The sequence below is a fragment of the Podarcis bocagei genome, assembly GCF_964188305.1.
Source record: "Podarcis bocagei genome assembly, chromosome: 9".
NCBI lineage: Eukaryota > Metazoa > Chordata > Lepidosauria > Squamata > Lacertidae > Podarcis > Podarcis bocagei.
In genome coordinates this window covers 10888302-10960390 of record NC_138134.1, presented here as the reverse complement: position 1 = coordinate 10960390, position 72089 = coordinate 10888302, and the positions used below count along the sequence as shown (strand labels likewise).

Genomic DNA, 72089 nt, shown 5'->3' with positions numbered 1-72089 from the left:
GTCATTTGGGTACTTTGACTTCACTGCTGAAGGCACAGGGGTGTTGACAGACCGATGTCAACAACAATTGGTCTCTCATTCAACCCACTGAATTGTCAGTCGACCCTTGCCCACAGTTCTGCCCTCAAATGATCAAATAGATGATGTGCATCATTGCTTCTGAGCAATGGAATGGTTGCTTTGATGGGCATGTAAAGGTAAAGGGACCCTGACCATTAGGTCCAGTCATGGACGACTCTGGGGTTGCGGTGCTCATCTCGCTTTATTGGCCGAGGGAGCCGGCGTACAGCTTCCGGGTCATGTGGCCAGCATGACTAAGTTCTGGCGAACCAGAGCAGCGCATGGAAATGCCGTTTACCTTCCCGCAGGAGCAGTACCTATTTATCTACTTGCACTTGGACGTGCTTTCGAACTGCTAGGCTGGCAGGAGCAGGGACCGAGCAACGGGAGCTCACCCCGTCGTGTGAATTCAAACTGCTGACCTTCTGATCAGCCACCCGTGTTATATTGGCGCATATAACAATCCGGTAAATATACCATTGAGATCTTCCTTGCATCACAACATTGGGAGAAGCACATTCCCTTTCAGTCCCAGCTTTACTTTGTACTAAATCCACTGCAAATTAAGCTAGTTTGTCTAGAGACTATTGCAGTTGCTCAGAGCTTGCGCAAGAGACAAGAGACAATGTAATGATCTGTGACTGCATACCATTCACGTAGGCTGCAACCATCACTCAACTGCATGATCCTCAGCATCAAGATTCATTAAAGTCGGTGGGAGCCGCCAAGCTAAAACTGTGCGTGTCACTTCGAAAATGTAGAGGTTAGTATTTGTGAATGAGAGGCTGAGACGAGGGAGAAAAGAATGAAAGCGAAATCAGAACAGCTGCAGATAAAGGCAAAGTTGAGCTTTTGTGGTTGTAGATTACTCTTTGGGACAATCACAACCCAAAAGAAAATAAACTGAAGCATTTCTAGAGGAAATGATATGACAATATATCATTTCACACACAACAAAATGCTCCCCCCTTCCCTTCCTTGCCACACTTATCTAAATTGCTTTCCGTTTTCCATCGGCTTAAGAAACGTTACATATCAGCGCAACAACTTGAGTGCGCACCAGCAAATTATAGCATCCTTTCCCTTTCTCAAATGGCTCTGACAGTAATAAAGTGGTTCCTTGGAGTTTTGAAAGTGTTAAAAAGAAAGTTAAACCGTAATTACAGGCGGCGAGATGCTAAAGGGAGAACAACGCTGAATTGTAGCAGTGACATCTGGACTAGGAGAAGTGTGCACAATGAGTATCTGTCACTGACAACTCACTGGGCTACATTTAATTCAGAATCATCACTCATGTTGTCGTATTCCAGAAGCACCAGAAGAAGCAACTACAGCTTTGGAGGCAGGAAGAAGCCCTTTGCACAAAGGGCGAGTTAACATGGTGGACTCCAGAAGATGACCTTATGGATGTTAACACAGTGGACAGAATCAGTGTCAATGCAATTACAGTGGTGCCTCGGTTTATGAACTTAATCCATTCCGGAAGTCCGTTCTTAAATCAAAACCGTTCTTAAACCGAGGTGTGCTTTCCCTAATGAGGCCTCCTGCCGCTGGTGCCCTTCCACCATTCAGATTCCATTCTTTGTTTTAGTCGTTTAGTCGTGTCCGACTCTTCGTGACCCCATGGACCAGAGCACACCAAGCCCTCCTGTCTTTCACTCATGCTGGTAGCTTCGAGAACACTATCCAACCATCTCGTCCTCTGTCGCCCCCTTCTCCTTGTGCCCTCCATCTTTCCCAACATCAGGGTCTTTTCCAGGGAGTCTTCTCTTCTTATGAGGTGGCCAAAGTATTGGAGTCTCAGCTTCAGGATCTGTCCTTCCAGTGAACACTCAGGGCTGATTTCCTTAGACTGAGGTAAAGTTCTCAAACCAAGACACTACTTCCGGTTTTGTGGAGTTTGCAAACCCAATCGTTCTTAAACCGGACTGTTCTTAAACCGAGGTACCACTGTATTTCAAAGGGTGTGAAAGTCTGCCACCAAGTCCATTCAAATACTTTCTCCCTTAGTTCTAATAGCACGAAATATTATTTGAGTTTCCCAATTTGGTGTTAGGCTACAAAGTTTTTAACCCGCAGTACTATTTCTTGGTTAGTGGAATCTATAACCTGAAGCGTATGTAACCTGAAGCATATGTAACCCAAGGTACCACAGTATGTGACTTTTAGAAGACATCTGAAGGCAGCCCTGTTTAGGGAAGTTTTTAATGTTTGATGTTTTATTGTGTTTTAAGTATTCTATTGGGAGCCACCCAGAGTGGGGGGGGGTATAAATGATGATGATGATGATGATAATAATGATGATGATAATAATAATAATTAATCAGTGCCGGAATTAGGTTTGATGAGGCCCTCAGCTACTGAAGGTAATGGGGCTCTTTATATGTCCAGCTGTCCTTTGTCAACAACAAATTGTCAGTGTTTTTTGTGTTGAACATATGCTATATATGGTAATTTATGGACCTAATAGGTATCTAAAGCCATTTGCACCTAACAAAATATGTATTTTATCAAAGTAATTGTCAAACTGAAATACAATTAAGAAATAGTATATTAATAATGAATTTTTGGGGGGACTCCCAAGAGAATGGGGCCCTAAGGTATAACTTGTTTAGCTTATATGTAAATCCGGCACTCATCAAGATTGGATTACTGTATTGCAGTCTATATGGCACTGTGCCAGGGCAAGCTCAATACATTTTGCCGCCTGAAGTGAAGGACAGGATGCTGCCTTCTCCTAAGGCACATCCAGAAGCCAATTGGACTGGCAGTTGACTCTTACTCCCACACTGGTGAAAGAAAAGCATTTCATGTTAGGATATTTCCGTTCCACCTTAAAAGGGAGCAGGCTTTGTGAGTCACAGAGTCTGCGCATGTTCTATTCACAGGATGTTTATGCTTGCTATTCCTTTCGTTTTTGCCAGTTGGCCAGAGATGCTGACACAGAACGGTCATGTTTTCTTTTGTTCTGTTCTACGCTAAATAAAGTCTGTAAATTATGCTCTTTCTGCGGTGCAAGCTTTCTGCTGTGTTTCTGCTGATAAACAGTGTGCACAAGCCAAGAATGCAGCCTATCCGTTTCTGAGGCTTCGTGTCGCTAACTGCTGGGTCTGCCTGTCTACGGGAGGCCGATGGATCGTCCGGCACCCGGCTTGGGGGCCATGATGGACTATATCTCCCTGGCAGTTTCCCAACATTTCATACTATACTTAAGGGCATCAGGCTATCATAGGAGGTACAGGCCACATGGCACTCACAGCTCTGTATCATCCCCACCCCTCAGCATCTGCTGCCTGAGGCAGCTGCCTCACTCTGCCTTATCACAGGGCCGGCCCTCGACTGCCCTAATTTGCAGTTGGAACCTGCAGCAAGAGTATTATTGGCACAGAAATGGAAGCAGGAAGAATTACTGACGAAAGAGGAGTGGCAGATAAAATTAACGGACTACGCAGAATTGGATAAGATGACAGGGAGAATTCGAAACCAGCGGGACCAGAAATTCTTGAAAGACCGGAGTAAATATGCGAGTTATTTGAAAAACAATTGTGATCAACTGACTACGCTTGTAGGATTACAAGAAGTTCTGTAAGGAGAGCTATATGAAATATTACAGGGGGAAAAAATCTATGAGAGTGGATTTTAAGTTAAGGATTACTAAAAGTAATAGCTAAGATAATGAAAAGGAAGATCAAGAGATGAAGGTAGAAAATCACTAGATGTGGTTGATGGAAGTCTTAGGCTTAAAGTCAAAATGTTGTATAAGATAAGAGGAGATGTTCTGTTCTGCTTGGAAAATATTTGTAAAAACTAATAAAAACTAATAAAAACTAATAAAAACTAATAAAAACTAATAAAAACTAATAATAATAATAATAATAATAATAATAATAATAATAATAATTTGCAGTTGGAACCTGCAACTTGTGCAGAATGCTGTGACTGGGCTGCTAAGTCCCCACCACATATATATAATACCACACATTCAAAAGCTAGTTTAGATGCTAATTTGCTACCAAGTCCAATTTAAGGTGCATTATTGACTTGCTAGGAAAACTGGTGGCACTGTGGGATCGGAAGATCGGTGGTTCGAATCCCCGCGACGGGGTGAGCTCCCGTTGCTTGGTCCCTGCTCCTGCCAACCTAGCAGTTTGAAAGCACGTCAAAGTGCAAGTAGATAAATAGGTACCACTCCGGCGGGAAGGTAAATGGCATTTCCGTGCACTGCTCTGGTTCGCCAGAAGCGGCTTAGCCATGCTGGCCACATGACCTGGATGCTGTACGTCGGCTCCCTCGGCCAATAAAGCGAGATGAGTGCCACAACCCCAGAGTCAGCCACGACTGGACCTAATGGTCAGGGGTCCCTTTATATAACCCGGTTATCTGAGAGAGTGAACCTAAGATCTTCAGAGGAGCTCCTCCTAGTGATGCCACAACCTGCCTTGATTCATCTGGCATCAACCCGAAATGGGGTGTTCCCTGTGGTGGCACCTACATTATAGAAGAGTCTCTCATTGGAGATTCAACAGACATCTTCTGTGATGTGTTTCCACTGGCAATTGAGGACATGCTTGCTCTCCTATGCAATTGCATATCCTTGATCACTAAGGACTTGCAAGTGTATATGTTTCCAATATGGTTCTATATTATTATTTTTTAAATTGTTGCACAGGTCTTTGATACATTTTGAGAAAAGTGGTATACAAATCTTTTAATTCATAAAAAATAAATGTTTTACGGCCCTCTAAAAATAAAAATTATTTTCTCTCTAGCAATGGAAATTCTGTTTTATCTTGTTTGTTGTTAACTTGTTGATTTCCTCGATAAACTCTCTGCTTTAAACTCCTTTTACCAGTTTGATCATTAAACTCATTACTTCAATAACGTCTTCATGCTTTAGATCTATCCTCTTCCTATTCTTCTTGAGAGACAGAGGTGGCGTTTGCCCATTCTTTGGGGATACATTTGTATTGAGAGAGAGAACGAGTTAATAGGTGACCAATAAGAAAGCCCGGAGGTGGAGCCTACCTGATTTTGAGGCTCAGCCCAGAGGTTTGGACAGTGAGTTCGGTTGGTGTTTTTTTTTGGGGGGGGGGAGATAGAGGAGTCAGTTAGAGACAGGGACAAGACTGAGAGGGAATAGAGTGACAGCGTTTTTAATATATTTTATAATTTGTTTGTGTTTGAAATAAACTTTAATCTTCATTGTTAACTCTACCTGACTGAGACTCAATACTTCACCAGGGAACCTTGGGTTTCCCCCCACAAAATTGGGGGCAGAAGTGGGATAAAGAAGTGGTGTACAGGTCAATTGTCCACGAAATGACCGGGGGCCCTGTACGAACACCACAACATCTTCTCCAGATACTTTGTCTTGCTACAATTTGATTATTCCTCCACAACAAGCATCAAAGACTCAGTCTGCTCCAACTTATCAAATAATTCTAAATTTGACTCAACTATGAACTCCACTCATAATTAATAGCTATTTCTCCAGTCATGAGATCCATTGATCCTTGATCTAAGGATAAATCCTAAATTCAATTACAATTTAAAAAGACAGTCTTAATTTTGGTTCAAAAATCAACTCAATACAAATATTAAGAGTTAATCCAAGTTCAAATAGCCCATTATTTTCATAAAGTAAAACTGGTGAAAGCCCATAAATTACTAAGTGACTCAATAATTGATGCACCAAAATAGAAGCAGTATTTAAATTAGTAAGCCTGTTAATTCACCACATGCCATCATGACCACTAATCTTCAATTAATTCTAATCATTCCTGAGAATGTGTATTGTTTTTGTGTGAATATTGCAATTACCAAAACAATTGGAACAATGTGCTACTACAACAATGAAGTAACTGGAGAATAATTCTTTACCAACAATTAATTCATTAATGAACCAGGAATTAATTTATGTGCACATTGGCAGTTATATTACAAGCATCAGCACCTATGTTGATGCTGTAGTAACCACTGTAGAGAGCAATAAATTTGGTAGATATCAGTTAAGTCATTGAAACATTTAAAGATAATTAATTGTAATTAGAGAAATATCAGCCTTTGATCTCTCTAGAAGATCTCTTAGATTTGGATATGACATACATGATGAAGCTGGTGCATTTGGTTAGAGTGAAAATAAATTTATTGAGAATTGGAATCTGTTTATTCCTTATTCGAACAAGAAAGTACAAGACTTTGCAATTTGATATTCCTTGTGGGGGAGGAAGTATAATGTAATACAACCACTAGAAAGTATAATGTAATACAACCACTAGAAAACCAAGATTATACATTAAAATAAGAATTAACTTACGGAAGTTTAAAGTATATTTAGATGGGGAAATAGTAATAATACTTGAATAGTAAGAATAGTAAAAAGGACATGCTAGTTTTGTGTGGGTTTTTATATTCTACTCATCAAAATATTTATTATGCTCATTAATTGTATTACATTTATAGAACTATTTATTATCTGCATTTATATTTTATAATAACAATGTTCATAATAAATAAATAGTATCAGCAGTTAGTTCCGTGAAATATTAGCGATTGCTTTTTCCTTCCTTAAAAATATGAACTGTAACTTACTTTGCAATACTAGCCATTTTTGAATTGCAGGTATCAACAAAGAGTTCATTTTTTAAAATGCATTGGAGCTACAGTGCTCTTGGGATGCTCTTGCTGAAGAAACGGAAGAGGCTTTTTTCAGATTCTTCCTTCCCCCTACAGCCCGCTGTACTCCCTGAAAAGCTGCTCTTAAAATTTGGGGGAGCTCCCAGAACCATGTTTCCAAAACTAATTACCTTAAGGATAGCAATAGTAGATTTACTGAAGAAATTGGTGGTTAAATTAATAAAGATTTCCTAGATTAGTGCGATTAATGCACTGATTCTAGCCATTTCTTCATTCAAACCTTCAGCATATCAATCTCTGGCCTCAGCCTCAATGTTAGCCGATGTAGCTTACCAAAGGAAATCAGCCCTGAGTGCTCACTGGAAGGACAGATCCTGAAGCTGAGGCTCCAATACTTTGGCCACTTCATGAGAAGAGAAGACTCACTGGAAAAGACCCTGATGTTGGGAAAGATGGAGGGCACAAGGAGAAGGGGACGACATAGGATGAGATGGTTGGACAGTGTTCTCAAAGCTACCAGGATGAGTTTGACCAAACTGCGGGAGGCAGTGGAAGACAGGAGTGCCTGGCGTGCTCTGGTCCACGGAATCACGAAGAGCTGGACATGACTAAAGAACAACAACAGCTTACCAAAGTAAACTAGACTGTTGACTTTGCCCAACAAGCCTGATAACTTGTGTCTAAGACCTGATGTCATTTTCCTTTACAGAAAACAACTATGGGTAAAGGAGTAATCTTTTATGTTGAAAATCACCCTCGTATCCTTTTGTAACTGGGACAAATAACAACGGCAAGAATCACCAGGAACCAGTACTGCTGGAAAATGTTCAAAACTGCCACCCCTTGGGCAACATCATTGTTCTAATCTGGTTTGAGACCCACTGTGACTGCTTTTTGTAAAATAAAGTGGTACCTCTACAGTCATACCTTGGGTTGCAAACGTGATCCGTGCGGGAGGCACATTCACAACTCGCAGCATTTGCAGCCTGAAGCACCGCGTCTGCGCATGTGCGTGACACGATTCGGCACTTCTGCACATGTGCATGACATCATTTTGTGCTTCTGCGCATGCGCGAGTGCTGAAACCTAGAAGTAACCCATTCTGGTACTTCCGGGTTTGGCACAATCCACAACCCGAAAAAGCGCAACCCGCAGCATTCGTAACCCAAGGTATGACTGTACTTACGTGCCTCTCTTGTTACATATCCTTTGGGATACGCACATGGCAAACTCAAAAGTATATTTCCCGGTTTTGCCGTGCGCGCATGCACAGTAATGTTCTATGGCACCACATGTGTGCACCTCTGGTTGTGGGAACCTCGGGATCCAACCAGAGCTCTGGAACAGATCCCGTCCGCAACCAGAGGTACCACTGTAAAATCAAACAAACTAGGAATTCTAGCCACAGAACTCCCTCGTCACATCTAACTTTATTCTCAGGATAGTCTCCCTGCGGAACGGGCTTCTGGAGTAAAGAATCACCTTTTACTCTCAATTTTCCAGAGAGGGGCACCTTAGTTGCTGTTGTGGAAGCTGGATCCTACCAGCTCTGCGACTCTTGCATCATTTACTCCTAGCTTAGGGCTGTAAACTGATTAAAGGATTTTGAGTTGGCTTAATTATCTGTCTTTTAACTGATTATTCCATTCATTCATTGATTTCATTTAAATATGTTTGTTGCGTTCCCCAAACTTCAACACAGGTGGCTTTTTGAGAAAGTGATGAAAGTATAAGATAATTGACCGTTTAATAAACAGAAGTCATCACTCACTGTTAGAAGACTGGGTGATACTTTCTGAATTTTGGCAAATGTTTGAGGCATCTCTCATCTCAGTAGATTACCTGGAGATCAGCCATTGGCCATTGACCATGCTGGCTGGGGCTGACGGGAATTGTCATCCAGAAACATCTGGAGAATTACAGGTTCCCCATCACATTTCAAGAGAGTTGAGTGGATGAACTCTTGGGATCAGTTAATATATTCAGCAAAATAATAATAATAATAATAATAATAATAATAATAATAATAATAATAATAATAATAATAATAATTTATTTATTTATACCCGGCCCACCTGGCTGGGCTTCGCCAGCCACTCTGGGCGGCTTCCAAAAATATATATTAAAATACTGTAATACATCAAACATTAAAAGCTTCCCGAAACAGGGCTGCCTTCAGATGTCTTCTAAAAGTCTGGTAGTTGCGGTTCTCTTTGACATCTGGTGGGAGGGCGTTCCAGAGGGTGGGTGCCACTACCGAGAAGGCCCTCTGCCTGGTTCCCTGTAACTTGACTTCTCGCAGTGAGGGAACCACCAGAAGGCCCTCAGTGCTGGACCTCAGTGTCCAGGTAGAACGATGGGGGTGGAGACGCTCCTTCAGATATACTGAACCGAGGCCGTTTAGGGCTTTAAATCAAGTGATAGTAACTGCTTACCCATGGGAATCTGAGGTGGGGGACAGGGGGGGTGATCACAAAGCAGGGAATATTTTATTTATTTATTGGTTGTTTTGTTTATGTGTGGGAATTCGTGCACCCCAAGTCAAGTTCCCAGGGCGATTATTACTGGATGCATACGCAGTCTGCAGCATTAAAAGCGCAATGAATTAACTTGTCCACCAATGAGAACTCTTCCAGTCATGCCTACTGATCTTATCACGTCATTATGTTTGTCATCTTTTTGTTATGAGGTGACTTGCACGTTTTCCTATAGTTTATAGCAATTGTCCCTATTATTCATGGCAGATTGAGTAGAAGCTCTTTGGACTATCAAGTGTATAATCTTTCTTTATGCATCCCTGCTGTGTAAGTTAGCCTTGGTCGGCTGGGTAGCCTTTCATTTAAAGTCTGCATGCTTATATTCTAATTATTCTTTTAAGTAGAACTACAGAGGAGTAATAAACTGAGGTAATAAAACTATTTATGGGTGGTACCACTTCAAACTCCTTATACAAAATCCAAACCCTCCACATGGAAAATGGCATTTCAGGGAGAAGAATAGGATATAATCCTTTGTCTGGACATTTTCTGTTTTATATTGAAGCAATATTTTGGCAAAGGAGAGCATTCAGTCATCTAGGCATCTACTCCTAGTCTGAAATGATAGACCCCAGCTCAATGAGAGTCAACCGTAATATTTGACATTTAATATCTAAACTTCTATCCATAGGTGAAAAATCTCTCACTTAATGATGTAAGAGGTTAAATTTCCACTTAGCAATAGGAAATAATGCAATGCTATTCACGTGGCAAGGTCCTGAACCCTCCCCCATTGTAGAATAAAGATACTTGACACCAGAATTTAGGTTAATGGGCTGAAAAAGGCCACAACTTTATTGATTACAGAATGTGAGTGGTTTTGGCTTAGGCATTGGAACCAATGACTATATTTGACTCCTGCCCACCTGCTGGTGAGGCATCAGGCATAAGCCTGCATTTTATTAATGTTTGATCAGGACTTGTATATTAAAGAGGGCTTAATTTTCAAATGTTTCATGCCAGGCAGAGAAAACCTTGGCCATTCTCCTAAGACAAGGGGCCCCTTTTGATTTATAGCAGAAAACAATTCTCAAAGTCGTAAAAGCTGAAAATACAGACTAAGAGCAGGACATTGACCCTACATGTTACAGAAGATAACAAAGGCAGAGATAAATATAATTAGGAATGGGCAAATAGTAAAATGATACCATGGGCCTCTCTTAAACCTTGAGCTGTATTTTCTAAGGCCAGAGGCAAATGGGAGAAAAAACATCTAGCTGGCAGAAAGAGAGGCTTTTTGGGAAGTCTTTTTAAAGCATCTAGCTGGGAAGTCTTTTTAAAGCTGTTTCTTCCTTAAACAGATAATGGGAAAAGCAGCTTGCTGAAGGGGGGGGGGATGTAAACTGAAGAGCCTTCTTCTGAAACTGTTTTAAACTGAGTTCTTTTTTTCTCTTTCTCTCTCTACTTTAAAAAGGCCTTATTCCTTTTAAAAGGTTACCTATGATAATGTATGAAATATATTAGCTTAAATATGTTGGCTTAAATGTAATTATGCAAAGGATTTAACAAATGCTAGAAGAGTTGTATTTATCTTGAAATTAAGTCAGCCATTGAGCCCAGCCTCTTGCCAGAAAAGAAGACGCCATCAAATGCTGTCCTGATATATGGCTGTCAAACATTTGTTTAGAAACCTTCAAATGAAGGATATCTTTCAATGTTGATGTGAAACTCAAGATCCTTGACATATGTTCAAGATAAAATTTTAAAATTATTAACCATCTGTTTTGGAGGGCAAGGAAGGCAAGAGGTGAGCTGGTAATTAAGATTCCTTGTTGAGACACATGTAAGATATATTACTACTTATTTGTCATTTATAGATGTAACAATATATAGCTGTTTGTGTTCCATATAAGGACAGGAGGATGTGGGTGTATCTTTTAGGATTGGATATAGCAATCAGCCAATAGGAAATCCAACTAGGCTGATTGGACAGAGGCAGCCCAAGGAGGAGCAAAGGGGGCTGGATTAAGGGAATATAAGGGCTGGCCATAATGGCAGGAGCCAGGCCAGAGCTTGGTAACCATATACCACTGTGCCTCTCATTTATTTGTCTGACAAATAAATAATTATTTTAATTTCTCTATTGCTGCGTTGAATATTTCATTCCAGCTAAGCGTTAACCACAAGCAGGGTGCTACATTTTATGGTGCCTGCGACTCGGATAAGTGGTCTGCTGGAACGCAGCGCCTTCGCCTCACTGGACGGGGTACAAGAGAGAGGACAACTGTGCCTACCCAGCGCGCACTGGAAAAATTTTTTCCAGGGGAACGCAGCAGTCTCGTCTGTCTGATACCCTGCCCACCGATGGCGACGGACCGGGGGGGACCAGAGAAATAAACAGGGAACCAGCTAAGGGTAAGTGCACTAAGGGGTTTTGGCCCTCCAATTAATTGGGAGGAAGAGAAGTCCTGATCAAACTTCTGCGTCTCAGTAAAGGGGAACTGAGTACGCTAGGTGGTTGGATACATCAGATGGTGATCTGGTGGGGGAAAAGGGAAGAATGGGAGGTAGTGTGTGGTGAAGTATCTAACGCATTGTATGTGTGAGAAAGTACAGAGCAATCTGTAGCTGACCTGAGTGTGGAGTGGGTAGTACTTCGGTTCCCAGTGAGGCGACTCCATCTGGGCAAGGAAACCCACGAAGCGTGTGTGTGAGTGACTGAGTGGATACTTCACAGGGCCATACAATGGGAGTTGGGGGTTCAAAAGGGGAAAATACACCTCTTGAATGTATGTTAAATAATTTTAAGAAAGCCTTCTCAGGGGCGTATGGAGTCAAAATGACGCCAGAGCGCCTGAGAACGTTATGTGAATTAGAGTGGCCGAAGCAAAATACTGAATGGCCATCTCAAGGAACCTTTGATATAAATTTAGTAAGCAAACTTTGGTCTAACATCGCCAAAGAAATTGGAGGGTGCCCAGAACAATTTTCATATATAGATTCCTGGCTGAGCACATTAAATAAAAATCCTCCATGGATAAGGGAATGCAAAGTCCAACGATGCAAATTATTGGCTGTAAAAGCCGAAGCTAGGAAAGGAATCTTGCCAAATAAACTCAAACCCATTTTTGAGGGACCAGAGGAAGAGCTGCTTCCACCTCCACCCTATGCTCCACACCGAAGGGAGCCTAATCCAAACACTCCACCAGTTGTAACCCCAAGGCAAGAAAGTGGAATGAATAATGGGGCTGGAGTCACAGAACTTGATTCCTTGATAGATTATGATAAATATCTTCAGGAGGCATTGGAGGCCTATAATAAAGCCCAAGCAGAAGTGGTTATTCCATCTGTGAGTCCCAGTAGAACTCCATCTACAGTCTCTTTTAGTGAAACAACTGATTGCCTACCCCAAACCCCTGTACATCCAAGTCCTAGAGAATTATTACAGAAGTTACAGGGAGACCTTAATCGGTCAGCAAGCAATACAGCCAGGCGTATAAAGCTGCTAAAAGAACGCCTTGGGACAAATACCATCCCCTATGATTTGAGGCCCCTAGAGCAAGGCGAAGAGAAAGATCACGTAGTAGCCCCTCTCAGAAGAGTATTTGATGCACTTGAGGAGCCTGTGCTGGTTAACGGGCAACTCGGACCACGGCCACCTCGAACTTCGACCCTGCAATACATTCCATTCACGACTACGGATCTGATGAATTGGAAAACACACACCCCATCTTTTGCAGAAAAACCTCAGGCTATGATGGACTTGGTGACTTCAATAATAAATACTCATAGTCCTACTTGGACAGATTGCCGCCAGCTCCTGAATACTCTGTTCACCACTGAGGAAAGGAGAGACATAATTGAAAAGGCACAGATATATTTGCGTGAGCAGGCCAGAGTGGGAAATATTTATAATATTGACCGTCATCTCCAAGACAACTTTCCCTTGGAAGATCCTAATTGGGATCCAAACAATGTAATTCACCTGGCCAGACTTACCACCTACCGCCAGACGCTTGTGCAAGGTATCCGCAGGGCATGCCAGAAGCCCACTAATATGTCTAAAGTCTCAGAAGTAGAACAGAAACCAAATGAGAGTCCAGGAGACTTTTTAGAGAGGCTGCAAGAAGCCTATCGTATATGGACTCCTTTTGACCCTGAAGCCCCTGAAAACAGCAGAATGATTACTGCTACATTTGTGGCCCAGTGCGCTTCTGACATTCGTAAGAAAATTCAGAAATCAGAAGGATGGGAAGGGATGCTGATGAGCCAAATTATGGCCATTGCACGCCGAGTTTATCGGAATAGGGATGAGGCTGAGAAACAAGAGAAGAAGAAGTGGCAGAAGGAAAAGATGGTGATGCTAGCCACAGCAGTGATGTGTTACCCATAACACACTGTTTCGTGTTCGGTGCACACCCACAAAAAGACTTAAGTTGTCACCTTTTGAGCTCCTGTATGGGAGACCGCCCTCCTTTGTTCAGGATATTCCAACTGACCTCAAACAAATAGGAGACCATGCGATACAGGGACAAGTGCAATCTCTCTCCCGTGTTTTTGTCTCTCTCCCGTGTTTGTTTGTTTCTCTTAACAGGTGGGTCCTCGAGCGCACGCCGTGCAGCATTGCCGTGCCGATTCATCAGCTCCAGGCTGGCATAGCATATGGGTGAAAGAGTGGAAACGTGATCCACTTGCACCTAAGTGGCGTGGACCTTACACCGTCTTGCTCTCTACTCCAACAGCGGTGAAGGTAGCTGAGGTGACCCCCTGGATTCATCACTCCCGTTTGAAGAAGTCCGAAGGCAGTTGGACGTGCAAAGGTGACCCCTCTAATCCTCTTAAACTGACTCTCTCCAAAAACCCCTGTATCTAGCCCTACCGGGAACGGGCTAGGTCACGGGCAACATTAGACGACCGGCCTGCTGCAGCCACAACCTGGAAGCTGGCTGACCTGCGCACGCCTGAAGCTTGAGGAGCATCTGAACCAGCGATTGTGAAAGGAAAGATTCTCTTATACAATTGATTGACTGCCCCACAATTGATTGACTGCCCCCCCTTGTGGAACAATTATCAGAGATATTACTCATTGGGGATCCTCGGGATATATGTTTTGGTCTTGGTGGTTCCCCATTTCTGTCACTGGGGGAATTATATTGGGACTAATATTTATTTGCTATCACTATAAGGTAATCTTTTGTGGAAGGAATGCATATGCTAGACATCAACATGATTCTATTATTAATCCTGATCCCTTGGGAAGGGGAAGGGTCCTTGAATCTGGCCAAATTGACTAAATATGGATTCCACCATGACCACAATATGTGGGTAGGTTTAGCTGAAATGGTAGCCAATGTTGCAAATAGGACCAATTGCCTTGTTTGCTCTCTTGGGCCAGATGATTCAGAGGGAGGTATGCCCTTATTACCGATACCATTAGATGCCATTGGTATGGTAAGCGAAATACCACACCAAACAGAAGTACAGAATTTCCCCGGATGGAACTCAACTAAACCATTACGAGTTATACCTGTACAAGGGGAATTCTGTGTACATAGATCATCAAATGCAGCTGATTCTACCATGATAGGCTCTTCTCATTGTCACTATACATGGGATAATATTAAGAATACCTGGGCACACGATACTACCTATCGAACTCGGGATGCCTTGCCCTGTGCACCTCCTTTTATTCATGCATGGAAAGTAGTATGGAACATAACTGTGACAGAAAAAGGCAATCTAACATACTGCACTGTGAACTCTCTACCTCTTTTGCTATTTCGCCTTCTGTACTCCACGTACCAAAGACCTCAGACACGATGGTTGTGGTGGATATGTGGAGAATGGGCATACAAGAAACTCCCTTCCAAATGGAGTGGGACTTGTTTCCTGGGATGGGTATTACCACCAATGTAAATTATGCCCATTAGTTCGCCCAAGCGAACACGAAGAAACGCTGATATTTCTCATATAGCAGGAGGAAGTACCCAAAGTTGGAGCGGTACTGATGATTGGCCACCAGAGCGCATTATAGCCTATTATGATCCTGCCTCCTGGAATCCTGGTGAGCTCATACAAGGGGCACGGGATCCTATTTATAATCTAAACAGAATAATTCGATTGCAAGCAGTAGTGGAACTTGTAACCAATGCAACGGCCAAGAGTTTGAGACTTATTGCACAACAGTTGGATGAAAGTAGAGCCGCCATTTTGCAGCTGAAAATGGGAATGGATTATGTACTTGCCAAGCAGGGAGGCCTATGTGGAGTCTTGAACTTGACAGGGAATGCCTGTTGCTTTAACATTTCAGATAATGGTGAGGCAATCCGTGTGTTGGCCACAAAGATGGAGAATATAGCACATGTCCCAGTACAAACATGGGAAGGATGGGATATGGGATGGCTCACCAATTGGTTACCTAATGTCACAGGACTCAAAGGGATACTATTGTCTTGCTTGTTTTTCTTGACAGTAGTGGTAATGGTTTTATGTATGATGCCATGTATCATTTCATGTTTTAGAAGTACAATTAGCAAGATGGTTTCAAATGAAACTCTACCTCATATCATGGCCCTATACAGAGCTTTACCTCAGGAATATGATGAAGGTCAAGCTATCAAGGACACTTGGGACGAAGGTCCTTGAGCTTGAAAGGGGGGAATGAGGCATCAGGCATAAGCCTGCATTTTATTAATGTTTGATCAGGACTTGTATATTAAAGAGGGCTTAATTTTCAAATGTTTCATGCCAGGCAGAGAAAACCTTGGCCATTCTCCTAAGACAAGGGGCCCCTTTTGATTTATAGCAGAAAACAATTCTCAAAGTCGTAAAAGCTGAAAATACAGACTAAGAGCAGGACATTGACCCTACATGTTACAGAAGATAACAAAGGCAGAGATAAATATAATTAGGAATGGGCAAATAGTAAAATGATACCATGGGCCTCTCTTAAACCTTGAGCTGTATTTTCTAAGGCCAGAGGCAAATGGGAGAAAAAACATCTAGCTGGCAGAAAGAGAGGCTTTTTGGGAAGTCTTTTTAAAGCATCTAGCTGGGAAGTCTTTTTAAAGCTGTTTCTTCCTTAAACAGATAATGGGAAAAGCAGCTTGCTGAAGGGGGGGGGGGATGTAAACTGAAGAGCCTTCTTCTGAAACTGTTTTAAACTGAGTTCTTTTTTTCTCTTTCTCTCTCTACTTTAAAAAGGCCTTATTCCTTTTAAAAGGTTACCTATGATAATGTATGAAATATATTAGCTTAAATATGTTGGCTTAAATGTAATTATGCAAAGGATTTAACAAATGCTAGAAGAGTTGTATTTATCTTGAAATTAAGTCAGCCATTGAGCCCAGCCTCTTGCCAGAAAAGAAGACGCCATCAAATGCTGTCCTGATATATGGCTGTCAAACATTTGTTTAGAAACCTTCAAATGAAGGATATCTTTCAATGTTGATGTGAAACTCAAGATCCTTGACATATGTTCAAGATAAAATTTTAAAATTATTAACCATCTGTTTTGGAGGGCAAGGAAGGCAAGAGGTGAGCTGGTAATTAAGATTCCTTGTTGAGACACATGTAAGATATATTACTACTTATTTGTCATTTATAGATGTAACAATATATAGCTGTTTGTGTTCCATATAAGGACAGGAGGATGTGGGTGTATCTTTTAGGATTGGATATAGCAATCAGCCAATAGGAAATCCAACTAGGCTGATTGGACAGAGGCAGCCCAAGGAGGAGCAAAGGGGGCTGGATTAAGGGAATATAAGGGCTGGCCATAATGGCAGGAGCCAGGCCAGAGCTTGGTAACCATATACCACTGTGCCTCTCATTTATTTGTCTGACAAATAAATAATTATTTTAATTTCTCTATTGCTGCGTTGAATATTTCATTCCAGCTAAGCGTTAACCACAAGCAGGGTGCTACACTGGGAATCTAGTAAGGGTTAACGACCGATAGGGGGAGCCCTGTTGGTGCACATCAACTAGGAATTCCCCCAGGGTCACCAATAGGGGTCGCGCTATGGCCCTGTCCCCTGTCTGGGCTTCGGACAGAGGACACGCCCCCCGAGTTCCTTTACCCTTGAAATAGGAGGGGTAGGTGATGGCCGCCACCTCCCCTCACCTCCAACCGAATACTCCAATGCCTAACTGCCAAACCTTACAAAGTTGTGACGATTTGTTATGAGGTAGGCGAAAAACCAAGTGGCTGGTGCCAATTTGCCAAGTGGAAAAAATTCCTACCAGACCCCCTGGACAACCAAGGCGACCAACCAAAGTCCATAGCAAGGTCAAAGGATAAGGACCTAACCTGAAGGAGCGTCTTCACCCCCATCGTTCAGCCTGGACACCAAGGTCCAGCTCCGAGGGCCTTCTGGTGGTTCCCTCATTGTGAGAAGTGAGGTTACAGGGAACCAGACAGAGGGCCTTCTCGGTAGTGGCGCCCACCCTGTGGAACACCCTCCCTTCAGATGTGAAGGAAATAAGCAGCTATCCTATCTTTAAAAGACATCTGAAGGCAGCCCTGTTCAGGGAAGTTTTTAATATTTAACGTTGTATTGTTTTTAACACTTGATTAAAAACGGCCAGGAACTCCTTGTGACACAGAGCCATGGGTCGGGCTCGTGATCTGACCGCAATGTCGACTCCCTGTGAGGGGAACCGGCTTTACCGCTCTTTAATGTACACGTTAGCAACCCTGGAATTAATTCACAAACACACAGAAGAGCAAACCGCATTCACAATGCCAGTAGGTTCTACAGGAACCTGTGGGGAACCGGACATCCTTCAGAATTTGCTGGCCTGCAACTCCCATAATTTCTGACCATTGGCCAGTGTGGCTGGGGATTATAGAACCTGCAGAGCAATATCCGGAGAGCCACAGTTTCTCCACCTACAGTCTGCTGTGGTCACATTGTTGATGTCTTTTGAATAACAGCCGTTCACATCAGGTGACATATGTGTCTTATGCTACACTAACATATGTACCATTTATGTTTCCTGTAAGATGCTCAAAGGATGACACATGTGAACTCTGCAAACATTTCATTGATGGCATCCCATTGATTTGTGATGTGATTTACATGGGTACTGCTGCCCTTTTTTACCCACATTAACATCATATGCTCTGTATATTTATCCATAAGTAAAGGTAAAGGTAAAGGTATCCCTGATCATAAGGTCCAGTCGTGACCGACTCTGGGGTTGCGGCGCTCATCTCACTTTATTGGCCGAGGGAGCCGGCGTACAGCTTCCGGGTCATGTGGCCAGCATGACTAAGCCGCTTCTGGCAAACCAGAACAGCGCACGGAAACACTGTTTACCTTCCTGCCGGAGGCGGTACCTATTTATCTACTTGCACTTTGACGTACTTTTTAACTGCTAGGTTGCTAGGAGCAGGAACCGAGCAACGGGAGCTCACCCCGTCGCAGGGATTCAAACTGCTGACCTTCTGATCAGCAAGTCCTAGGCTCTGTGGTTTAACCCACAGCACCACCTGCGTCCCTTATCCATAGGTACAGCTGTGTAATTTACACAATGCAGGTCTGAATTCTTGTTGCCTGTTACACGTGCCTTTTCATCTACAGGTGACTCGGTAGCACGTCATGTTCCCCATTCAACACCACACAGTCATCTGCTTAATTTGTATGATTATGATCATGCAGAGTAACTGCTGCAGACTGTGTGCACAACTGACTGACTTACACAGCACCTTCAGTTGTTACTAGATTTAATTTCAGAATTAAGGATCATACTTCCAAACCTTCTGCATGTTTAATAAACTTTCCCTCAAGTTTGTGTTCCCTGTTTTCACATTCACAGGTCAGCAGCATCACACAACATCAAAAAGTCTGCCCAGTCTCTAGGGTGCAATGAAGGATCCATGTTTGGGGCAATGGTCTGGCGACGTGCCACTGTTCGCAACTGGAAAGCTGCTTTGAGAATTACGAACACTCCAGAATTACTAACACTCTTTGTTCCCGTGTAGTTTATAACTCTAACGTTTATTGCATTTGAGTTTGGTTGTTTCTGTAACTCTTCCCCCTAACTGTGTTTCGTGTGATATAGAATTAATGGCTATATTTCCTAGCAACAGACCATTTATATTTTTATTGTTTTATTGTTTTTAAGGATCTCTGTTTTGAGAAGAAACCCACATAATAGCCTTTTCTATACAGTTGCTCTTTTATTCACCTGTTGGGAAATGGGTTCTGGGGTTAAAAAAAAATACAAGTACCAATAAACACTAGCTTAAAATATGATGCTGTTTCTAAGAAGTATGTCATTTTCTTCGACGCAGTACATTCCCATATAAATTAGACATAGGTGCATTTTTACTGAGATCTGTGGCAGGTCTCTTTTAGTATTCATAGGTGTTCCAGCATAATACAATTCATTTAGGAATATGACACATCTGTGTAATTTGTAGGTGTTGACTGTCTAACCTTCAGACAACTTGATGGGGAAAAATAATTCATCCATAACAGAGACCTTTATTTTTCCATCCATAACATTCTATTTAATGTGTTAGAACTACATGAGCAAAATTGAAAAGCTAGACTAATAGAACAACATGGGGGAAAATCCTTATTGTACAGATTTTCATTGCCAAATATAAAGACAGATGCTATCCTTGTATAATGCAAAAAAAAAAAAAATACTCTGTGGTGCGTGTTCCCTAAATCTTTGCACAGGTTTGCCTCGGGAGCTTGTGAACACTAGAAATTTTGCACTGGATCAAAATTGGGGGAGGGTGTAGATGTGACCTCAGTCTTGTTTGCATTCAACACATTTATCTTAAACTATATCTGGGGTGTGTAGGGTGTGGGAAGCACGAAGGGATGGATTGTAGAGCTAACCATTCCACTCTGGATTTCCCATTAGCAACTCAACCACCATTAAAAATGTGCACACCATGAGACCAGGGCCCTTCAGGATTTAACTTCCTTCCGTCAGGCCTGTAAGACAGAGCTATTCCACCTGGCCTTTAATTTGAATTCAGCCTGATCTTTTATTTCCCTTCTCTTCCCTCCCCCTTCCTTTTTATGAAGATCACCCGCTCTGAGACCCCACAGCTAATTCTCCCCTGGCCTCCTCGCTGGCCCAAGTAGGACCAATTCAGCCAACTAGACTTGGGGATTATCTAATGCTTATTTCCCCTAAATTGATTGTTGATTTTTGAATTTTATTGTTATTCATGTTTTTATACTGTATTTTATGCTGCTTTTATAATTGTTTTAAATTTGTTGTTAGCCACCCTGAGCCCGGTTTTTGAACCAGGAAGGGCGGGGTATAAAGAAAAAAATATTATTATTATTATTATTATTATTATTATTATTATTATTATTATTATTATTACTACTATAGTTTTTGCACTTTGTAGGAAGTGAAGTGATGCACTTAAGTAAGCCAACATCTGGATGCCACTTCCATTTGCTCGTCTTGGTCTTGCCTCCAGGTGGCAAACTGCTTACCGTATTTTTTGCTCTATAAGACTCATTTTTTCCCTCCTAAAAAGTAAGGGGAAATGTGTGTGCGTCTTATGGAGCGAATGCAGGCTGCGCAGCTATCCCAGAAGCCAGAACAGCAAGAGGGATCGCTGCTTTCACTGCGCAGCAATCCCTCTTGCTGTTCTGGCTTCTGAGATTCAGAATATTTTTTTCTTGTTTTCCTCCTCCAAAAATTAGGTGCGTCTTGTGGTCTGGTGCATCTTATAGAGCGAAAAATACGGTATTTGCTCTGACTCACTAAGAACACTGCAGAGAGGGTCCCTAGGAAATGGGGCTGGATCTGGGAGACAGCTGCTCCACCCGATTGCCAACGGGCTATGAGGATGTCAGAAGGATCTCTTATGCTGCTTTTTAAAAACTTTTACTTTACATGATATTTACATTAAATCACTGGGGGAAGTTATACAGGAATGTGGCTTGGGGTGTTATCAGGATTCTGATCACTCTTCTGCTTTCCATCTACCTCTCTTTCTGATCGTAAGGAGGCAACTGAAGTGTGTTTCATGTTCATAACAGAATGAGTGTAGCCAATCTGCTGCCCTCCATATGTTCTGGAGCACAATTCCCATCATTCCTGACCATTAAACCTTAATTCAGACACCACATTCTGGGGAATTCCAGGAGAAAGTAGCAGCCACCCCACAAAATAACGAATGCCAGTGGGGTCCACTTTTTTTTTAATAATAATTTTTATTAAGTTTTCCATTTTAACAATCCAATCAAATCACATTAAATATTCCAAATTATACAAATATATATCATAAAGTCCAAATATTTTGCCAAATTATATTTTTTTTGTTGGGGGTTCCCATGCTTTTAGTTCAGTAGGGTCCAATCATCTCATATTTCTACTGCTTTGAGTGTCCACTAGTCCCTTCTTTAAATCTTCTTTGTTATTATGGGGTCCACCATTTTTTGGGGGTGGGGCCACTATTATCCATCTAGACCAGTGTTTCCCAATTGCGGGCCATATAGCCCCCTCAGGGGTCCCAGGATATTTCAAAGGGGCCACAGGTGAAAAATGCGTAAATGGGGGGCCATAGCATGAGGCTAGGGGGCCACAGAGCGAAGTGAGAAGTGAAGGAAAAAATCATTTAATAAAATCCTGATTGGCTGGGTATCCTTTATGTATGCCAGTAATGCAGCCCGGGTTCTGTTAGCCCCAAAATGGAAAACGAGCGAAGTCCCATCTAAAGAATAATGGCAACTTGAACTGATGGAATACGCGCAGCTTGCAGAACTAACATATAGAATAAGAGAACAAGAAAAGCATACATTTAAAGAAGATTGGAAAATGTTTATTGAATATATGGGGGAGGGAAATTGTGTACACTTGAAAACGTTGGCAGCATTAAGATAAATTCAACAGTGTAAATAAGTTTTGATGGATGTAATATTGGAGTACTGAATGGTCTAGTTTATATAAAATATGCAGGGTTTATGTTATGGAAAATGAACCATGGAAAGTGAAGAATGGAAGTCATTGATATTTTAAAGGGAAAGGGAAAGGGACCCCTGACCATTAGGTCCAGTCGTGGCCGACTCTGGGGTTGGGCGCTCATCTCTCTTTATTGGCCGAGGGAGCCGGCGTACAGCTTCCGGGTCATGTGGCCAGCATGACTAAGCCGCTTCTGGCGAACCAGAGCAGCGCACGGAAACTCTGTGTACCTTCCCGCCAGAGCGGTACCTATTCATCTACTTGCACTTCATGCTTTCGAACTGCTAGGTTGGCAGGAGCAGGGACCGAGCAACGGGAGCTCACCCCATCGCAGGGATTCGAACTGCCGACCTTCTGATCGGCAAGTCCTAGGCTCTGTGGTTTAACCCACAGCACCACCCGTGTCCCTATTGATATTTTAAGACTGTTTAAATGAATATTCAAAAATGTGAAACAGAAAATTCAATAAAAATTATACAAAGAAAGAAAGAAAGAAAGAAAGAAAGAAAGAAAGAAAGAAAGAAAGAAATCTTATAGGAGGTGGTTGTGTGGAGTGACATTTCACCTGGTGAACCCTCGTCTCCCACCTGCCTGCAGTGATGGAGACCAAGGAAAAACAGGTTTGCCTGCTGAGTCAAAACTAAGCCAGAGAGCCCCTACATATCAGAGATTGGTTGGGGACGAGAGCAGGCATCAGGGAGTAGTGCCTGAAGTCAGGTTTCTTCCACTCCAACATTTCTTCTTCTGCAAATTAAGCACCGGTGTCTCCCTAAGCTTCTTATACTTCTTGTTTGTCCACAGCAAGTCCCTCTGCATCGCGGCAAAACAGCCCACCATATCACAAACTGCCTTACACCTTTCTTGGAACTGTTACATTGCGGTAGTGAGCGCTACTTCCTCCATCTCTCTTTCTCTCTCCCCCTCTTTGGGTAATAATGAATTTTATGCCCATGTTGTTTCTGTTCTTTTGTCTATTTTTAATTCAAATATGTAAAAGCTTTTTAAATACAGACTCCCAGGTGTCAGTTGCTGCCTCAAGTCCCTTTTCTATCCTCTATTGTTCTCTTAATTGTTACTTCAAAACAATTAGCTGGGCATTCATATGCAAATGAATGCAAATGAACAGGGGGATTGGGTGGGGGAGAATACCACCACTTGTTAATTTCCACTTCAAGGTCTGCTGGTAGAAACAAGAAAATTGCTTAACAATGTCTTTTTCCCTGGGCTCTAAAGGGTGCACACTTGACGAAAGGAGCCTTCTTGCTGGCTGGGCAATTGCTGGGAGCCTGCCATTCAACTTAACCAGAATCGTTCTCTTCTTTTGTCATGGAGGCTTGTGCTAAACTTTTCCATGTTTATTGACCTTGCCCTTGCTCCAGCAAATGTCTGCACAACTTGGGTGCACCGCCGGCAGAGGCTAATAAAATAATAATCGCAATATTCATCAGGAAAATGCTCATTATACAGGAACCCTCGCCTTCCCACAGCCAAATCAAAACTTCCATAATTTATGAAAAGATCATCTCTTCTCCTTGCATTTTTGTGCCACAGAAGAAAAAGACATAATGACTGATGAGTTGCATGTCTGTGAATGAAATTCTAGGGAGATTTTCTCCGTTGCCGAGATAAATCGGATCTCTTTCAGAGGGGTTGCCGCCTATTGTGCTAAGATGAATACTATTTTAGGCTGTGCATAGTCTAACATCGTATGAAAAGCTGTAGATTAACGTGGCATTCAAAAGGTATTTCAGAAGTAAACAATATAGCTTTAAAAATGTATAATCAAGGGTACAATCATGGTCCGCGCAAAGGGAGAGAAAAACCTGGCCATCAGAGTCCAGGGCTCTGACCCCATCATGCTTTACCTGTGATTCAAAGTGAATGCTCTAAATTTGTATTTTAAAAATGCTACACTGTTCTTGCAAGCCTCCATCAGGCTTGAATCAGATGACCTGGCTTGCTTCATAGCCAGCTTTGAACATTCTGAGGAAAACTTCTCATATTCTGACCAAGGACCTTGACTCACCAGGGCTGGACACGTTCTTCAGAGCTCACCTCAGCCATCAAGCTCTGCCATATCTAGGGTTTCAGTAAATTAAATTGTTATTAATGTGAGTCAGCTGTGGGTCTGAGTCAGGGATAGGGACCACAAAAAGAAGGCAGAGGTCAGTGGGAAAGGCTGCTCAGAAGGGATTGTTTCTTCCTCCTCAGCTTTGGAGTGGTGAGACGCATGGAAGGAGATGAGGAACACTGACAGATCTTCATCCTTTCACTTGGCAGGACACCGTGGTCACAAAGAACCAACATCAGAGTGGGTTGCGCATCCATCACTCCTAATAGCAAGCTCAGGTGACGAGTGCCTCAAGACTTATAGCTAGAGTGGCACTACTGAGAAAGAAGATGGAAGTTTCATGATGGTTGAGAGAATACAGTGGTACCTCGGGTTACAGACGCTTCAGGTTACAGACTCCGCTAACCCAGAAATAGTACCTCGGATTAAGAACTTTGCTTCAGGATGAGAACAGAAATCGCACAGTGACAGCGCAGGGGCAGCGGGAGGCCCCATTAACTAAAGTGGTACCTCAGGTTAAGAACAGTTTCAGGTTAAGAACGGATCTCCAGAATGAATCAAGTTCTTATCCCAAGGTTCCACTATAATGGGGTTTGTAAAAATAAATGCCTATTTCTAGAAGCAAAATTCAGGATGCAAAAGCTTTTAAAGGCGACTCTAGACTAAGAGAAGAAAAGGGAAAACAGTGCTTGGGAGTTGGGGAGAAGACTGAAATCCTGAGCAATGAGTATTAGTTTTAAAGGGAAGAAACACTGTAACATTTTTGGTAAGGTCTACTTGTTATGTCCTGCTTGTTAACAGCTATAAAAAGGTAAAGGTCCATTAGGTCCAGTCGTGGCCGACTCAGGGGTTGCAGCGCTCATCTCGCTTTATTGGTTGAGGGGGCCACAGCGCCACCTGCACCCCATTAACAGCTATGGTTGCACACAAGGAAAATGAAATTAAATTAAATATGTTGCTTTAATGTTTTTGTAGCGGAGATGGAAATTGCATTATATATATATATATATATATATATATATATATATATATATATATATATATATGCAGGTTTTGGTGTCTTCGGGTGTCTTCCCGTGTAAGAGTTGGGGTGTCTAGGCGACGTTTCGACGAGGTCTCACTCGTCATCTTCAGGCTGGTGCTTTCGGCTTCTTGTTACTGGAACAGAGCAGGATCTCAGTGTTTGAGTTCCTATAAATACTGTTGAGGGGGTGTGGTGTATAGCCTCCAACGTTCTGGGCAGAGAGGAAGTTCCCAGGTTAGTGTGTCTTTTCTTCTTTTGTTCATTAATTACTTGAGGGATATCTTGAGTGATTTCTTGAGTGATATTCTGAGTACCACTTAGGAGGGTCATTAGGTGTGGATTAGTTGCTAAAGCTTTCGTGTCTTGACCTCTTGACCTTGTGAAGAGTTTTTTTTTCTGAGAAGATGGCTGTACTGCACTTAGTTGTGCTCTGGCTTGGCTTCGTGTATAGGGGCGAGCTGTGGTTTTGTGCCCTGTGCCAGCCAGATCTGTGTAGGGATTGCAGGGGGGTGCAGCATCCGGAGGTGCCACTATGGTTTGGCTACTGGATGGTGTCTGTAATTTATCTGTGGAGAGGGTCTGGGTTTGGGTCTGGTGTGGTTGATTGGAGATGGCGTTCTGTGTGCCTCTGGTTCTGGTGTCGGTTTTTGTGGGGAGGGCTATTTTCCAGATGTCTGGCAGGCGGGACGTATCGTCACGCTTGTTCATGTTGTGAGGGTGTTTCTCTATCTCGATGGCTTCCATGATTATTCTCTTGTGGTGGTGTTCCATGTTAAAGAGCAATTTGGAATCTGAAAAATTAATTTCGTGTCCTGTTTCTTTCATGTGTTGGTAAAGAGAGGAAGTTTTTTCTTCTTTTTTGACGGCATTCTTGTGTTCTGCGATACGTGCATTTATTCGTCTGTTTGTTTGTCCAATGTACGTGGCTGGGCAGACTTTGCAGGGTATTTCATAGACCCCTTGGTTTTCTAACTGGATTTTATCTACTCTCATCTCCAGAACCAAACGCCTGGCTGACAAAGACCACTTGACAACTGAGTTACAGAATCTCTCAAATGTGTTAATCGCCAACGGATACCAACAAAACAGGGTTACGAAGCTAATCCAAAAAGAAACACCCCCCAAAAACCAAGACACAGAAGAAAACAATGGCATGGCCCTCCTTCCTTATATCAAGGGCACTACAGATAAAATTAGCAAAATCCTCCATAAACACAATATCAAAACAGCCTTTTGCACCAACCAAAAAATAGCCAATATCCTCAGAAACCCAAAAGATAAAATCCAGTTAGAAAACCAAGGGGTCTATGAAATACCCTGCAAAGTCTGCCCAGCCACGTACATTGGACAAACAAACAGACGAATAAATGCACGTATCGCAGAACACAAGAATGCCGTCAAAAAAGAAGAAAAAACTTCCTCTCTTTACCAACACATGAAAGAAACAGGACACGAAATTAATTTTGCAGATTCCAAATTGCTCTTTAACATGGAACATCACCACAAGAGAATAATCATGGAAGCCATCGAGATAGAGAAACACCCTCACAACATGAACAAGCGTGACGACACGTCCCGCCTGCCAGACATCTGGAAATTAGCCCTCCCCACAAAAACCGACACCAGAACCAGAGACACACAGAACGCCATCTCCAATCAACCACACCAGACCCAAACCCAGACCCTCTCCACAGATAAAGTACAGACACCATCCAGTAGCCAAACCATAGTGGCACCTCCGGATGCTGCACCCCCCTGCAATCCCTACACAGATCTGGCTGGCACAGGGCACAAAACCACAGCTCGCCCCTATACACGAAGCCAAGCCAGAGCACAACTAAGTGCAGTACAGCCATCTTCTCAGAAAAACTCGTCACAAGCTCAAGAGGTCAAGACACGAAAGCTTTAGCAACTAATCCACACCTAATGACCCTCCTAAGTGGTACTCAGAATATCACTCAAGAAATCACTCAAGATATCCCTCAAGTAATTAAGGAACAAAAGAAGAAAAGGCACACTAACCTGGGAACTCCCTCTCTGCCCAGAACGTTGGAGGCTATACACCACACCCCCTCAACAGTATTTATAGGAACTCAAACACTGAGATCCTGCTCTGTTCTAGTAACAAGAAGCCGAAAGCACCAGCCTGAAGATGACGAGTGAGACCTCGTCGAAACGTCGCCTAGACACCCCAACTCTTACACGGGAAGACACCCGAAGACACCAAAACCTGCATTCCTGTACCCGTGAAAATCTACGAAAGCATATATATATGTGAACTTGATGGAAGTGTACAATAGATGAGCTTTCCTGCTTTGGCTCATCTTCCTTTTTCTTTTTTCTTTCCCATAATTGCTTATGTTCTGTGTCATGTACTTTGATTTTTTTTGTAGTTTTTTGTAGTTTTTAATATATATATTAAAAAACTTTTATTTTGCTTTAAACAGGTACATGTAAACAGGTACATATAAATATAGACAACCAAAATTACAAAGGAAAATTCCTTAATAGTAATGGGGAAAAAACTACAAAAACTACAAAAAAAATCAAAGTACATGACACAGAACATAAGCAATTATGGGAAAGAAAAAAGAAAAAGGAAGATGAGCCAAAGCAGGAAAGCTCATCTATTGTACACTTCCATCAAGTTCACAACAGATCATTATTCTTATCAATTATCTCTATCTGCATTCCAAAGGAAACCCTCATCTTGGTATCAGGGAACATTTCTCTATGCGGTATCATTCTAAACATAGCCAGATCTTTCTTGCTGAGCCCTTGTCCCCTAAATAATTATTTAAACATTCCCATTCTTCTTTCACCAATTTTTAAGGTTTATCTCTTATTGCATCTGTCAGCTTTGACTACCCATTCCTCTTTCGTGGGTGTATTTTTCTCTTTCCAGTGTTTTGCCACTATAACCCTTGCTGCTGACGTTGCATACATAAATAGCCTAGTTTTGTTTTTGGGAATATTATCTGAAACCATTCCTAGTAAAAATTCTTCCAGTTTCATGCTAAAGGTAGTTTTTATCAATCTCTTCATAAATCATGTTCCAAAATCTTTGTATCTCTAGACAGGACCACCACATATGGTAGTATGTTCCTATCTGTTCCTTACATCGCCAGCACTTGTTATTATTTGATTTATTTATTTTTGCAAGTTTTACATGGGTCAGGTACCACCTATAGTACATTTTCATAAGATTTTCCCTTATAAGGAAACAAGCCGTGAATTTTATATTTTTAGTCCATAATTCATTCCAAATATTGGGTTTGATCGTATGTCCCAGGTCCCTCTCCCATTTTACTGTAATTTCTTTAATATCTTCCTCCTTTCTTTGCCAATTCGAAAGTAGTTTGTACATTTTAGAAAGTGTCTTTTGATTATTATATAAAATATCCTTCTCCAGATAGGTTATTTTTTTGTCAAATCCTTTGGTTCTTTTATCCTTTTCAAGGGCGGCTTTTAATTGATAATACTCCAGCCAAGTTATTCCATTCTGTTTCAATTCGCTTAGGTCCTTTATTTTCGGATCACTACTTGTTTCCTCTACTAAATCCTTATATGTTAGCCAATCGCTGTTCATATTCATCCTGTGAACCGACATAGATTCCATTGGTGACAGCCACCATGGTGTTTTGGTTACTACTGATTTTTTACTCCTCTCCCATACTTCATATAATGCCCTTCTCACAATATGATTTAAAAATCCTTTGTGGGATTTAACCTTGTTATAGCCTATGTAACCATGCCACCAGTACACAATATCCCATCCCTCCAGATCTAGGACTTCCATGTTTTTAATTAATATCCAGTCCTTAATCCATGTCCAGCACGCTGCCTCAAAGTACAGTTTAAGGTCAGGGACCGCGAAGCCACCTTTTTCCTTCAACTCTGTTAGTAGCTTAAATTTTATGCGTGGTTTTTTCCCTTGCCAAATAAACTTGGCAAGGTCTTTCTGCCAATCCTTAAAACACTTTACGCCTCTAATTATAGGTATTGTTTGGAACATAAAAATCAGCATTATTATTAGTATTATTTGCAATAATGTGCATGGCACACTTTGTCCTTTATCTTTTTTTAAAAAAAATCATTTTTATTAAGTTTCCCATTTTAACAATCCAATCAAATCACATTTAATGTTCCAAATTATACAAATACATATCAAATAGTCCAAATATTCTGCCTAAATTATAATTTTTTGGGGGGACTTCCCATGCTTCAAGTTCGTCCTTTGTCCTTTATCTTATCCAGGGGTAGGCAAACTAAGGCCTGGGGGCTGGATCCGACCCAATCGCCTTATCAATCTGGCCCACGGACAGTCCGGGAATCAGTGTGTTTTTACATGAGTAGAATGTGTCCTTTTATTTAAAATGCATCTCTGGGTTATTTGTGGGGCCTGCCTGGTGTTTGCCATGAGTAGAATGTGTCATTTTTATTTAAAATGCATCTCTGGGTTATTTGTGGGGCCTGCCTGGTGTTTTTACATGAGTGGAATGTGTGCTTTGATTTAAAATGCATCTCTGGGTTATTTGTGGGGCATAGGAATTCGTTCTCCCCCCCCACTTCAAAATATAGTCCTGCCCACCACATGGTCTGAGGGACAGTGGACTGGCTCACGGCTGAAAAAGGTGGCTGACCCCTGATCTTATCTCATTTATCTTCATAATTCCGCCTTGAGGTCGTTGTGGCTGAACATTTTTTTTCCTTTCCCAAGACCAGTTAGCTCCATCTGGAATTGCTACCTAATCAGCTCCCGTCTGGTATTTTAGGCATATTTCTGCTCATGAAACGCTTCTGCAGGGTTTATCCAGTGGCCAAGAGACTCCCTCTGAAGGAGGCCGCAGAGATATTAAATACTGGGCTGTCGACCACGGCCTGCTATATTTCTGAGAGTTTTATCCCCACCCGCTTACCTAATGGAAGGAGACTAAAGGGGGTGTTTTCACATTATGCCGTACCTGAGTACATGCCATCTATACTTGGGTCCAGTTACCTGTGAGAAATAGCCCACACATAGTGAACTGAAAACACACTGTTTGTGTCAGTGCACAGAGGAGTCGGGAAGGAAGAGAGAGAGAGATAGACAGGGGGGAGAATTAATACTTTTTGTTCTGTGATGTTAGCAAACCTCATAAGCTTTCTTCTATTTGTTTTCTTCTGTTTGTCCTTTCATCAGTAAACACTGGCTCAGTCACCCTGGTTCACCCTGAACTCTTGTAGCAGGTCTCAGTCAAATTCTGCACAGAGCGGGATTCTCACATGCCCAGGCCCATTTGCTTTTTCGTTCTTTTTGTGGCCAGTGAGAGAGGTATGGCTGGACAAATCTATAAATCTCAGTTCTCTGAGATTCTCTTCTTTCCGATCTTAAAGTCAGTCCTCCAGTTTCTGCAGCTATTTGCAATTTGAAAATGAAAGGATCCCCATGAAAATTCATCAGCACTGTTGTGCAAATGAACTGCTAACAGATTCATTTTTGTAAGCAATTTGGCACATTTTTGCAAGCACTATTCCTTAACACAACACATATCTGTACATTATTTTCGCTGCTGCATGCATTTTTGTAAACACTGGTTAAAGAACTGCATCGCAAAATTCAGACGAGTGCAAATTTTAAAGACTGTATCGGTTTGTGCATTGGTTCAAGAAGCGTGGTCTGGGTAGTTTCTCATACAAACAAAATCATTTTTTCCCTCTATTCCCAGAGAGAAGGCAAGGAAGGCAGAGGCTCTTCCTTCTCCTCCTTGCCCATTTCCCCACCTTGTGCTGTCTCCAGAAAAGAATGGCGATGACATTGTTTCCTTTCTCTTCTGCAAGCAAGGAGTACCAATTCACACAATGATGGCATAGCAGCTTCTGGCTTGCCTTTAGATAAAAGGAAGGAAGGAAAGAAAGATCATCCACCAGCCACTTTTTCTCATCCTGTATATTTGGTACAGAAAGTTTCTAGGCAGACCTTGAACTGCTGGGTTTTCTGCTAGGAAAGAGGACACCAAGACATCCTAGGAAACTATATTTTTCAAGAGTGAGAGCGAAGAGTGACCATAAATGTTTCTTTAACTCAGAGGTTGGGATCCTCCAGCCTGCAGTTCTAATCAGGACTCTGACTTGCAACCAACAATTCCATTCTATTCCAAACACCTGGTAAAATCTTGTTCTTTTTCAATAACATTATTTTGTTTAGTCTTAGTACAGTGGTAGACTTTTGATTTGTGGTTTGGTTTTGAAGGAGTGGGTGAGGGTGCCTGGAGGAGGGAGAGGGTGCCTGGAGGATATATATACTGCATGAAACTTGTCATTTCTTTGGACTTGCTGTGGACTCACCACACAAGTGCCTTCTGCTATCCAGAGAGCAGAATAAACTCTTTCTTTGAACCAACTCGGTGTCACTTGACTTCCTTCCTCCTGTTCCGGAGCAACGCAGACCCAATCGGTGAACTCCAATAAGGCTACAGTTTGGCTTTTTAAAAATAATAATAATTAACTCAAGATTCATGAAATGTTTTGGGAGGAAGAGGTCTTTCTGAGACAAAGAAAAGTTTCAAGGCAGTGCTGAGAGAAAAAGGTTGAACTAACAAATTACAGAAATATGTGTCTTTTACAAACCTTTTGATTTTTAAAAGATTTATTGGGGACTCTATTTATTTAAAGATTTATTCAGGGAATCTATGGGATCCTTTCTTTAGCAGGCGACCCTCCTTCAGAGGCGTTTTGCATACATCTCAGTCTCTTCATCATCCATGAATTGAAGCTGAATCCAGATAAAAGAAACATGTTATGTGTCCCAAGTCATCAGGTCCATGAGGTGGCCTGTTCTGGATGAGCTTGCACTCAACTAGAAGGAATAGATACATAATGGGGGTCTATCCTGGAGTCATTATTGCCACTTGTCAGGGACTGGGCAGAGGAGGAGGAGTGGTGGAGTCCGTCTCCCCATCCTGACCCTCCCAAGGACAATCTTCTCAGGGTGCTGTCAGTGGCGCCCAGCTGGTTTTGCAGGGAAGTATAAAAACAAGGAAAAGTGTCTTACAGTCCTTTTTTTATTTCAAACATTAGAGAGAGAGGCTATAGAACCCAGCCTCTTGGAGAATGGCGTTGTCCCGAGTGAATCTCCACCCCTCCTTCTCTCCCACTTCCTTTTTTGTTTTTAAAATAAGTTTTATTCAAAATTAAAACAAAACATATTATCCAGAAACATATCATCCTTATTTCCCCCTATTTTCCTCCCTCCCCCAACAGAACCCATCCACCCCCACCCCCGACTTCCCTCAGTTCCAGTCTTTGATTTCTCTAAGAATGTTGTTTTCTGCATGTTACACAGTTGTATAAATCCTCAAACTATTTAGCTGATTATTATCAATAAAAAGTTTGTGAATGTTTATTCAAAACCAGCCAAGGAGTCCAGTTCACTTTGTTGTATCTTCAAATACTTCGTAAAGGGTTCCCATTCTTCTTTAAAGTCGGGATGAAGAGGCGGTCTTCTTTAAAGTTGGGATGAAGAGGCAGTCTCCACCACTGCTTCTCCTCCACCCAGCCCCTAACATCATCTCCCTCTCCAGTGTCCTCCTCCTCTGCCCAGTCCCTGACACTACTTGAGGCCCAGGTGGTTTCTCTGACTAGGAGCTACTATCCTTGCTGGACATGAATGGCCACTGTACTCCATGCTCTGGCATCCTCTGAGGCCTCATTTGAAGATGGTCCAGAGGCTACAACTAGTGCAGAATGCCACCATCTGTCTTTGGGCTGGAACATCAATTAGGATGAGAAAGCACCTGCCCTGAAACAGCTGCACTGGTTGCTATTCTCTTATGTACTCAACCCAAAGCTCTACACAGGTTTGTCCAGTCACAACTTTGGTCACAGATACCTGTAAGAAGAAGAAGAAGAAGAGTTTGGTTTGATATCCCTCCTTTCACTCCCTTTAAGGAGTCTCAAAGCGGCTAACATTCTCCTTTCCCTTCCTCCCCCACAACAAACACTCTGTGAGGTGAGTGGGGCTGAGAGACTTCAAAGAAGTGTGACTGGCCCAAGGTCACCCAGCAGCTGCATGTGGAGGAGCGGAGACGCGAACCCGGTTCCCCAGATTACGAGACTACCGCTCTTAACCACTACGCCACACTGGCTCTCAGTAAGAGTGTCTCCACTCCTATGTGCCAGTCAGGGTATTACAATCTGTTGGAAAAGCTTTTCTTCTGGTGCAGTCTCCCTCAGGGTGTGTGTGTGAGTTTTGTAGCCTGTGAGAGACATTTCTCTGTAATGGTCCCCAAACTGTGGAACTCACTCTCTATAGCAGTGAGACAGGTGCCACGTCTTTCTAACTTTAGGCAGTCATTGAAGGTACACCTCTTTTCTGTAACTTTTGGCAGGTTATCTAATGTTGTTAATGTTTCCATGTATATCCTCTGGTTTGCTGATATGCACTTTATTGTATGAGATTATAGGGTGGGTGTGTTTTTATTGTATTGTATTGTATTGTATTGTATTGTATTGTATTGTATTGTATTGTATTTTTCCAGATGTTACCTATTGTGGGACCTTATAGTCTTCTTCTTCCACAAAGATTGTCTTCCATAAACACAGTTTTAACAGTGAGTCCATAAGTGACTGTGGAGGCCAATTCTGGATCCACACGTCCTTCCGCAGTGGAGACATAGGTTTCTGGGTGGGAGTTGATCATGGTGAGGGTTTGCCAAGCGTGCCTTCCTCTTCACATGCTTCTCCTTTTCGTCCTGAGTTTGAGCATCTTCGAAGCCCATGACACCTTTGGTAAAGGCTGATCTCCAATTGGAGCACTCGCAGGTCAGTGTTTCCCAGTTGTCAGTGTTTATACTACATTCTTTTAAAGATTTGCCTTGAGAGAGTCTTTAAACCTCTTTTGTTGACCACCAGCATTATGCTTTCCAATTTTAAGTTCGGAATAGAGTAGTTGTGGGGATCTTATAGTGAAGGGTGATTAAAAATACAAAAGTATTTGTATTTGCAGTAGTATTTTGTATTCCACAAGTTTCTGTATTTTAAAGGTGCAGAGATCTGTGTCTCTGTGTGGACTCCATATACTCCTCTCCCTTAATACAGGCATAATGTGCAGTGATTTTGACCTTGAACGAATAGTCCAGGATGTGGTTGAAAGGTAATATACAAATAAATGCCAGAAGGGATCTTTAATTGTAATAGCTCTATTTTTACCTTCCTTAAAACCTGGAGAAATAAATGGATATATTTGTCTTCATTACAACACAAGCACCTGTGAAAGGTTGGGAGGTACTGGACGAGCAAATGTATCATGCCGGCAGCCGGTGTCCTTACTGTAGCCTTGTCATAGCTCACCAACCAATATATTTTATCTTCATATCAAGCTGAAACAGGGCAGATTTCTGCGATTTAAAAGGGAAAATAAAATACATCCATCTTCCAGAGATTATGAATGGATGTCCATTGGTAATACTTGAGCAAAGATGAACATTGTCACACTGATCCAAGCAAGGGAAATGTGTGAATATGGAAGCAGATTCCAAGCATAGATTCCTTCCTGGATGGGAAACGATGAATGTTTGTATGGATATGAACCTCTGTAGATGTAAAGAATCTGATGCAGTTCCATTCACAGGACTCGGTGTGACTTGTGGCATGAATGATCATAGCTGTCAACTTACAGATTTGAAAATAAGGGACCAGCAGCCTTGAAAATAAGGGACCAGCAGCCAAAATAAGGGACCTGCAGCCTCACCTGTTCCAGGCACTCCAGTCTTCCTGTCCTCCTGCAGTCTGGTCAAACTCATGATGGTAGCTTCGAGAACACTGTCCAACCAACTTTGTAACCAGAGGTTCAACTGAATAGAATCTGAATCACATGCACCACAAGGCCTATGCAGCCTCAACTTAAGATGGCTCCCCGGCCTGGCTTTGCACTGCAAAAGTTTGCAGCAGCACATACAATAAAATGGCGTCCAGCATTCAAAAACCCTCTCAGCTTGCATTAACTAGTCACACACAAGGCATGCAAGCTCCACCCCCCAGTCGTTCTTAGACTTCTTATTGGGTGAGCAACACAGCCAAGCAACACAGCTGGAGCCTCCCACCTCCCTGGCTGGCAGGGAGGGAAGGAGAGGAGCTGCTTCCTTTGAAATTTAAGGGACATCATTTAAGGAACATTTAAGGGACATCCATCAATAAGGGACAGCAGCGGGACATGGCGCTGGAATAAGGGACTGTCCCTTCAAATAAGGGACACTTGACAGCTATGTGAATGCATTACACCTCAATGCCATTCTTTGTCAGAAGATCTCAAAGCAACTTAAAAATGGTTCTCATGAAGTTTCCTCTTCTGCTTACCAGCCCACACGTGCTTAGCTTCATCAGTAGAATGACATTATGCATCTCTACAAGAAACAGAATTCCATAATTGAATGACATGGTTTGGCATATGGGTGACTTACAAAGTCCTAAGCTTTATGGCAGAACACAGGAGAAGAAACAAACTCTTAAACATGCTTCCCGTAACATCGTTTGGACTGTCCTTCAGGAGAATGGGCAAACTCTTCGGGCAAGTGGCTGTCAGAGACCTTTCCATTACAGTGGTACCTCAGGTTACAGACACTTCAGGTTACAGACTCCGCTAACCCAGAAATAGTACCTCAGGTTAAGAACTTTGCTTCAGGATGAGAACAGAAATCGCGTGGCGGTGGCACGACAGCAACGGGAGGCCCCATTAGCTAAAATGGTACAGTTTCAGGTTAAGGACAGTTTCAGGTTAAGAACAGACCTCCAGAATGAATTAAGTTCTTAACCCCAGGTACCACTGTATGATACTTTTTCTGACACCCTTCTCACTGCAAGTTTTTTGCTTTATAAGAAGACACTAAGGAGTTAGACTAACTGGGACGTGGGTGGCACTGTGGTTTAAACCACTGTGCTGCTTGGACTTGCTGATTGGAAGGTCAGCGGTTCGAATCCCCACGACGGGATGAGTTCCTGCCAACCTAGCAGTTCAAAAGCACTCAGTGCAAGTAGATAAACAGGTACTGCTCTGCTGGGAAGGTAAACGGCATTTCCGTGCGCTGCTCTGGCTTCACCAGAAGTGGCTTAGTCATGCTGGCCGCATGACCTGGAAAAACTGTCTGCGGACAAACGCCGGCTCCCCTAGCCTGTAAAGTGAGATGAGCACCACAACTCCAGAGTTGTTCACGACTGGACTTAACTGTCAGGGGTACCTTTACCTTTACCTTTTGAGGAGTTGGAATAGATCCAAGGGGTCTGTGTACCATTTTGCTCTATGGCTTGAAGTTTTATCCCTCATGTTTCTTTTTAGTGTATGTTGATTTTAGGATCTCTAATTGTGATCTGAGTTGCGATTCAATTATGTTCACTACATTGTAAGTCATTTGTTTTATTTTTAAAAGGGGGCTATAAATGTGATTAATCAGTCAACATAAATGGACTGTGCAAGCGGCAGCAGGCTTTGCACTACACAGAGCCCCAGAGTCACGCTGCTCACATGCCTGCGCTCAAGAGATAAACAAGAGGATTATTATTTAATATTTATTTCAGGCATTTGCAAGGGGCACTGTCTGCCAAAGAGCACTCAAAGGAGCACACAAGAAAAGAAATAAGAGCACAATGCAAACACTTTATATTCTATTTCTGATCTTTTAGGGGAGAGGGCAAGCACTTACATAGCCACAACAGCATGTGGACACATGCACACACACACACACACGAGACTCAGGGAAACCCCCAGAAGTGTAAAGTAGTTTTGCCCAGTTTTTTAAAAAAGCACCCTCTAAAGGGTAAACCTCAAAACAGCTCAGTGAGGACAGAATTCATTCAGTGGGCTTGAATTGTTTGCTTGGCTGACTGTTGGGGAACACAAAGCTGGTAGGAGGAGGAACAGAGTGGATTGGCTGGAAAAGAAGGCATGTCGGTATATAGAAAAAGGTTGAGATAACCATTTCATTGTCTGTCGTTGTTTAGTCGTGTCCGACTCTTCATGACCCTGTGGACCCCATGGCCAGGCACTTCTGTCTTCCACTGCCTCCCGCAGTTTGGTCAAACTCATGTTAGTCGCTTCAAGAACACTGTCCAACGATCTCGTCCTCTGTCGTCCCCTTCTCCTTGTGCCCTCAATCTTTCCCAACATCAGGGTCTTTTCCAGGGAGTCTTCTCTTCTCATGAGGTGGCCAAAGTATTGGAGCCTCAGCTTCACGATCTGTCCTTCCAGTGAGCACTCAGGGCTGATTTCCTTCAGAATGGAGAGGTTTGATCTTCTTGGCAGTCCATGGGACTCTCAAGAGTCTCCTCCAGCACCATAATTCCAAAGCATCAATTCTTCGGCGATCAGCCTTCTTTATGGTCCAGCTCTCACTTCCATACATCACTACTGGGAAAACCATAGCTTTAACTATACGGACCTTTGTTGGCAAGGTGATGTCTCTGCTTTTTAAGATGCTGTCTAGGTTTGTCATTTCATTGTCTAGATAGGGTATTTTTCTGGTTTACACTGAAAAGAAGAAGAAGAAGAAGAAGAAGAAGAAGAAGAAGAAGAAGAAGAAGAAGAAGAAGAGAAGAAGAAGAGTTTGGATTTGATATCCCGCCTTTCACTCCCTTTAAGGAGTCTCAAAGCGGCTAACATTCTCCTTTCCCTTCCTCCCCCACAACAAACACTCTGTAAGGTGAGTGGGGCTGAGAGACTTCAAAGAAGTGTGACTGGCCCAAGGTCACCCAGCAGCTGCATGCGGAGGAGCGGAGACGCGAATCTGGTTCCCCAGATTACGAGTCCACCGCTCTTAACCACTACACCACACTGGCTCTCAAAAATAGCCATTTTAAAATGTATCCAGGACTGAAGAGAAAGCTGCCCATAGAAGTCAATTGAGAAATCCATGATCTTAAGAGAAGCTGGGATTGGGTGCCAATCCCCCACACTCACAAAACTGAATGGGGGAGAGAAGAAGTCAATGGAGACTAAGCATATTCTGTGCATATGGGATGCTGTATGACTGCTGCAGAAAACGGGATGGAATAGCAATAAAAATCTCAACAGCCGCACTCCATTCTGTAACGCTTTGCTGCAGAGCCCCACTTGTTAAGCCTTTAAAGCAATCCTAAAACCCGAAAAAGTCAGCTAGATTAACAGCAATCAATTTAAAACCTTCTATAGCACATCCGTGGAGAGATGGAAATAGCGGCTTAAAAATGCACACATCCCCAACTCAAAGGTTTAACGTCTAGCAATCTGTAGCAAGGGAGATTGAAACCAGAAGAATGGCAAAACGTGTTCTCCCTAGCAGAGCGCACGTGTTGTGGTGGGGGATACAAGCCAACCCATTGTTGCTGGGTGGATTTGTGGAGAGACCCAGGCAGTGAATTGGTTAATTGGGTCACTGGGGAGAATTGCTTTGGGCGTCCTCTTGGCTGCTTGCACCGGATCACCCGCCCACCCTCCCTGTATTGGGGGGGTTGTTCGCTTGACCTTGCTATGCCTGTCATGGGGTCGTCTGCTTTGAGGCAGGGGCCTGGTAGGAATTTTGTCCATTTGGCTGATTGGCTGGTGCCATTTGGTTTTTGCCTACTGCGTAGCAAATCGTCACAACTTGTAAGGTTGGCGGTGAGGCACTGGTTTAAATTGGTTGGTGGAGGGGTAAGTGCCTACCCCTCCAATGCTGGTGCGGAAAGGGAATTCCGTTAAAGGAATCCAGGGGCTTGCCATTCTTTTTGTCCTTGTCCCTGGCATCGGACTTGGGCCGTGCAAGCCACCAGGAGCATGAGGGTGAGAAGTGAGGGACTGAGGCCCAGCTTCATTTTCTCCCCAAAAATTGTTTCCCTGACTGGCTTCTGCTGGAATCCGGAAGTCAGTTCTGTCCCTGGGCAAGGACAGATAGTCGGAACCAATGCCTAAGCAACCACTCACTTGTGTGTGTCTAAATAAAGTTGTGGCCAAAATCAGGCCAAAAACCTAAACAAAAATTGATGTGTGAATTATTGGGGGGTGGCTTGGGGATCTCGACACGCAACTCTAGTTTACCACAATCCCAACATTTTGCAAGGGTATCCCCAGGCAGATCAGGCTCTGCAGCCCACTAAAGACGTGTCTATTCCTGATAAATAGGGACAACTGAAATTATGCACCATTTTATAAATGGGAGGATACTAGAAGACAAGCATTTGAGTCATGCAGGCTATATTACACAAGAGCATATATTCTTCTCCTCACCTATGAGAAGGTTTGCATCTTTGATTCACATTTCAATACACACACACACACACACCATTTCTGAAATCTGGGTGCTTTGATGTAATTGATGAGGTTAGGTCTATTTGTGCTCTTTCTCTTTTCCTTTGATGCATAGAATATATTAGCTGGTGTCCGTAAGTCAGATAACATAGATGCACTCTCACTTTTCAATTATAGCCATCCTTTCTAGTCATTTAGAGCAGCATTACAACCACATAATTATACGTTTCTCTGTGCTATCTTAAGAACAAGCAAAATGCCTATCATGATGATGGCTGAGGGTAACCTAGAGGGAGGACTTCTTTTTGCAAAGACACCTGGTGGCATAGATCAGGGATGAGGAACCTGTGACACTTCAGGTGTTGCTGGACTACAACTCCATCATCCTCGACCATTGGTTATGCTGGCTGGGGCTGATGGAAGCTGGAGTACAGCAACCACAGGGCTACAGCTTCCCCTTCTCTGATGTAGACACATATGGTCACACCTACGGGGTTCCTTGCGGTTGAGGTTGGGAACTAGGGAACAGCATTACAATACTGTTGTGAGTTTCTGGGGTGGTAAGTCTGCATGGCGCCCTCAGCCCCTTCTTCCTGTGCCCAGTAGGAGTTAAGATCTAATGGAGGATTCCATTGTTGAACTAGTCAGTTTCTTTGTGAGATAATGATCATGGTTGCCACCTAAGCACCACCATTAGTATAACAAAAGAAGTTGTGCTATGCTAGCAGGCAAATGTGTGGGCTACTCTCCTCACCTCAATTCTATGATTCTATGATTTTTTGCCTGACTGGAAAGTAACCTCAGAATCTGATCATGCCCTCTGCTTCTCCTGATGGATGATAGGGGATATGTGTGTGTGAGCGCGCACAAAGGTACAATTTACATTAATTGCTCTGCCCACCTTTGCCTCCGCCCCCACCATGATTGGCATGTGGTCCTTGGAAGGTTGCTCAGAAGAGACTGTGACCGTCAGACAGAAGGTTTCTCACTCCTGAGCTAGGTTACGATGGCATGCCCATTACAAGGTAACAGAAGAAAGTCAAATTCCTGGGTTCTCTAACTTTCTGGCACCATAGGAAGGAAGGAACTGTTTATTCCAACCACAGACCTGTAACCAGGGAGAGGGTTTATCTCCAACCCTGGCATCAAAGTTTAATCTGAAAAGAAATGCCATGAGCACAAGGGAGCAAGGCAAGGCAGGTAGGAGCCACCTTGATCCTATGACGAAGTAAATGACAACATGGAGAAAGGGAAATGGCAACAAAATGAGTATGTCTGCTGGGGGAGAGCTGAGGCTTGCTATCACAGTGGTACCTCGGTGTAATGGTTCTAGGGGTTGCTTGTGCGTAAGCCGGTGCTTATCTCCCCGGCTGGGTGCAAACACCTGGCTAGGTTGCCTAAGTGAACCTTTTCTGTCCGGACAGCCACTCACCTGTGGCTGACTCAATCGCTGGCAGAATCCATCAGTGGGCATTTCTTAAACTTCTTCCAGCAAAGAAGCTCTTTGACGCCTAGTCTCCTCCTACTCTCTCTGCACGAAAGCCTTCTGCGCAAGGAGGGCGTGGGCAGCGGGGGACCCCAACTCTCCCCGCTGGTCCCAGGCAAGGAGTCATGGGACCGCCTCGCCGCTTCCCCCATCTGCCTCCCTTCTCCACTGGTGCTACGCTGATTCTCTTCCCCAGAAGATGGGCTGCTTCTCCCGATCCCTGGACACTCTCTGGAATCTCTCTGGCTTTTGCTCTCTCCCTCCGGTACTGATGGCAGTTCTCTCACACTCGGGTTAAGAACTTAATTCGTTCTGGAGGTCTGTTCTTAACCTGAAACTGTTCTTAACCTGAGGTACCACTTTAGCTAATGGGGCCTCCCGCTGCCGCTGGGCGATTTCTGTTCTCATCCTGAAGCAAAGTTCTTAACCCGCGGTACTATTTCTGGGTTAGCGGAGTCTGTAACCTGAAGCATCTGTAACCTAAGGTACCACTGTACCAAGAAATTATGAAAACCAGGGTTGTTGGGTTTGGACCCCATCCTAGCAATCTCCCACAATACCCATACTTAAAGGTAAAGGTAAAGGGACCCCTGACCATTAGGTCCAGAAGGTCGGCAAGTCCTAGACTCTGTGGTTTAACCCACAGCGCCACCCGCGTACTTACTTTAATAATAATTCATATAAGTGATTAGCTGCCATTTGCTCCTTTAGGGAATATGTGGTGGAAAGCAACTTGAGGAAAGTCTGGAGCCGAAAAACTGTGTGTGAGGCAAGGCTTGAGTACACACATACTCCCTGTTGGTCCACTACAAATTTCCTCATGCCAAAGTGGCTTTTCTTGTGGCAGGGAGAGAGAAACAAGCTTCAGGTCATAACACGCCAGTTTGCCCCCTGGGTACGGAGGAGGCTAGCAAACTAGGGGGACCTTTGTCAAATTCTATTCTGCATCTTGAGCTTCATCCAGATGCAACGGCAAGCCAATGAAGACGGCCGGAGAACTCTCTAATGACTTGCAATTGGCTACAGAGAGCAGAGCGGAGCGGCCAATCACGTTGTATATGAATGCCTTTCTACAAATGACTGCTGCATGGTGCCAGCAGCTTGTGCTGGCCAAATGCAGCGAAGGAATTGAACAAACAATTCTGCCTGCCACCCTCCAGTTCCTATGGCCCAAAGCCCAGAGAAAGGAAGCTGGGGACCTCTAGTACTGCCAAGGGCAAGGGACACTGGCCTCGGACGCCCACTAATGAGCTGTATTGTACTCCACTCACTGTATTCAGAGTCTTTCTTTTGCGTCGCCTCTAATTATTCTTTTTAAGCTTGCCCCATCGATTGCTGTCGATCTGGACACACATTGACAGTCCATTACATTAGCTGGCTGGTTCCCAGGTCCAGGTGACGTATTCAGGCTGGGTGACCCTCGAAGCTGTCAGCAGCGTCAAGACTCTAGGCAGGAAAAGAGCAGAAGGAGGGGAAGGATCTGCACATGGGTTTCCATCTGGTTTTATGAACATAAACCACCTTCTCTGTAATTAGCCGTTCAGATGAAATACATGGAAGGCAACCTTTCCACTCCACAAGACTAAATTTTAGAGGCTTTGTTAAACACTGGGAACTGTGAGGTAAAAAGACACTGCCCCATTTTTCTCTAAATGAAATAACTAAGGGTTGCATGATGGGAGTCAGACGCCAGTGAATGGAATTCATGTCGCTGGAGCTTCTGAACTATGGGTTTTGTGTTAAAGGAGTTTAATTGATTTTCTTTGGCAAACTATAAATTTGGAGGTGACCTTTGATTTTGCAGGACCATAGGCTGAAACAATAGGTTGGAACAGTACATTATGCATAGCGTGGGGGTGTCACTTAAAGCAGCATCTCTCAGGGGTGTGTGTTCACAACCCCCCCCCCTGAATGTATGAAGAGGGGTTGTATATGCCAGTCATGCCCTATATGCAGGCATGTCAGACGTGCTGGCCCTGCCACCACTGGCTGTGTGCTTGGTGCCGCCATGGAGAAGGCCCTGCTTCTTGTTGTCATTAGTCTACACTCTGGTGGCTGTTGTCCTCAATGGAAGATCTCATAAGGTGCCTCAGACCTTCCCAGGACCAGAGCACATGGGAGATGCTAACTAGCAAGATGGGTGGAATGGTAGAAACCAGTCCTTGGTGTACCCTAGTTGCAAGCCATTTCATCTGTAAAGGTAGGAACCTGAAGGAGCGTCTCCACCCCCCTCGTTCTACCCGGACACTGAGATCCAGCTCCGAGGGCCTTCTGGCCATTCCCTCACTGCAAGAAGCCAAGTTACAGGGAACCAGGTAGAGGGCCTTCATGGTAGTGGCACCCGCCCTGTGGAACACCCACCCACCAGATGTCAAAGAGAACAACTACCAGACTTTTAGAAGACATCTGAAGGCAGCCCTGTTTAGGGAAACCTTTAATGTTTGATGCATTACTGTATTTTAATATTTTGTTGGAAGCCGCCCAGAGTGGCTGGGGAAGCCCAGCCAGATGGGCAGGGTATAAATAATAAATTGTTGTTGTTGTTGTCGTCGTCATTATTATTATTATTATTATTATTATTATTATTATTATTAACCTTGAATTGTGCCTAAAAGCCAACTGGCTACCAGTTCTCAATGCTTTTTTCTGGGGGTACTCAAGGGCACACAGTACTGGCACCATTTCTTCCAGCTGTTAACAACTTCATGGTGAGTACTGGTACCCTTTTTCCTTTAAAAAAACAATGGATGCTATTATAATCTTATACACTGTTCTGGTATGATTAGAGGTGAGCCAACAGTAGCCGTGGCAGAAGCTCTGCCCATCAATTTTTCCCTCCCAAAATGTGTGCACTGAGGACTGCGAGGTTACACTTGACCTTTTAGAAATTCTGTCATTTTCTACTACAGATACTTTAAAAAAACCTCCAATCCCTGTTTTTAAAAGCGGGTGGGGGGAGGAATTGTGATGGTACACACCCTCTACCCCACTATAATCATTCACCATATTTCAGTCCCCATCCCAACACACACACCTTTATGGATTTAAATCACTGCCTTTCTAATTTGAGAGGAGCCTCAAGCCAGCCAAATTCAGCCCAGGTAAGGGCTAATCTTAATCAACAGCAGAGTTCTCATGTTTTGAACAAGTTAGCATTCCCAAATAGTATTCAAGGACAGCCCCACATAGATCATAGCACATAGACTTGTGGCTTCCAACCCTACCCGTTCAGTCACATGCTCGCTGTTTGGTTCACATCCTCGGTCACATCCGCACCTTTTGTGTGCTATAACAGTAATGTCTGCAGTGGGGATCCTGCTGTAAGATTTAGAGCCATGGAATTCCATGGGGCATACATGCTTACAGGACTCTCTATCGCTGAAATTACCCTTATAGCACCTGAAAGGCACACAAATAAGCGTTCAAGGAAGGAGGACATGGACCAAGAACCACAATTCTGTGAGAGGGGCTATAGAACTGGTCATAGCTTCTACCCAGGCACCAAAAATGTAAAACTGGGCCCAACAAAACCACATCTTCACTGCTTCCATCTTCTCCACTTTCATGGTGCGATGGGTGAAAAGGATAGGAGAGAAAATGGAAGATAAAGAATTGTGGCTCAGGGAAAGAAGGGGAGAAAGCTGGAAGATATTTTTGCATTCCTAGAATGATAGTGATAACAACCAAAATAATTCAGAGCTAATTATATTTGTTATCAGTCAACATAATTTCCTCCCATTCTGTGCCTAACATCATTTCCCTCTTCTCTCAGACAGTCTGAACAAACGTTTTCCCCTTGTCATTATTTTAGCAAGAAGCAAAGTAATGTTGATTGAACTAATAGTGTAAACAGAAGGATATCACTTAAAATGCCCAAAGATGTGGTGCTATTTTTCATTCTACTGCAGCGCTGACATATTTGCTGACAGTGAACATCTCCCTCGAGGATTTGGTCCACACAGTTGGGCTTGTAATTCAAATTCTGTTGGTAGAAGACGCAACTGAGGCCTTGCTCTCATGGAGGTGGCAAGCCTTGGCCTTGGCAGGTTGGAGTTCACATGACTGAATGTTCTGCCAAACAGAAAACTTCACATAGCTGTTAGGTAAAACAAACCCTCAGGGAAAAGGAAACAAGATAATTTATCCACACAAATGAAGTGATAGAGGCTTGCAGACTAAAAACAGAAGCTTATTTAACTGGATATATGAACTTCAGCCTTCCTGTTGTTATCCCTGCCCTGTCTAGCTTTCAATTTTCCTTTTCCTCTCAAGACTCCTCCTTTTGTCAGAAATGTTCCTCTCGGCCACTCAGCCTTTCTTGGGGTAAAGGTAAAGGGACCCCTGACCATTAGGTCCAGTCGTGGCCGACTCTGGGGTTGCAGCGCTCATCTCGCTTTATTGGCCGAGGGAGCTGGCGTACAGCTTCCAGGTCATGTGGCCAGCATGAATAAGCCGCTTCTGGCGAACCAGAGCAGCACACGGAAACGCCGTTTACCTTCCCACCGGAGCAGTACCTATTTATCTACTTGCACTTTGACATGCTTTTGAACTGCTAGGTTGGCAGGAGCAGGGACCGAACAATGGGAGCTCACCCCATCACGTGGATTCGAACCGCCAACCTTCTGATTGGCAAACCTAGGCTCTGTGGTTCAACCCACAGCGCCACCCGCGTCCCTTTTTCTTGGGGTAGACCTTATCTTTTAACATGTGGCAAAAGCTCTCACTATATGGCATATGCCCTTTACCACAGAACAGAATCAATAGTACTGCAGATGTACTTCTGGAAGTGCTGTGGCAGAAGGAGAAAGAGTGAGGGCAAAGGTAAGAGAGCCTCTTTTGGTTCTGGTTTTTGGTTTGGTTTTCAGTGTGAGCTAGCTAACTTGCGCCACAGCACGGAAACAAGAAACGTGCATCATTTGGTCCCATGCTCTGCTGCTGCCGGAGCACAGGAGCCAAAATAGGACATTCAGGATTGAGCTCAGAAGCCGGGGCAGCTTCTATCAATCTGGGATGTCTCGCTTAAAATGGGACACTTGAAGGGAATGGTGTGTGTGCGCACACTCTTATGCCAAAGCACCACAAAAAACAGACACCAACTAGAACATTTGTCGTATAAAAAGTTGCAGGTTTTCAGCAGGGTCTTATGGGAAACGCAGCAGTGAAGGAAGTCACTCAGGCGCCTGGGGAGGCGTGCCCAGGGGCGGGGCAAGGGCGGGGCACACCCATGGGGCCTCCGGAGTCTGCCTGCCTCCTCCCACTCAGCCACCAGTGTGGTGTAGTGGTTAAGAGCAGTGGACTCGTAATCTGGTGAACCGGGTTCGCTTCCCCGCTCCTCCACATGCAGCTGCTGGGTGACCTTGGGCTAGTCACACTTCTCTGAAGTCTCTCAGCCCCACTCACCTCACAGAGTGTTTGTTGTGGGGGAGGAAGGGAAAAGAGAATGTTAGCTGCTTTGAGACTCCTTCGGGTAGTGATAAAGCGGGATATCAAATCCAAACTCTTCTTCTTCTTCACCCTACAGGTGGGGGAGAGGCAGCGGGCGGACCGTTTGCGCAGCATGGAGCCTGCGCGCACCCAATCCACTGCGTCTCTCCCAGGAGAGATGCATGACTCAGGCGTGCTGCAGGCTCCATGGTGAGTGCTGCTCAGCATTTTGTCACCCCCCTCAGTGGTGACACCCGGGTCAGATCGCCCCCACCGCACCCCCTTCCTTTGCCCCTGGGGGCATGCACTGTATGGAAATGAAGCCGTCTGACTGGCCCAAAACTTTCACAGGTCACAAAGGGCATGGAAAGTGTGATTGTGCCTTACTGCCCTGATACCACCATGAGTGCAAATTATCATGAATGCACTAGATGCCTGGAAGGGGACTTTCTTTCTCTCCTTAGAAGGTTTTTTCTCCTTAGAAGGATATCATGCCCTCATCATGGCTGTGTTGCTGCAGGTGGGTACTGCAGCAAGAGGAACAGTGGCGCTCTAGCTGGGCTTTGATCCATCTCTGATAACAGGATAACCAGATTGCAAATTAGATCTTGTCCTACTCAGTTCAGTTATGTCTGTTCACTCTTATTTGTTTTAGCCATAGGCCATAACAAATGCAGAATACACAATACAACTGTCGCCCTAATCACAGGGCAGTAGCTAGAATCTGAGCAGCAACCAAGCACCAAAACAACTACAATAATAAAATGTCAGTAATCCAGTTTCCTGTCTACAGCATAAGCATCCAAATAACTCTGGCGAAAGCTTGTACTACCAAGCCAAAGTTGGCTACGTTCTCTGTTATCTCCACATTCAGTTTCAGTTTTAATTGTTTAGCCATGGAGTGTGACTACAACTAATAACAACTGAAATAAATCATATTAATAGTAACATTGAAGATTTAAAAAATTCAGCTGCTTTCTACTTTAACCCAGAAATGAATTTGTTTATCTGGATATCATGAATACAATGTGCATATCTCACATATATGTCCCTTTATCAAGAGGACAAATAGTATTGAAATACATTCGATGCTGCTTTGATACTGACAGGGCAATTATCACTATTTGCTCCGTTGCCTCCTTGTGATCATTAGCAAATAGGAATTCAGCATTTTGCCCTGTTTGTGCATGTTAGGGAGCAATCTCTTATATATGGGAAGCCAGCGAAATTCATGCCAACTTAAATTAAGCTGATGCAAAGTACACCAAATCCAAACTCCATTTAGGCTGAGCTGGTCTAAGCTTGGCAGGACGGAAACAAGCCATTACAATACAACTTGACTCGCACTAGCCTTTTTGCTGCCATGCATTCCACCAGGTTGTCAGGTCATGTGACCAATCATGGACTAAGGATCCAGTGTAAGCCTGTCTTGCCTGCCCCACCCTGCCCCAGAACGTCTACTCTTTCGGGGTTTATGCTTGTGTAAGTCCCAGCCATCTCCGTTAAGCCAGCTTATTTCCAACCCGGGCATATCTTCAGCTGAGCCACTGAGCCTGGCTGAGCTAGGAAACTTGCTGGCTGATCTGAAGATACACCACATACGCCTTTAAGGAGGTGGGGGGGGATGACTTTTTTGTGTAGGCTGTCAAAACAGGACAGTCCAATCAATAACAGAATATCCTCATGATCTCACTCAGGGTATGCACTGTGTAAAGCTTCTATTTTGTAGAATCAGAGACTTTGAAGGGAGCTCTAGACTAACCCACCCAAAAGTATAAACTTGGCTGAGTACAGTGGTACCTCGGGTTAAGTACTTAATTCGTTCTGGAGGTCCGTACTTAACCTGAAGCACCACTTTAGTTAATGAGGCCTCCTGCTGCTGCCCCACCATCGTTCTACCCAGACAGTGAGATCCAGCACTGAGGGCCTTCTGGCGGTTCCCTCACTGCGAGAAGCCAAGTTACAGGGAACCAGGCAAAGGGCCTTCTTGGTAGTAGTGCCCTTCCTGTGGAACACCCTCCCACCAGATGTCAAAGAGAACAACAACTACAGTGGTGCCTCGCAAGACGGAATTAATCCGTTCTGCGAGTCTCTTCGTCTTGCGTTTTTTTCGTCTTGCGAAGCACGGCTATTAGCGGCTTAGCAGCTATTAGCGGCTTAACGGCTTAACGGCTATTAACGGCTTAGCGGCTATTAATGGCTTAGCGGCTTTAAGAAAAAGGAAACAAACTCGCAAGAACTCGCAAGACGTTTCGTCTCGCGAAGCAAGCCCATAGGGAAATTCGTCTTGCGGAACGACTCAAAAGACAGAAAACTCTTTCGTCTTGCGCGTTTTTCATCTTGCGAGGCATTCGTCTTGCGAGGTACCACTGTACCAGACTTTTAGAAGACATCTGAAGGCAGCCCTGTTTAGGGAAGCTTTTAATGTTTGATGCATTACTGTATTTTAATATTTTGTTGGAAGCCGCCCAGAGTGGCTGGGGAAGTCCAGCCAGATGGGTGGGGTATAAATATATTATTATTATTATTATTATTATTATTATTATTATTATTATTATTATTATTATTATTATTTCTGCTCTCATCTTAACCTGAAGCACTATTTCTGGGTTAGCGGAGTCTGTAACCTGTAGCGTATGTAACCCAAGGTACCACTGTATAACAAAGCAGCATTTGCAGCAGCAGCAAAAACCAACTGCAAACAAAAACCCTTGTGAAAAAGGGCAGAAGCTGTGCTCTTGCCATTACTAATGGTGGAGAAATTCTCACTTGATTGGAGAAGTTTGGTGAGATGGTTCTCCCAGTTTCTCTGCTCACAAATGAGAACTCCAAGAGGCCATCTGTGCACAGCTCTAGTTCAAGGCTGTCGTATTTTCACAGGGCACTAAAAGGCCAGGACACTTTTTTTAAAAAGAGATTTTATTGGAATTTTGAAAAAAAGGTATTCAAAATTTATTATTAAATATATTTTTTGTCAAAAGTAAAAGGCTAATGTAGATAAAATCACAAACCACAACAAAAAAAGAAACACACTGTAGCCTCTCCCCAAATACACTACAGTGGTACCTCAGGTTACAGATGCTTCAGGTTACGGACGCTTCAGGTTACAGACTCCGCTAACCCAGAAATAGTACCTCGGGTTAAGAACTTTGCTTCAGGATGAGAACAGAAATTGTGCGTCGGCGGCACGGCGGCGGCGGGAGGCCCCATTAGCTAAAGTGGTACCTCAGGTTAAGAACAGTTTCAGGTTAAGAACGGATCTCCAGAATGAATTAAGTTCTTAACCCGAGGTACCACTGTACCTCTCCCCAGCCAATACACCTCACTGGTCTTGCTTCACATCCTCCAACTTTGTTGTGATGAAAAGGTTGATGTGAGTCCCATGAGTAGGACGCTCATGGCCAACTTGAATTTCCTCAGTGACAGAGAAACCATTTATAGCTTTCATTGGGCACGTTTAGATGCCCAGCTAGCTTGAACAGGAGCTTTCGCATCCTGCTGATAATCCTGCCCCCCTCAAACAAATAGAAAGTGTATCCATATCAATGCAGCTACAATACTTGAATCAGAATCAAACCTTCCGGACGACCACAGCACTAAATAGCAGCTCTTCAGGAGAAAAGAAGCTGTACCTGTGGAAATCATTTACTGCAAGACCAGCTACACTGGAGTTTTTTCCATACTCTATTTTTAGCTCTTTTACAATAAGTGCAAAGAACTACTGACAGTCTATTTGGAGATCTATTTCAGTTTGAGGCAAAAGCACTGTGTTGTCTGCATAAATAAAATATTGATGGTTAATTCCACCCTCACCCCCTTCTGGCAAGCGGGGATGATCTCTGCTAAGGTTTGCTTCAATATCATTTATAGAAAAAGCAAAAAATACACACCCTCCGTAGTTTTGCTAGAATATGATTTGTCAGAAATCTGGAGGAAGATGTTAAAATCTGAGGTCGGTATCTCTCTGACGTGTTTTTACTAGCAGCAGCAAGTGGTGGTCCAGATTGGCATTTGCCAATTTATCCCAGAATTGTTGTCAGTCACATCCAAAGAAGCTTTTAAATTAACAAGGCCTGCAGGTCAGTGAAAATTTGCTAACTTAACATATTTAGGGATCAAGATGTTTGAGGACTAAGCAGCTGCCTACTGTAGAGTAAGGTAAAGATAAAGGACCCCTGGATGGTTAAGTCCAGTCGAATTCGGCCATGGGGTGCGATGCTCATTTCCACTTTCAGGCCGAGGGAGCCGGCGTTTGTCCGCAGACAGCTTTACTGGGTCATGTGGCCAGCATGACTAAACCACTTCTGGTGCAATGGGACACTGCGACAGAAGCCACAGAGCATGGATATGCCGTTTACCTTCCCATTGCAGTGGTACCTATTTATCTACTTGTGCTGGTATGCTTTCGAACTGCTAGGTTGGCAGGAGCTGGGACAGAGCAACAGGAGCTCATCCCATTGAGCAGATTCGAACTGCTGACCTTCTGATCGGAAAGCCCAAGAGGCTCCGTGGTTTAGATCACAGCACCACCTGAGTCCCTGTAAAGTAACCATAGCTAAATCCCGATTGTGCTTCACACAAAATGTAGATACACAGAACTTGCCTTATATAGACTTGACCACTAATCCATCAAATTCACACTCTCCATCATTTCAGGCATAGGTCTCTCCTACCCCTACCTGAAGATACTTGGGATTGGACTTGGACCTTCTACAGTGGTACCTCAGGTTAAGAACTTAATTCGTTCTGGAGGTCTGTTCTGAAACTGTTCTTAACCTGAGGTACCACTTTAGTTATTGGGGCCTTCCGCCACTGAGCGATTTCTCTTCTCATCCTGAAGCAAAGTTCTTAACCCGAGATACTATTTCTGGGTTAGCAGAGTCTGTAACCTGAAGCACCTGTAACCCGAGGTACCACTGTATATGCAAAGCAGTTGTTCTGCTATTGAGCTGCATCGATAGGGCCATTAAGTACTGCCTAATCCTTCATATATGTGTTGATGTTGATGTTGATGTTGATGTTGATGTTGTTGTTGTTGTTGTTGTTGTTGTTGTTGTTGTTGTTGTTCCCATCTGCCTGGGTTGCCCCAGCTACTCAGGGTGGTTTCCAACAATTAAAACATTAAGCACAGTAAACGTCAAACATTAAAAACTTCCCTATACAGGGCTGCCTTCAGATGTCTTCTAAAAGTCAGATACAGTGGTACCTCGGGTTAAGAACTTAATTTGTTCTGGAGGCTTGTTCTTAACCTGAAACTGTTCTTAACCTGAGGTACCACTTTAGCTAATGGGGCCTCCCACTGCCGCCGTGCCGCTGCCACGCGATTTCTGTTCTCACCCTGAAGCAAAGTTCTTAACCCAAGGTACTATTTCTGGATTAGCAGAGTCTGTAACCTGAAGCGTCTGTAACCTGAAGCTACTGTAACCCGGGGTACCACTGTAGTTGTTTATTTCCTTGACATCTTCTGGGAGGGCACCACTAATGAGAAGGCCCTTTGCCTGGTTCCCTGTAACCTCACTTCTCACTGAGTGGGAACCGCCAGAAGGCCCTTGGTGCTGGACCTTAGTGTCTGGGAAAATAAGAATGATGGGGTTGGAGATGCTCAACTTTACTTAACAAATATATTGCATAAAATTGAACCAAGTTGTCACTCATAGGCCTGCTATTGGAAAGTTTACTACTGCCGCTCATATAAACAGTGGCATCTGAGTTCCATGCACGGCAAAGCAACTTTCTAAACTCAAGGCACCGGCCATAAGAGGTGGATCCCATCAGACTAGACTACATCAAAAAAAACTTCACAAGGAACACTATCCTTACCTGGAAACGTATCATTAGTCAGTTGCAAAATTAGATTCTCTACTGCCTTAATAGTAACTGTGGGGCCATGATTAATTTCCAGTTTGTCATTAGTGCTCTGACCTTCTGAGCTGATTACCGTGGAAAAGACTTCATACAAGTATTGCTCCTGAACACTATTAGTTACATTTATCAGCATATGATTATTAGAGAATAAGCGTGGTGGCAGTTGTTCATTCATTTCCAAAACTAAATGCTGTATTTCAACTTGGTGGTTAAATTCTATATAAGTTATTTAAAAACTTGCATCCTTCCCAATAATCTTTTGTATTCCCTCTTCAGACCAATCCAAACTTGGTCTGCATGTTCAGAATTGCTTAGTTTAATATGCCTTACTGCATATTCCTTTCTGAAATTTCTAAAATTCGCTCATAATAATTTATTTATATAAAATATATTTTATTAATGGATGAACAACACCTGCCCTGCTTTCCCCTCCTAGTAATCGTATGCTCAGAAATATAACCAGTAGTACTTGTATGAAATTCTTAACCATTTATGTATTTAAATTTATATCTGGTCTTTCCTCCCAAGGGAGTGCAGGGCACAGTAGGGTTAATCAACTCTTCTCAAGATGGCTCACAAAACTGGGACATTAGCTGGCAGTGTGGGTGTGAGAGAGGGGGGAAGGCAAATAACTACATTAAAACTAAAATAGCATTCCAAATCAAAATCATAACTGTAAAATATAAAGTTAGGTAAGGGTAAAGGGACCCCTGACCATTAGGTCCAGTCGTGACCAACTCTGGTGTTGCAGCGCTCATCTCGCTGTATTGGCCGAGGGAGCCAGCATACAGCTTCTGGGTCATGTGGCTAGCATGACTAAGCCGCTTCTGGTGAACCAGAGCAGTGCACGGAAACGCCGTTTACCTTCCCGCCAGAGCGGTACCTATTTATCTATTTGCACTGCGTGCTTTTGAACTGCTAGGTTGGCAGGAGCAGGGACCAAGCAACGGGAGCTCACCCCGTCATGGGGATTCGAACCGCCGACCTTCTGATCGGCAAGCCCAAGGCTCTGTGGTTTAACCCACAGCGCCACCCGCATAGCATCAATTAAAAGCAACAGACTGGAAGGTGGAGCAAGGCAGGTAGGGAAATCCCTGCCAATGAGAACTTAGGCAACTCCATGAATAGGAAACATTCACTTACATAGGTTATAATGAAGCAGAGAACGTGGGGACATCGCTGAGGAAGTGAGTAAACCTGTTCCCTCTCCCTGGTGATGGCATTGGTTCTGTCCATAGAATAGTCTACAGGGGTCTATCTGCACATCTCTGTTCTGGATGCTGTTCTTAGTCATGCTAGAGTGTGGTGCTCCTCCATGGAAACCTCTGAGAACTTTCCATGGTTTCCCAGTGATCTCTCAACCAAACACCAACTGGGTCCACAGCTGCTTACTTTCAACAATCCTTTAAACCATCAGGTGTTCCCAGAATTCACCAAATGATATCCACTGTATTTGAAGGGTGGAAAAAACTCATTTTATGTCAAAGGGTATATTGTTGTTTTGCTGTTGCAGATGTTGGTTCTTTGCTGTGCTGCTCATTATTTTAAAACTTCTTACCTGAGTTAATGGATAGGTCTCAAGTTAATGGGATGCAGGTAGCGCTGTGGTCTTAACCACTGAGCCTCTTGGGCTTGCCCATCAGAAGGTCGGTGGTTTGAATCCCCACGACAGGGTGAGCTCCCATTGCTCTGTCCCAGCTCCTGCCAACCTAGCAGTTTGAAAGCATGCCAGTGCAAGTAGATAAATAGGGACCACTGCAGTGGGAAGGTAAATGGTGTTTCCATGTGCTCTGGTTTCCGTCCCGTTGTGCTAGAAGTGGTTTAGTCATGCTGGCCACATGACCTGGAAAGCTGTCTGTGGACAAATCCCTCGGCCTGAAAGTGAGATGAGTGCCGCAAACCCATATTCACCTTTGGCTGGACTTAACCGTCCAGGAGTCCTTTACCTTTACCTTTTCTCAAGTTAATGCAGACAAGAAGAAAAGGTGACATCCTTTGAGGCCAATTATATTTTTTGCCTCTTGGCATCTTGTATCCCAGTTTGCACCGTGCAATATTTAACATCAAGTTTGATTAATACAATTAACACTTAAAGCGGGGGAACTTTAACTCAAGAGAAAGCAGAACGCTTTCGAAATTGTCAGCTGCATTCACTGGATGAATCCCTGTTATTGTCTCCTTACCCCCATCGCTGAGTTCAGTTAGGCTGCTGGAGCAAGAAGTCAGATCAAGTTCACTAGGAATGGGCAGACTGCCAAAGTAACAGAGCTCTGTCCAGCAGGACCAATAGACCTAGCACAACTTATGAAAGCAATTTGTTGTTTCAGCACCAAAGTCTCTGGAAGGCTCAGGCATAGGACACCTGTAGTTCACAGGCAGATGCTGGAAAATGTGGAAGTTGCTAAGCAAGTAAAAAAGTTAAAAAGTGACAGTGACAAGGAAGCGTGATGATGACTAAGCCTCTGGAACAGTGTTTCCGGCTGATAGCTGAGGCACACGTTTTCTGAATTAAAATTAGAGAAACGCTTCACTCTTTCATACCCCAATAAGTTTACTTTTGGAGTGCATAACAGAGAGAATTACCTACCTCCAGTACTGCTTATCCTAAATGTTTCTGCATGTCCTTGTCCCAGCCATGTTTGTTGGCTGGAAGGTGGAAAACTCAGAGCAGTGATGTAGGCAGCGATGTAATGGGTGGCCTCTAATGCTCTAATCCAGTGTTTCTCAACCTGTGGGTCCCCAGATGTTGGTGGGCTACAACTCCCATCATTCCTAGCCAGCATGACCAGTGGTCAGGGATGATGGGAGTTGTAGTCCAACAACATCTGGGGACCCACAGGTTGAGAACCGCTGCATCTAATCCCATCTGATGCCCAAGCACAGCAGAATTAGGAACATAGAAAGCAGCCTCATAGCAAATAAATGACCCATGTGGCTCCAAATTATTTTTTATATTTTGCTGGAAGCCGCTCAGAGTGGCTGGGGAAACCCAACCAGATGGGTGGGGTATAAGCAAAATAATAATAATAATAATAATAATAATAATAATAATAATAATAATAATAATACATGGACAGGCAGAGGTTATCCAGGGTTTCAGGTAGACGTCTTTCTCAATGCAAGCTGGGGAAGCCAAGGACTGAACTCAGAGCCTTTCTGCACTGCTGAGGCTCTCCAGGAGGCAAGGCCAGAGCAGTGAATCAAACACAAGTGGGTACTTTGGGCTCAAAGTCACACAAGCCTTTCAATTATTTAATATATTTATTTCTCCTGGTACGCTACAGTCCTCCCTTGGTAAATGACTGAGCCCTGGAACACTGCTCTAGAAACCTGAAGGGATGCGAGCCGAGCAGGATTTTAGGGAAGAATCGCTGGGGCAACAAAGCACACTTCCTTTAAATGAGAAATCAAGGGAGTCCCCCTCCCGCACCCCCACCGGAGTTTTGCCTTTGATATATGAATACGACTCCCCAGCTCCAGCTCCCTTGTGTCTCTTGTAGCTCTTGATAATTTAAGATTATTTTTATAATGTGCTTGGCTGCTGCATGCAAATCACATCGCCTTTCCCAGAATTGCATTATACAACACAGCAAGGACCATCTGAACTGAATAAAGACACAGCATTAAATCAGGTACTTAATCGCTCATTTTGCTTTGATTTACTGAATCCATTGTCTTCCGGTTTTATGTTACAGGGGGGGGGGGGGAGAAACCCCAGCCCAGCCCCAAGAAGAAGAAAAAAACATAGGAAGAAACAACTTGATACGACAGGCCCCAATATGCAGTGTCAGATTAGGAAACAATATATTAAGATCCTAGTGGTTTCGGAAAATCAATACAGACATGCTTATTCAAGTGACTAGTAACGTCACAGGGGCCATTAAAAAGGCAATTGAGGATTGACCCACAAATATGCTACCTAGAGGGTTAGTTGCTGTTTTTGTGTTATTAACATGGATGGAAATTACAAGACTCCACTTGTGGCTTTGTGGAATTGAATGTCAGCCTGGAAACAGACAATAGCTTTTTTAGAGTATTAAAACTATGACAGCCATCACTGTCCATAGCATGCATAGGCACTGCACAAAAACCTGCACAAAATCATCTGACCAGAGACGACAGCTGGACAAAATGCACAAGTGTGTATGCCACAGGAGACAATGCTTTCATCATGCCACCTACAGCTTTTGAACTTTATGCTGTCAATCACATGTTCACATAATAAAGGTGATCTAGGGATGATGGAGGAGGAAGAGGGGTTTTTTTTGTGAATGCTCAGATGACCGGCCAGATACAAAGAGTTTTCATTGTCTTAATTTATTTCCTGTATTTTTAGGTCGCCTTTCAGGTTCGTCCCTCATTCCCTTCCCCTTTCCCTCTGCGCTCAAAACATCAGGCATTGGGAGCAATTGATATGCAAGGTCCAAATAACATGTTTAACCAATCTTTCCCCCACCCAGCACACCATCATGTATCTATGTACGAGTGACAACCATTTTGCATGGGGGTTCCATTCCTGGGCCCCACAAGTGTCAGCGGAGTGTGCCATAGGCCTGCCCTGTTCTGCCCTCTTTCAGGTCCAGAAGGACCCATGTGTTAGCAGTTGTATGTCAATTGGAAGTGTGCAAAATGTACTTACTGTTCAGGATAACACTTCATCAATCTGAAGAAGTGGACTGTAGTGCCCAAAAGCCTATGTCGTAATAGATGTGTTATTCTTGAAGGTGTCGCAAGATTCTGTGTTTTTGGAAAGAAGGCTACCCCTTGGGAAGTTTAACCGTTGGAGTTTGGTTCATCTGCATTATCAGTAGTGGGTAGTGGAGTGGAGTGATGCTACTCACTTGACTTCTGGCCAGCCATACTGCTGCTTACCGAAAGTACTTGTTCTTGTTGTTGTTGTTGTTTAGTCGTTTAGTCGTGTCCTACTCTTTGTGAACTCATGGACCAGAGCACGCCAGGCACTCCTGTCTTCCACTGCCTCCCGCAGTTTGGTCAAACTCATGCTGGTAGCTTCGAGAACACTATCCAACCATCTCATCCTCTATCGTCCCCTTCTCCTTGTGCCCTCCATCTTTCCCAACATCAGGGTCTTTTCCAGGGTGTCTTCTCTTCTCATGAGGTGGCCAAAGTATTGGAGTCTCAGCTTCAGGATCTGTCCTTCCAGTGAGCACTCAGGGCTGATTTCCTTAAGAATGGAGAGGTTTGATGTTGGAAATGTAAAGGAACTGAAGGAACATTCTTTCACCTCTGGTGGACATGTCCAAGGGTTAAGGCTTTCTGGGAAATGATCTATAATGAATTAAAAAAGGTATTTAAGTATACCTTCCTTAAGAAACCAGAGGCCTTCCTTTTGGGCATTGTCGGCCAAGGGGTGTTAAAGAAGGATAGAACTTTCTTTATGTATGCAACAACAGCAGCAAGAATACTCATTGCGAAGCACTGGAAGACACAGGATTTGCCCACTCTGGAAGAATGGCAGACGCAACTGATAGACTACATGGAACTAGCTGAAATGACTGGCAGAATTCGAGACCTGGGAGAGGAGACGGTGGAAGAGGACTGGAAAAAATTTAAAGACTATCTACAAAAACATTATAAGCTGTATGAATGCTAAGAGATTGCACGATAGAAAACAACACGGCATCAGTAATTTAGTTGTAAGATGAATGAATAAGTGATGTCTAAGAAAATGACGAAATTTGAAGTAATATTATGTTTAAGTTAAGCAGTTCAGTATATGATAAAAATATTGAAAATCTGGGGCATAATATTCGAGAATTACAAAATAAGAATTGAAATAAGGTAATAAATTGCTGCTTATAACTATATGACTGAGAACGCAGGAAAGGGTGATGTGAGGAAGTCCAAAGATTATGAAAATATGATTTATGGATAAATTGATTTTGCTGTACCTTTTTTCTTTTCACTTTATGTTTACTCTCTAAATTTCGTCTTTTTTCTTTTGTTTTGTTGTATGGTGATGGTTTGTATATGTTTGTTGGTTTGTTTCTCTGTTTAAAATTGGCAATAAATATTCTTTAAAAAAAAAAGAATGGAGAGGTTTGATCTTCTTGCAGTCCATGGGACTCTCACGAGTCTCCTCCAGCACCATAATTCAAAAGCATCCATTCTTCGGCCATCAGCCTTCTCTATGGTCCAGCTCTCACTTCCATACATCACTACTGGGCAAACCATAGCTTTAACTATACGGACCTTTGTTGGCAAGGTGATGTCTCTACTTTTTAAGATGCTGTCTAGGTTTGTCATTGCTTTTCTCCCAAGAAGCAGGCATCTTTTAATTTCGTGGCTGCACGGTGCAAATGCATCAGCAGAGCCAATCTTGCACTCCTGCTGATGAGTTTGCCCTGCACCAACCTCCTTGACGCCTTCCCCCTCCCGCTCTACCTCCTGGTAAGCAGCACCAACACTACTGAATGGAGGCAGCTTGCAGATGGAACATTTCCTCCTTGGTAAAGATATCCAAATTGACATCTGCTGACTTTTTGCCTCGTATACCGCCTAAAATGAAGCTCTATTGTGATTTTAAAGGGGGATATGTTCAGTTTTAAAGCAATAGGCTATGACTGCATAAGTGAAAAGAATATTCAGCTTTCCACATCTAGTGTGGGTTTATGGGAAAATTGCCATGACCATGTTTCTGTAGGCTTTTAAAATATAGTTAAGGAATCTTTCACTCTTCATATCAAGGTGTGTGTGTGTGTATGTGTGCTGTAGGAATTACTGCCTGCATAAATTTTAATTTTGCTGTCTAAAGCATCATTTATATACTCTGTCACTTTTATTTCATGTAATAAACCAAACTTTCTTTATTCCTCTGTGTGAGAGCGTCCTGTGGGCATAGGGTTAAGGGTAAAATATACTCATAGACAAGCATGTGTTACAAATCTAGGAAAAGTTCCTAAACCTCTCAGCAGTGTGAATATGAACATGCATGAGTGCTGGTTGTGCACTTGTGAGTCCAGGTGTACACTTGTAACACTACTTTTGCTAACACAATGTCCTCCTAGTTTCTATTGGTTCCTGTTTTCCACCTACTAGGAAACTTACTGTATGTTATTTCACCTAAGGATGGAAAAAGACCTTGGTAACAGCCAATTCATTTGTCTCCATGATGGTGTGGTGATCACACAGGGTCCCCAGACATTTCACCGTCTATTGATCCCTGTGCCACCACTTGATTTCTCGCTGCCACCACCCAGGCCCTACCTGGTACAATACTGAGTCCAGTCAGGGTTAAATTGGAACATAAACTTCTGTTTACTTATTGCAGTTTAACAAGTGTGTGGTTTCATAAACGGGATCGGTCCATTACAATCATGAGGTGCCTATCCAGACCTATAACTTCTGCTACCTGCTCTCCCTCACTAAACCACCTCTCAGATATTTACTTGTCTTCCTAGCCCCTAACTGTTCCTGACTCAGCTTATTTCGCTACACTAACTCAACCTACCCCCAGACTCTATCCCAATTCACTCCCACTCCAACAACCACCCAACTCCCAACAAACTCCTCCCTTCGCCCCCTCCCAGAGCTGGTTTTATAGTCCCTCTGACTCCACCCCCTGGCTTCTGATAGGGTAACCTGTTTAACTATTTCACCTCCAGCACTCTCATATGTTAACGTCACAGATGGCAACTCAGCTAGTCATGCTTCCTGATCCCAATGGGTGTTGGTACAACCTGGATACCTGCATAGCACCTGAACAGCCAAATTTGAATGTGTGTGACCCCCATCCACAATTGTATCTAGGGCTCCTGCTAGTGAAACAAGGCTTCCCTCCTTCCCCTGTGGCTCCTCCAGATCTGCTCTGGAAACCCTGGCAACCAACCTCACACCAGAGCAGTGCACTGAGAGAGGAAAGAGGGTCTGTTCCATGTGACAAGCAGGTGTGGTTGTGCTGGTGGAAAGTTCAGAAGAGTGTGATGTTCAACTCCTCTCCATGACCTCAATATTAGCCAATTGTTTTTTCACCCCATCCTGCCCATCACCTCTTGTTCTGTTTACCAACTAGCCTGAAAAAGAGTTCTGGAAAACTCAAAAGCTCGCACACTCGATTTGTGATATTTTGGTTGGCTTAATACAGGCGTTGTTAAGAAACCAGAAGCATTCCTCCTAGGAATTTTAGACCAAGATGTAAAAAAAAAAGACAATTGGAAATTATTTATGTATGCAACAACAGCGGCAAGAATTATATTAGCACAAACTTGGAAGACAGAAGAAATATCAACGAAAGAACAATGGCAAGGGAAACTTATGGAATATGCAGAACTGGCAAAACTAACAGATAAACTACATGAAAGGGACAAACAAAGGCTTTAAAAGAGGATGGGAACCATTTGCAACATATATGAAGAGGCAACATAAAGAAATGGACTCATTGGCAGGGTTTGAGTAAACAATCACAACTGTATACAACAAAAAATAAGACTATATGTATTGGGAAAATTTGGGGAAAACAATACGCAGGGTGAACAATATGGAAATAAAACAAAACGGGAGTATGAGGGAAGTCCAGGGGAGGAGGGTGGAAATATGAAAAATTGTTAAAAAATATATTGTTAGAAGAAGTATACATGGAAAAATCAATTTTAAAAGTTTTTTTTTAAAAAAAATATACAGGTGTTGCTCTACTTTGGAACTTGTAAATGTGTCATCACAAGGACTCTCTTTTTTAATTGGTAGACTATTCTGCTTACGCAATATTATGAAATTAAATTACGTCCAAATTCTTGAAACTACTGGGCTCAATCCAAGCAATGTCAAATGCTTTCAATGGAAAAGATGGGGAAAGGTGTAACCCTATATCCACTTACCTAAGTGAGCCCTGTTGTTCTCAGTGGCCCTTTCTTCTGAGTAGGCATGCACAGGTTTGCACTGTCAGTGCCTGGCTGAAATCAAGGGACCTGAATTGTGCCTAACCTTGGCTAGATTGAACTCAAGTGTCTGTGGTTTAATAAAGGGGTGGGAGTTGGGGATCAAAAAACAGAAATCCTTTGGGATTTAATTTTTACTGTGTTTGGCAAACATGAAGGAATAAGAGCATTTCCTTTGCATCATGTTATTAATCATATTAAAAATTATGCTGTCCCCAAATTAAACTGCAGCACCACTTATTAAATTCCAGGGACTGTGAGATACATGGAATTATTGCTTCAGTGGTTTCGGTTCAAAATTATTTCCCAAACCTTATGTTAATTAAATTAAGTACTTAAATTAACTGATGTTCAAGTGATCGTTTGTGTATGCTGTGGGTGGAAAACCAAGGTTCAGTGCGGTGTTTGCTCTAACTTGCTGTAATGTCATATTGGTAAAATGGGGAAAGCAACTCTTGCTAAAGTAATGAAAAACTTGGAGATCACCATGTTAAACTGTGCATATTTTAAATTTCTGTTTGTGCAAATTAAAATTCTGGAAGGTTTCTTAACTATACTAAAATTCATTATTATATTTTACATGAATCAAACATAATTTCCCCCTTTTACCTGTATTTTGAACGCTACCAATTTACACCTGTCTAACTTCTCTTTACGGGACACGGGTGGTGCTGTGGTCTAAACCACTGAGCCTAGGGCTAGCCGATCGGAAGATTGGCGGTTCAAATCCCTGCGACGGGGTGAGCTCCCATTGCTCGGTCCCAGCTCCTGCTAACCTAGCAGTTTGAAAGCACATCAAAGTGTAAATAGATAAATAGGTACCGCTCTGGTGGGAAGGTAAACAGCGTTTCCGTGCACTGCTCTGGTTTCATCAGAAGCGGCTTAGTCATGCTGGCCACATGACCTGGAAAAACTGTCTGCGGACAAACACCGGCTCCCTCGGCTAGTAAAGCAAGATGAATGCTGCAACCCCAGAGTCATTCACAAATGGACTTAACTGTCAGGGATTGTTTACCATTACCTTTAACTTCTCTTTAGCTGTCACGGCTTCCTTTCAAGCAGAGACAGGGAACAACTGGAGACTCCAACTCCTGTTGGCCATTTGGGGAGGGGCTGACGTAAACTAGAGTCCAGCAACATCTGGAAGTATATGGATTCCCCATCCGTGATTTAAATAATCATGGGGCTTTAAGTTTGGTCATAGTCCTGAGGATCTATTGTTAGGGGATGGTATACCAGAACCACTGTACTGAAACAAACGACCAGCATATTTAGACTGCAAGAAGATCAAACCTATCCATTCTGAAGGAAATCAGCCCTGAGTGCTCACTGGAAGGACAGATCGTGAAGCTGAGGCTCCAATACTTTGGCCATCTCATGAGAAGAGAAGACTCCCTGGAAAAGACCCTGATGTTGGGAAAGATGGAGGGCACAAGGAGAAGGGGACAACAGAGGACGAGATGGCTGGACAGTGTTCTCGAAGCTACCAACATGAGTTAGACCAAACTGCGGGAGGCAGTGGAAGTCAGGAGTTCCTAATGATCAAATCTACACTTACCCCCAGAGTTGTTCTACATTTATGAAAACGTAGAACCACCAGCAGAGAGATGTCTCTCTGCCCATGGAATTGGTTCCCCTGTGTAATGTCTTCTAACCTCAGGATTCCCATTCTACATGACAGCTGAAAAGAAGTTAATAGAGTGTTCTACAATGTCTCTGAACTGTGGCAGAGCTTGGGCTTTCAAATTCCAGTGGCGCCCTGCGCTGCGCTAAAATTTGGCGCCTCCCCCCCCACTCTACATCATTGTTCCAGTACCCCCTGTGGTACTGGTGCCCAGTGCAGTCAAATGCAAATATAAAACAGAAAAAGCTGTCCTTGGGCCACCTCATAAGCCAAGTTTGGGGACTTCCGCAGAAAATTATGTTTAGGAGACTGAAAGGAGATATGGTAGCCATCTTCAAATATCTAAAAAGCTATGACATGGAAGATGGAGCAAGCATGCTTACTCCTGCTTCCAGAGGCTAGAACTCAAACCAAGTTACAAGAAAGGAGATTTTGATTAAGTATCAGGAAGAACTTTCTGACATTAAGAGCTGTTTGACGGTGAAGCGGACTCCTTCAGAAGGTTGTAGACTCTTCTTCGTTGGAGGTTTTTAAGCAGAGGTAGGATGGGTATCTTTCATGGATACTTTAGTTGAGACTCCTGCATTGCAGGAGATTGACATTTCATTTCTATGATTCTATGATTCCATCTACTTTCAAGTCTGAGCACCAGTTTTGGAGAGGTGACCCCTCGCCCATTTCTATCCATGCAGGGATGGAACAGGAAAGACGCCTTTCCCCATGCTGTATCAGCCATGAAGCGCAATATCTTGGGTTGGGTTGCTGTGGTGGTGCATGTACTGGGGCGAACTAGAGGGACAGAAGACTGAAGGGAGATTAAGATAACCCCCTCACATATTCAAATCATGCATGAGGGGTCCACAAAGCTGCATCAGCTAGACCCGATTCTTCCTCGTAATGCATACTCTGGCCATAAGCAAGCACGAGAAAGGACCCTTCTTGTCTGCTGGTTATTCATGTAGACCTCTTCCACATGACGAAGAAACCTGTGACAATCAGGTGGCCGTATGCAGGAGCTCTACATGTGTGTAAACTCGTAGAGTCTCCATGCTTGGACAATGTGTAGCCAGAGAGGTTGTGGCCAGCAAGCTACATCAGTATGGTCACTCAGTTGAATTCCCCTCTTCCTCTTCTTCTCAGCATATGCCAAAGAGGTCATGGGGCCTTCTCTCTGCCATCATAAGAAGAAGAAGAAGAGTTTGGATTTGATATCCCGCCTTTCACTCCCTTTAAGGAGTCTCAAAGCGGCTAACAATCTCCTTTCCCTTCCTCCCCCACAACAAACACTCTGTGAGGTGAGTGGGGCTGAGAGACTTCAGAGAAGTGTGACTGGCCCAAGGTCACCCAGCAGCTGCATGTGGAGGAGCGCGGAAGCGAACCCGGTTCACCAGATTACGAATCTACTGCTCTTAACCACTACACCATACTGGCATAACAATAAAGGACCACGTAATTTATGCAAAATTCAAAGAGAGTCCAGGCAACAAAGTTTCCATGATAAAACCTGCAGGGTAAATATATGGGAACTGAGTTGAAGTATAGGCATTTCCTATAGAAAATTTCTCTCTTATGTCTGTAAAGGCTACATATTTTTCAATCATTAAAAAAGTGATTTTGCAGCGTGCTAATTGAAATGCATAGGTTGCCTCATTCCTAAATGTCATTGTGTAATGCAAATAGCTTTATGGTTGTGCCACGTTAATCTCCATCACCCCACCACCAAAAAAAACCCCAGCAAAGTAAATATTAATTATTCCTTTTTCATAGGTGGAGGAGCAGGAAATAGAGGTCAGAAACCAAGGGACACCTTGACTAGATCTATGCACCAAATGGTGGGTTTTTGTTTTTGTTTGTGTTTCTTGATGGACTCATATTGCTTTAATGAAACACAGCTCCCTTCCTTGCTCCTAAAAGAAGAACGTATATGTGAAAGAACACAGTCCCTAAGATTCTCACCCAATGGCACTCAGTTAATGTCTAAAAGGATGTTTCAGTCAAGATCTGCTAGGTCCAAATCTAGAACTCCAATTTGCCTTAGCAGCTCATTTAAATACCGCATATCATATACCTGCCCTTCCTATCTTCCTATGACCGTCCCACTGGTCAGCCAAAAAGGCTCTCCAGCTCATTTAAGATTGACATTATGTCAAATCTGTCTGAAAATTTCACCTAACTCCGAAATACATCAACTCTGTCAATTCCTCGCTTTTCATCTTTTCCACTCTTCACCTCAGTTCTCCACGTGGCCACATCAATTTGCAATCAGATTTATATTTTAAAAGCCCCCACGAAATTCATTAACATTTTTGTGCAAATGTCTCCGAGTATATACAATTTTATGTGCAATTTTACCTAATTTGCATGCCCGTAAAGCAATTTTTCCTAACGCAATGCATTTTTGAATGCTGGTTTCACGAACGTGTACATTTCAACACACACTTATCATTAGTAAATTCATTTTTTTGTGCACATTACTTGGATGGGGAGCTGCACTACAACATCTGGAGAAATTTGAATTTTCAAGGATGGCTGTGTTTTCTGTGCACGTATTGTTTTGGACAGCACAATTCAGGTAGGTTTGCCTTTAAATGTGAACTGAATCTAATTTTCCCCTCATCTCTAGATGCACTGTATAGCAAATTCAAATCTCTAAGCATAGATCCTTATGCTGCCCAAACATAACCATTTATGCCATAAGAGAGATATCAGTAAGAACTGAGCATGCTCTGAGGTCATAGAATTCTGACTTACTGATGGACAGCGGCAAGGGAGAAAAGAATGGAATATCCTGGAAGTGGGCATGGCTGGCTGGTTGGAATCGTGTACAGGAGTGCTACACATTGCAACATTTTGTGGTAGGTTCCTTTTAAAAATATTTTGATGCAATAGTCTTCCTTATAGGGTGTGATCCCCTTCATGTCTTGCCTGTGGCAGCCCTCATATGTGAGTGCCTGGAAGCGGTTGGAGGATGAATGGTGGCTAACAGATTGAGGTTGAATCCTGACTAGACAGAAGTACTGTTTTGGGGGGACAGGGGGCGGGCGGGTGTGGGGGATTCCCTGGTTCTGAATGGGGTAACTGTCCACCTGAAGGACCAGGTGCGCAGCCTGGAAGTCATTTTGGACTCACAGCTGTCCATGGAGGCACAGGTTAATTCTGTTTCCAGGGTGGTTGTCTACCAGCTCCACCTGGTACACAGGCTAAGACCCTACCTGCCCGCCAACTGTCTCACCAGAGTGGTGCATGCTCTAGTTATCTCCCGCTTGGACTACTGCAATGCGCTCTACGTGGGGCTACCTTTGAAGGTGACCCGGAAACTGCAATTAATCCAGAATGCGGCAGCTAGACTGGTGACTGGGTGTGGCTGCCGGGACCACATAACACCAGTCCTGAGAGATCTGCATTGGCTTCCAGTACGTTTCCGAGCACAATTCAAAGTGTTGGTGCTGACCTTTAAAGCCCTAAATGGCCTCGGACACTGAGGTCCAGCGCTGAGGGCCTTCTGGCGGTTCCTTCACTGCAAGAAGCGAGGTTACAGGGAACCAGACAGAGGGCCTTCTCGGTAGTGGTGCCCACCCTGTGGAACACCCTCCCTTCAGATGTGAAGGAAATAAGCAGCTACCCTATCTTTAAAAGACATCTGAAGGCAGCCCTGTTTTTAATATTTTTTAATATTTAATGCTGTACTGTTTTTAACACTTGATTGGAAGCCGCCCAGAGTGGCTGGGGAAACTCAGCCAGATGAGCGGGATATAAATAAAATAATAATAATAATAATAATAATAATAATAATAATAATAATAATAATAATAATAATATCATATGCACATTAGAGGAATATAGATGGAGGATGGGAGGAAAGTTCCAGGAAGGTGAAAATGTGGATTGTCTCCATGTTTCCCCTTTACTAGGCTGGTTTGTAGGCTAAATACAGCTCCTTCGGCTCCTTCCTTTAATATGAACCAATATAGTTTGTTCTAGTTGACTTTAATAGCTGTAGATGTTGAGGCGCTAACATGAGCTGGGATTTTCACTGACACATTTAAGGCCTTAAAAGCAAAAAGCAAAAGCCCTGCTTTTTTTTGGTTTGGATTTTGAATAAAATGCAGGGCATGGAGAAGCAAGCGCCTGTTGTTTCCTCTCATTTTCCTGTTCTTCAGCACATAATGATTCTTCTGTCATTAATGGTGCTTTAATTGAGTGGGATTAAGGGTAGATTAAAGGATCTCTCATTAGAGCACAACCTCCCTGCATTCACTTCCTGTTGGGACCTCTCAACAGGAGAGCTTTCGATATAGGAAAGTGGAAAACACTTAAAACATAGGAAGAGAGTGGGGGGAAGCATATTTGAAATTTAATCTACTTGTGAAGTGTAAAATATAAATGTCAGTGGCAGATGATAAAAGCTCTAGGTTGGAGCAGCCCATCAGCAAGACGTTTTGTAAGGGGTGGGGAGTGGGTGTATTTGTTCGGGAAATTATCCTAAGTCAATGGAAGGGAACAAAAAACAAGCATCTTGATATGTTTACATTAATGTCATGTACAGTGCAATCCTGTAGATGTGTACAGTGGTACCTTGGTTCTCAAACGCCTTGGTTCTCAAATACCGAAAACCCCGAAGTGTTCCGGTTTTCAAACGTTTTTCAGAAGCCAAACTTCCAGTGCGGCTGTCGGCTATTGTATCTGGGGCACCTGCACCAATCAGAAGCTGCACCTTGGTTTTCGAACATTTTGGAAGTCAAATGGACTTCCGGAACTGTTTGGCACTTTTGGTTTTGCTTTTTATTTTGCGTATTTGTTTTTGAGGCCTTTTCAGTTAATTTGTTTTTGTGACTGTGTGGAACCCAATTCATTGACTGATTGATTGTTTGATTGTGGAAATGGATAAAAAAAAAAACCCAAACAAACAATGACTATCATCAGTGCAGGTAAGAAAAAATATTTATTTTTTATTTTTGTCATCTCCAATACTGTCTTATTTATTTTATAGTACAGTACATTGATGCTTTCATTTTATGGATCAATGGTCTCATTAGATAGTAAAATTCATGTTAAATTGCTGTTTTAGGGATTGTTTTTAAAAGTCTGGAATGGATTAATTCATTTTGCATTACTGTCTATGGGAAAGCGCACCTTGGTTTTGGAACGCTTTGGTTTTGGAACGGACTTCCAGAACGGTTTAAGTTTGAGAACCAAGGTACCACTGTGCTCTTAGTGGTAAGTCCTGGAAGACCTGTTCCCTGCCTTGCAGGCCATTTCCCACCTGGCAGTACCTGACTGACTCCAGCTACGAAAGCTGAGGCTGCTAAATAAGCTGGAGACCATCTTGGCCATGAGTCCTGGAAGATCACTGTGCCTGTGCACACTGATAATGCAGAAGAGGAGTGTGAAAGGAAGCAAAGGATGCTCAGAGGGACTAGTGCTGCACACACAGTTACATTTCAAGGTTGCTGCTAGTGCCCTCGAATTTCCCCATGGATTGGCTGCTTCTTGCAGTGCAAACAGATGGCATAACTAGAATCCACTGCCAACTCAGAGGTAGACCTGCCCGCCAAGGTCTCTCTCCCCTTTCTTCCCACCCTGGTATTTTCTTTATAAGGTTTTGCTTTTAAGAGACACTTAAAGGTAAAGGTAAAGGGACCCCTGACCATTAGGTCCAGTTGTGACCAACTCTGGGGTTGCGTGCTCATCTCGCTCTATAGGCCGAGGGAGCCGGCGTTTGTCCGCAGACAGCTTCTGGGTCATGTGGCGAACCAGAGCAGCGCACGGAAACGCTGTTTACCTTCCCGCCAGAGCGGTACCTATTTATCTACTTGCACTTTGATGTGCTTTCGAACTGCTAGGTTGGCAGGAGCAGGGACTGAGCAACGGGAGCTCACCCCTTTGCGGGATTTGAACTGCTGACCTTCTGATCGGCAAGTGCTAGGCTCTGTGGTTTAGCCCACAGCGCGACCCACGTCCCGCACACCAAAGGATAAACGGACATAAATCTGACACCAGGAATCACAAGACAGAGAAACCAGTAGGAGAACACTTCAATCTCCCAGGACTTCAATCTCCCAGGATCTCAAAGTAGCTGTCTTATTACAAAAGAATTTCAGTAATAGACTGGAAAGACAAGTTGCTGAATTGCAACTTATTACCAAACTTAAAACCATGGAGAGACTTGGTCTGAACAGAGACATTGGATTCTTATCTCATTATACATGATAAAGCTATTTTTAGCCATCTCACCCCTTGCTTTTTCCTGTAAGACCAATTGCAGTCCTTAACAGTCGTCAACAGGTTTACCACACCTATCAGCCAATCACCCATTCCCACCACCCTTCTGAGTAATACCCCTCCCCACCCTCTCACTATATATAAGGGTCTGGTGACTTCTGTTTCAGTGTATCTGAAGAGGTGTGCATGCACACAAAAGCTCATACCAATAACAAACTTAGTTGGTCTCTAAGGTGCTACTAGAAGGAATTTTTATTTTATTTTGTTTTGACTACGGCAGACCAACACAGCTACCTACCTGGAACTAAACGTTCTTGACTTATTGCTTTATCTTTTTGGTAACCACTTTGAGGTTTTTTTGTTTTTTTTTACAGTCAAGCAATCTATAAATTTTATGAAATAAATAATAAAACACATAATGGTCAGAGCAGGTCATGTGCAATAAAAATAACAGCTTGGCTTATTTATTTCAGGTGGAGCAGGGGCACGACTAGCTTAGTCAGTAGAGCATGAGACTTTTAAGGTGGAGCAGGGCCTTCCCTGTTGTGGCACCTGAGTTATGGAACACTCTTCCGTTGTAAATGTTGTTGTCTCCCTTGTTGCCAGCCTTTTTCTGTCTGCTCCTATAGGCTTGTAGGGAGAGCTGAACCAAAGAACTGTTGACCTGCTGTAGGAGTTTTGCTTTGTTGGCAGTTTTGTATCTGAATGGCTTTATATGGTTTGTATATGATGTTATGATGGATTTTAATGGAAATGTTTTGTGTTCCATCATGGCAATCTAGAAATAGTATTATTATTATTATTAACTTATTTTGTCTTTAAGGTCTGTTTCACATATAACTTTAGAGGCACTGAGGCCACTGAGGGAGCTAACCCTATTAGTATTCCTGATATGGTACATATGCTGTAATCACATTTTACATGTCGTGATGTACACTTATGTACCTTTGATGCACAGATGGGGAGGGGAGCCCCATAAGGTGGGAAGTGGCCCTGACAGTCATCACAATATTTGTAGTGCGTACATAATCTCTACGTCATATTGGTTGTGAAAAGCCTCCAGGTTACAGTCTAAAGAGCCCTGCTGGGTCCACGACTGAACCCAAATGCAAAATCACTTCTGTCGACTTTTCTTTCTTTCTGCCTATGCATTCATTCTTACAGAAGGTTATACAGATGTTGGGTGATGTCAGGCCTCATTGCCTCAGAAACATTACAGAGACCTTCTCCGAATTTTTGATGCATTTTACAAGCACAACACATCCGTCCAAGTTAAAGCACCTCTGCTACATATAAGAAGGATTTATCTGTGTAATCCTATGCACATTTGCCTGGGAGACCCCTCTGGGATTGGCTTCTGAGTATGTATGTATAGGATTGTGCTGTTAGCTGAAATCAAAAGTGTTTTCTTTTGCCTGAGCCGTGGCCTAAGGCGTTTGCCTCTTCCCTCTTGCAGATGTGAAGTCTGCAATGTATTTAGATACCTCTCCAACTGAAGCAGGCTGCTAGGAACGGACTCTCGGCTTCTCTGAAGTGAAATGAGATTTGCATGAGGAGCCGCAAACTGAATTGCGTGGCAAGACCCTCAAGCCGACCCCCCCCCATTATGATAAATAAATTCACATGGACACGGATATTTTGTTTAAGGTTTTTGGGCAAAAATGTAGCCACAACTTTATTGATTACAGGAATGAGAGCGGTATAGGCTTAGGCTCAGTTTCTGTTTTGCCACTGTGCAGTTGCTTGGAGCCACAGGACTCTGTTTACATTCCAGAGACAGTCTAGACTGTTGGAAGTCTCACGGGAGAGGAGACGGGATGTGACGTTAGTGGTTTCCTGTTTCCTTTGTTCCTTTGTTCAGTTGCTCTCTGCTTTCATAGAGAGAGGATGTGGTTTTTTTTTTTTTGTCTGCGTAGTTAGGATAATAAAACTCTTTGCAATGTAGCCCAAACCTCTCGTCTCTTTCCTGTGTTGGAAACTCTGCTGAATGGAACGTGCCTTGGAGCCTTATCAAAGGCTCAGGTCATTAAACACGTTGGGAGGCGATTCCGAAGGCTTGGCCAGAAGAAAATGAGCTTTATCAGCTTGGCCGAGCGGAGATCCCGACATGGCAAGACTATATCTGACTCCTGTCCCCTTTGCAGGAAGTCTGTAAAATTGCTTCGGGGGAACCCGCCTGCATCTCCCCTGGTGTTCCCGGAGGCCTGGCATGGCCCTCACCCTTCAAGCGGACTTCGGACAGGAACCAGGACCCGACTTCCTTTAACGGAATACCCTTGAAACTGGAAGGCCATCCTCCCCTCCTCCATTCACCATAAGCCAATGCCTAACCGCCAAACCTTACCAAGTTGTGACGATTGCTAAGAGGTAGGCAAAAACCAAGTGGCCAGTGCCAATTTGCCAAATGGAAAAACTCCTACCCAGTCCCCAACTCAAGCCGGGCAACCAACCAAAGGCCAAAGCAAGGCCAAAGCCTTGTGACATGTTGTGCTTCTGCTTTTATACTTTCTCCCACTATCACCCTTTGACATGATTGGGCAATAGCCCTGAGTAATTGTGGTGCCACCCCAGCTTGCGTGCGATAGCTCCACCCATGCCAGGGTGGGGAGAAGCAGGATAGGAGCCTGCCCTCAACCAGGACCATCTATTAAGATGATCCCATTTGGGGAACTTCAAAACACTTTGTGGGCCTTTTTGACCAAAATACGACAGGTGGGTGGCCCTGAGAGTTAAACCACAGAGCCTAGGATTTGCCGATCAGAAGGTCGGTGGTTCGAATCCCCGCGACGGGGTGAGCTCCTGTTGCTCGGTCCCTGCTCCTGCCAACCTAGCAGTTCAAAAGCACGTCAAAGTGCAAGTAGATAAACAGGTACTGCTCCGGCGGGAAGGTAAACGGCGTTTCTGTGCGCTGCTCTGGTTTGCCAGAAGCAGCTTAGTCATGCTGGCCACATGACCCAGAAGCTGTACGCTGGCTTCCTCGGCCAATAAAGCAAGATGAGTGCCGCAACCCCAGAGTCGGCCACGACTGGACCTAATGGTCAGGGGTCCCTTTACCTTTACCTTTTATCCTTTAGCGTCGGGTTTGGCTTGTTTGTCCAATATAGAGAGCTGAAGAGCACAGATTA

At 43.5% G+C, this 72089-nt stretch overlaps 1 long non-coding RNA gene across 1 annotated transcript; it reads right to left on the bottom strand.

The window, feature by feature from the left end:
* Positions 1-35508: 35508 nt before the first annotated feature.
* LOC308594649 lies at positions 35509-53473 on the bottom strand. Its single transcript, XR_014011520.1, has 3 exons — positions 53368-53473; positions 42207-42381; positions 35509-35598 (listed from the first exon to the last, which is right to left on the bottom strand). It is a non-coding gene; the product is annotated as an uncharacterized lncRNA (long non-coding RNA).
* Positions 53474-72089: the final 18616 nt, after the last annotated feature.